Source organism: Mobula birostris, chromosome 6 (genome assembly GCF_030028105.1).
Source record: "Mobula birostris isolate sMobBir1 chromosome 6, sMobBir1.hap1, whole genome shotgun sequence".
NCBI classification, from domain to species: domain Eukaryota; kingdom Metazoa; phylum Chordata; class Chondrichthyes; order Myliobatiformes; family Myliobatidae; genus Mobula; species Mobula birostris.
This window is the reverse complement of record NC_092375.1, coordinates 177,068,101-177,140,189: the sequence shown is the minus strand read 5'-3', so window position 1 is coordinate 177,140,189 and position 72,089 is coordinate 177,068,101.

Genomic DNA, 72,089 nt, shown 5'->3' with positions numbered 1-72,089 from the left:
GACCCTACAAAGCTCATAGTTCCAGATAGAGCAAAGGTCTTGAGTGCTGGGACTGGCAGTAAAGGGAGTCTAGGCCTAATTGTCTTTTCTTTGCAATCTAGAATTATTGGCAGCTGCCATTATGTCAAATGTTGCTGTCACTATACTATATCAAGAAGCTTCCACTAATTGCAATGGCCTTTTCATCAAATACGATCAGCCAGCTTATCTAAAAGACTAGTGTGGCAGTGTTTCCTATCAGCCCATTAGTACAGCTTGCAGCTTGCTACATCAGCTGGGCTACAGATGAGTGATCAGGCTGTCATAATGTTATGATTTGTTCATCTTTGGAGTGTTTAGTAGATACCTTTTGCACTTCTCTTTGTACCTGAGTACTATAGCCCTGCTGCCCCTTCATTTGAAGGGGTGTTGTGGCTTTTAAAAGTTCACTAGCACACGAATGCAGGCAGGCAACTGGTCTTTGACAAGAGATCAATACTGTCCTTCCAATTGCTGGAGTCAAGCTGTTGGGTCTGTCAGGGGGATGTGTGCTGTAATTGGATCATGGATGCTGTGAGTTGTCAGAGTTTCCCTTCAGCACTGTCACAGCTGTCAGATGTCATCGCTTTGAACAGCTGTCACTGCAGGAGGGTTGTGCCTCTTCCCCGTCCTAACTCAATGCAAATGTCCACTTAACAGATGAATATTGAAGATATTAGGCAGCATTTTTTTCATGCCTTTATGCAAAAGAAAGAGCTGTGTCAACTGTGAATTTCATGAGAATAAGTGGCAATTTATTCACAGCTAAAGCATGAAGCAGAACCTGTAATGGCAAGGAAAAAATATGGCAAATATCAGTTTACAAATGATTTAAATATGCAGAGTATGTTTTCTCTAAAGCATATTAAACTTCTGATATGTGTAAATAATTGCAAAATTTACATTGTTCCGTAATTACATTGCAGCTAGGTATTTAAATACCAATTACCGTCAATTTAAAAAAAGAATCATGTAAATTCATATTAGCAGGAAAAATAAGACCCCATTATGGGGAAACTTTATAGTCTACCAAGAAAAGGTTTCTGGAACGGTCTCTGCTTCTTACTATGTAAAATGCCAAGTCATAGCCTCAAAATGCGTAAATTGAATTACAGGCTTGCTTCTTAAGAAAAATGTGCTTCGTTACTTCTACAAGTTAACGAAATGAATTATAAAGGACTGCATTTTTTTGCGCTTAAATACCTAGAAACTGTTATGTTGGCTAGCATTTGGGAATTTATGAATGCGAATTTCTCTGCTGAATTCTGGATCTCTTCACATCATTCATTCTAATTTGTAATGTTATTTCTTGCTACAGTTTCATTCCAGATATAAAATCATTCTGTGTTCTGCAGAAAGCAAATGTTTACACTTTATATGTTAAAATGTAGTAATCTGATGCAGATTTTGCAATGTATTATTATTTATTTTTGTCGTTAAGTTTAATGCATTATTATAGTTGTTTTGCAAAAGTGTCGGTAAAAGCTTTGGTGGTAATTTTACAGCTGTATAGTTTTGTATTAGAAAGTTATTGTATGCAATTATTAATTTTGTAATAATAATGTCTTAAAAGATATTATATATATTTTTTTCAACCTTTGAAGGCAAATTCATTATCTTATGCTTAAATGACAATTCAGTTATGCCCAGTGACTATATTGGCCACTTTTGGCCTTTGAATGTATATTTTTTTTGCTGGAGAACAAAACTCCTTTATTGTTACCGTGTAATAGTTTATTAAACAACTTTTTCCCCAACAGATGGATTAGTATTGATTAGGTGTAGATTTGGGTTGAAGTGTGCTGTGTAAATGTTATGGCATTTCCTAATGCTGACTAATCTGAATTAAACATATTGTTTTCCACGTATTGTTTCATTTCAATAGAGGAACACGGAATCTCCTTTGGCTGTATATATCTACAGAATGAAACATACTTTTCTATATTCATGCTTTATATTCAGCACTAAAATCATGCTTTATATTCAGTGGTTAAACATCTCCTATAAACAAATGAAAAATACATTTAATCTGTAAATGAAGAATTAGAGCAAGGTGACAATATCTGTAAAAGAAGTTGAGTCACTGCTAACCCTCTTTGCTGATAAACTATCAGCTTTGAGGATCTAATGATAAGTAATTCACTATGTAGCGTCTAATTCTCAAACCTACAAGCCCAATAGTTTGTAGGATTCATCAACAAGAACATATTCTCTATTATTTTAAATTATTTGCATATGGAATGGTTATACACATGTTGAAAATGTTTACAGTGATATTTTGGGTATATTACTTATCAGAAGCCTGTATGTAAAGTTTAAAATTGGTTGTAGGAACAGATTTTCATTGAGTTCAACGCCAGTCCCTTTCCTCTATTACAGAGACTTTGACAGCTGAAGTGGGCGGTTCTTCAAACAGATTGGAAAGTGACAGAAAGGAGCAGGTCAAAAGTGATTAGGGAGAAATAAAGACATAATTAATATGGACCAAAGTCAAAAGAGAGTCAAGAGAAACATAGCATGGTCAAAAATGTATATCCAAGAAAATCAATGAGAAGAAAGAGGGTGGAGGGAGAATGATTATGAGGTAAGGAAACTATGTGAAGGAGAAACCAATACCACCGAAAAAAAAAGAATTTTCACTTTGATGTCCAAAGTGAAGGTTAAACTACAGCTGTGCATGATGGGATGAAGCTCATTGAAAAAACTGGATTTCATGAAATTCTGAAATAAATACATCACGTACAGAAGGCTTCAATGTTTCAAGTGTTATGGTGGAAACCATTTCTGCTAATTAGAATGTGTTTATATGCCTTCCTTATGACCATCTTTTTATAATAATGTTCAATGGATAAAATTTTAACTAGCATGATTGTGTTTGTGAAAATGAGTGACATTTTGTGCTCAGAGAATATTGCTAGTCATTTTAAGGCATTCACTTATACACCTCAATTGGAAACAAGTGAAAAGAACATAACTGCTCCTTTAAAAATTACTGTATAACATGTTATGGAGGGCTGGGTTCTCCAGAAAAAGATTTCTAATATATCTCTAACAGAATAGAAGAAAAAACAAGCTTGGGTTTGAAAAAATGTACAACATTATTACCGCCACCTGTGAGGCTGATCTTGCCATTTGAACTAATGCCAAAACACACTGGGGTAGATTTTGTCTGCGTATGATCATGTAGAATGGATGACAGTGAACTGACAGTCCATTTTACATCTCCTTCTATGTAAGATAGTCTGCCAACTTGCTGTTACGCATCCTACTCAATCTCTGAAAGCCAAGGCATTCATTGTTTATGGTACAAAGCCTAGAAATCAAGATTTGCAATATGCAGCCTTTTTTCATGATTTGGCACAGCAAGTATTTTACTTTGCTCAGTCCAGAGACAACAAAAGGCTTGTCTGTGATGTAGGTAAATATATGTTACTGTGCTGTGACTAAAATGCTTATCAGCCTAGCCAGTTAAAGGCTAATTACATTGCATTTTTTATTGTAGATCCCAAACAACATTTGTCACATGTGCTTTAATAGGGCAAGTCATGTGATTCAGAAAAGAATTTAAATGGTAGACCTTAAAAATAGGTGGATTAGGGGTTGGTTCAACACCAAGGAAGACTCCATATTTAAATTTATAGCACCAATTAGGGAATGGTTGGCGGTGATGTAATACACATCTCTATTGCCCTCTATTTTCCCTTTTCCTTTAATCAAATTAAGCAGGGAGAGCTTACAACTACAGTCTACAGGATATATTTAAATTATATGCATTTATTCTTGCTTTTGGGCAGGGCTAAAAAGTGTTTTGTGAAGTATTATGGTACAAAAAGACAGTCGTTCTGGCTCATTTACCTTTGTGAGCAAATTATCCAAGATTAACTACAGACTAGTCAGTGCAGTTTAAAAGCCGAAAGCAATTTCTATGGTGGATGGAAATGCTACATTTAGTTCGCAACTGATTGGGTCTAAATGGCTATATAGGAAAGTCTATGTGTATGACCACAGGGCTTGATAAAACTGCATAAGCAAACCAGCAAAAATGGAAAAATGGCATTTTGCAGTATTATTGGTATCACTGAGAAAAAAAAGAGCAAGATGGATATTTTATCATTTGTAAATGTAGGGTATAAACTTAGAATAAAATTCTAATTTTGCACTGCAATATTCTAGAGCAGAGGCTGGTAATCATACCCTAATACTACAGTGACACCATGTTTCAGAGCTAAGTAAGATATGCATTTTATAAATTCCCTAATAAGTATTATTAAAATCTTACAAGTACCTATGATTGGGAAAATTAATTAAATGAGAGGTAAACTCTTCTGTAAGGATCATTATTTCTAACAGTCCATTAAGTCTTCGACATGCAAAACAGTAATTATACAGAGACTGCTGAGAAGTTGGGAAGTGATCACACAATGTTTAAATTTACTGGCATTACATGGTAGCTTTATCATTTACCCTATTTACATTAGTGAAAATTAATACAGGCAAGATGTTTTAAGAATGGAATAGATTAACTGCAGCCTTTCATTCTGAATTTAGTGCTTTATTTTTGCTAACTGGAGAGTGATTTAATGCCTAGAAATTTCTGCTGATGATCACCCAAACTAAAAGTCATTTCTTTGCTTTTTCTTCAAAATCAAACTCAAGCCATCAAAAATATCAAGTGCTCACTGTATACCCCAAATATTAAAAATCAAAATGCCACCATGCTTTGTTCATTTCAGGATTGTAGATTTTAAGTACTTCAGTGGCTTAGAGGCAGTCTAGTGCCGACATATACAGTAGGGAGACTGAATCACAGTTCCACTACAGCATGTCAAACTATTATACCAGGGATCATGATGTCACACTGGTCTCAATGGTTCATGAGCTCAAGGATATGGTTAACAAATGTAAAACCAAACTTCAGCAGAGCTGCTGTACTGTGCTAAGTGATCTGTATTCCCTTTGAATTTACTTTTCCCTAACCCCGTGAAATTAACAGTGGATTCTGACATTCGACCTCTGACCAGAAATATAATAAGAATTTGAAAGCATCATGCATGAGTGTGCCTGTGTAATGCAAACTGGAAAAATGACCGTGGCCCTTTTTTAATATAGAAGGCCACAGAAACCTCAATTCCATGCAGAATTTAGTTTTAAGAAAGTTGTTACAGAAAGGCCGGTTAATTCAGCGACTGCTGTGATTGGCTTCTTATGACTTGTATGAGCAATGAATGATATTAAATGTGCATCGGTATGAAGTGATACATTTTCCCGTCACTATTTACTGAAATAAGGGTTAAAATAATATAGTAGGAGTCTATAATGGCATGGGGGAGAAGCTTCTCTGGCGTTTGCTGCCAAGGGCGTGAGTGCATTGCACAGTGTCTGGGTCTTAGGGTTTAAGAGGCAGAAGCACAAAGTGTTAGGTGAAAATGATTTTGAGTTATCAGGCTTGGGGGGGATGACAGCAGACAAGAATTAGTACAAGATGCAATGCAGCTTTTCTTTACAATGAAGTAAAGATTGGCAGCTGGAAGTGAGGCTTACAGACAGACGTGCACACAAGACCTCTTCACCTTGGACTCATAATCACTACTCAAAGGAAGAAGCATTTAACAGTAAAAAGCATCCACAGCCATCAGAAGTGTGCTTAAAACTCCACTTAAATATCACTTTGTATGCTATTACTTGCAAACTGTGGTTTAGTATTAAATCGTACTTGCATAGGCTTTTGGTTAGGTGCAGATAATGCTGGTAGAGTGGGGGTGGGGACATTGGTGACTAAGATTTTAGGTTGATCTGCCAAAGACGTGACTGGAATGTCCTGCACTGCTGACATTGATGCAGCAGGGTGAATAATTACACAACTGCACTTTCCTTCCTCTTAGAGCTTCTAATTTTAATTGTCATTGTGGCCCTTCCATTTTAATTATGGACTTCTTTGATATATAACAGCTGATTGTACTCTCTGAAAATACAGTGGGATAATGGTCTCTTTATAATTAATGACCGCTTGTAGATTTTGCTGTATAGGAAGGAAACTATGAGAGAACAATTTATTTAACAAGGTTTTGCATTCTCTAGAATTAAATAAGGTTCTTGAACTTCCAAAGCTGCTTGATCTTTGGTTTGATTTAGTTTAGGATGCACATTTATTTAATAAAATGTTACCGTTCAGGGTCACAGATTAATTCTTTTTAAAACAATCTATAGAGACATTAAAAATGAAACCGATGATATGTTTTTATCCAGTGCCAGTCAGTGAGTGAAGATAAAATAAAGCCTGACATGCTCCTACTAATTTTATTATAGTGTGGACAGTGTGCTTACATCCTGCATAGCATGACTGCAGTTTAGTCATAGTGCAGGAGAAATTGGATCGACAGAGGCAGTGACTACCCTGAGGTCGCCAGCAACCATGCTATTCTGACGTGATGTCTAGTTGGGGTGATGGTGTGTAAATAAACAGAGAGAATTGCAAATCTTGTCATGGCTGAGCAGAACAGCTCAAGCATTTAAAGATGGTTGCCTGCAAACCTGACTGGAAGGTGGCTGGAGAAAACTTCCTTCTCTGCTGCAGCCTGTTCCTTTTGCCTGACAAATCTGGAACCACTGACCTAGCATTTATTGCTGGAGGACTAAGGAGCAAATTAATGTTCTTACTGCAATGAAAAATAAGAAAAAACAAGCCCTTTTCTTCATATTCATATCAGCTTTTTGGAGTTGCTGTGATCTAAAGGAAATAAACCTCATAACACATTTTTGATTCAGCCCCTCTTTCAAATGAATATAACATAATTTTTTTTCAGTTTTTCTTTGCAGATTCTCATTGTAATGTTCTGAAAAACAGTATGAAACACTTGTGGTTCTTTTTTGTTTTATTAACTATATCACTGCAAGATATCCCAATGGTTAAGTCTGCCTAAATTGAACGAGTTGTAATAATAATAATCTCAATAATTTACATCAGTGAACTAATTTTAAAACTATTGCTGATAATAATTTAAAAGCTATCATTTACAATAAAAATATTGAATGCATTTATAAGACAATTTTGGACCTAATTTTCATCCATCAAAATACTACTTGTATTCTTAGTATATATGTACTTTTGCTTTATGTCTGGCTTTTCATTTCCAGTTTTCTGCTCATCTTGAAGTCCTATTTTTCTTCTTCCTTTTCGAGTATCTTAATTAGGAAAGAAGAGTGACAAAATGAAGTATGCTCCATGTGCAGTTTCTCCTTGGTAAAGCTGACCAAATCCCAGGAGCAATTAAAACCAAATTCCACTTGGTCCTAACACAGAACAAACAGTATAGAATCTAGGTCCTAGACTCTAGGAAGGCACAATCGTGACCTGATTACTGAAGAATGGTCAATGAATATGTGAGCCATTGAGGCAAGATCAGACTGAGTCTAAATCTTTGGTAAGGATGATTAGTTCCATCATGTGAGTTTATAAATATCAGTTACCCTACTAAGCAATGTCCATATCCTGAGAAATTAAAATTAATATTCATGATTTTATTGTTTCATTCTACACCTTGTTCAAGTTTGTTTCTCATTTTTAGATGGGGTAATTTATCACAATTTACAACAGAGGTTTCGTAAAGCTCTTGGGCATAGAGGAGTAAGGAAGCCTAGGTGGTCACTGATGCAAGGTTGAGCACCAACTTTGTGTCAAATTTGTCTTGCGTTGTGCTGCATTTGAAATAAAAAGTCTGCTCACTTCTACCCATCGAGCCGCTGAAAGAATGAATAGACTCTGAAAGGCTACAGAGATAAAGAACAAAACCGATTCCATTCAGAGCGTATAAGGTACAACTAGACATTACAAAAACTTGAGTTAAGCAGGACTGAAGGAGGGATCTGACTTAGTATGTAAAATATTGGGTGGTATAGTTCATAAGGTATTAAAACATTGGATGATATCGTTCTTAAGGCATATAAAACATTGGATATGGGCAGCATGGAAGCATAGTAGTCAGCATAACATTATTACGTGCCAGTGATCAGTATCAGGGTTCAATTCCTGCTGTTGATGTAAGGAGTTTGTACATTCTCCCTGTGACTACGCGAGTTTCCTCCCACTTTCCAAAGACATATAAGTTCGAGTTAGTAAGTTTTGCTTTGTTACTCAGGCACACGGCATGGCAGCACCTGCAGGCTGTCCCCTGCGCGTACTCAAACCACGTTGGTCATTGGCGCAAATGATATATTTCACTGTACCCTTCACTGTTTTGATGCACATTAAGCTCAAGTTCAAGTTTATTGTCATTCAACAATGCGCATGTATACAGCTAAATGAAACAATGTTCCTCAGGAACCAAGATGCAAAACACAGCACATATATCACATACAGCACATAAAAAATAATAATAACACAGTAATATGAACAGATTAAGAAGTATTCTGCAGATGTACAAGCAGAAATAAAGTGCACATGCAGCATGTAGTTAAAAATACAACAGTATAATGCTAATGCTGCTGTCTGTCATAAATGATGTGTACTGGGTGGTAACAGGGTGTTCAGAAGTCTCACAGCCTGGGGGAAGAAGCTGTTACCCAGCTTAACGGTCCTTGCTCTTATACTGTGGTAGATTCTGCCTGATGGTAGGAGGTCAAGGAGATTGCGGGTCAGATGGGAGTGTCCTTGACAATGCTGAGGTTATTGCAGAACTTCTGATATATGTTCTCGATGGACAGGTGGGGGGCGGAGAGAGACCCCGATGATTCTCTCAGCAGTCCTCACAATCTGATGCATGGTCTTGTGGTCAGCGGTGTCACAATTCCCATAATTCCCATTCAGACAGTGACACAGCTGGTCAGGAGACTCTCAATGGTGCTCCAGTAGAACGTGGTTAGATTGGGGGTGGGGAGTCTCACTCACCTCCGTCTCCTCAGAAGGTGAAGGTGATGCTGTGCTTTCTGGACTAAAGAGGTGATGTTGAGGGACTAGGTGGGGTCATTCATGATGTGCACTCCAAGAACCTCGGTGCTCCTGACTCTCTTCATGAAGGAGCAGACGGGAGCGACCAGCTTGCGCCTTCCAGAAGTCCACAATCATCTCTTTAGTCTTGTCCATGCTGAGACTCAAGCTGTGTTCACACCAGTCCACAGCTGCTCTTCCTGCTCTCTGTATGCCGACTTGTCATCCTTGCTGATGAGGCCAACCACTGTGATGTCACCAACGAACTTGGTTGGAGCTGGATCTAGCAGCACAAGTCGCCCATCAGCAGTGTGAACAGCAGCAGGGAAGCTGGTGCTCAGTCTGATGGAGTCAGAGACGTTGTTGCCAACACAGACTGCTTAAGGTCTCTCCATTAAGACGCTGAAGATCAGTTACTGAGGGACGAGTTGAGATCCAACAAGGACAGTTTACCTACTTCTTTCTGATGAACGATTGTATTGAATGCTGAACTGGTTAATGAACAACATTTATGCGACAAATAAAGCTAAACTTTTATCAGAAATGCATTAATTACTTTTAGTTTAGAAAAGGAGGAGTCCAGGAATACAAATTAATGAATATTAAACTTGAAATGCACTTGAGCAAACAGATACTTTAATCTGGCCTCCTTCTTCCCCACTGTTTGCAAATTATTATCATTTCATGCTTTAAGTATATCCATTAGCATTTTAACTTGATGCATTCCTTCTTGATGCCAAAGACTTGTTTTTGTGAGCCTAACTATCACGTCTTTTACCACAGTAACTAATGTATTGAGATCATTCACTGTCTCTTCCCTTTGGCTGAGTGCCTCCTTGGCAGGGGTATGCCATCAGTGAATCAGGTGTTTTTTAATGCCTGCCAGAGAACTTCTTCTGTTCTGACTGTGAATACCAGATTGTGATAGTTATCCCTTGCCTTTTGACCCAAGATCTTGCTTTGTTTTTGGCTGCAGTTTTGTTCCTACTTGCCAATTCCCCATTCTTGTGGGAAGTCCCCGTTTATTTATTAATTTAAAAACTCCTTGAGTGAGCGGGTCAAAACAATAGAATAGATCCTGAAAAACATGCTTTGAGGTTCCTTTTCCATGCTTGTTCTGAACTCTCATCAGTGTTGGAGTACTGCCAGTGGAACAAATTGTATAGAACACATTTAAATGAGGCCAGTGCATCATTTGCGTGTAATTGACATTCACCTTTTCCCCCCAGGATTTACGTGCAAGATTTCATTAGATGGAGTAAATTTGTTTCAATGCAATTTGCTTCAGCACTGACTACAATCAAAGCTAACCTACAATGCAGATTGTCTCCACTCTGACCAAAATAGCTTTAGTTTATGAAAAGGGGCAAATCGGACTCAATTTTGCTGCCAAAGCAATATAACATATATGCACCTGATATATATATATATATATATTTTGATTCTGCCTAGCATTTATACAATATGCAGTTGCCATTTTGGGAGTGTCAGTGGTACTGAGTGTTTGCAGTCATAGATACCCTGTTAATGATATTTTCATTCATATTTTTGAAGTGCCAGACACAATTTGTCAGAAAATTATCGAATTAAGAACTTAAATATTTCTGTTGTTATTTTGTAGGCGTTGCTGCCATCGAGACTGGAACGTCAAAGGTAGCTTTCACCAATTTAAAGAAAATACATCAGACAAGGTGGAGCTTAGTACTGGACTCTGGGTGTATTTTGTGAAATATCAAATTGAAGGAAGGGGGTTTGATGTGTTTTTTTTGTCAAAGCTGCCAGAGAGACCATGAACCAGCCAATCAAACTCCACCTAATTAGTTGTATTTCTGCTTTTTTGTAAAACAGATGTTGTTAATATTTCAAAGACCTGGAATGGTGGTTGTGGGAAGCAGAATTATTATTAGTTGTCCCTGCTAACTGAGCTGTATGTACTTTAGTATTTCAGAGGCTTTAACTAATCATTTTCACTTTGTCATGTGATTATATGTACCAGTTGCTCTTGAGATAAAGTATCAAATTAAATTAAATTTAAATCTAGATTTGCAGAAGTTGGTTTTAATTCAATTCTTTTAAAAATCTTATATTTTGCTTTTTATATTTCCATTATCCAGCTCTGAATCGATAAACACTTGTGCAAGTGTGCAAGGAAGTTATGTTTCTGTAAATTTAGGTAGCATTATAATTTATTATGACATATTGTATGCAGGGTAACTGTTCACAGATAAACAATGATTCCAGGCTCACAGATCGATGGAAATAGCAAAAAATTGATACTATAAATTTCCTGCCATAAATAAGTCATTAGGTGGATTTTTTTTTGTTCTGAATAGACTGGCAACATGAGAAGAAAGATTCCTCGTATAAAAGATATGGTGCCTGCCTGAAGTTTGGTTAATATGGGAAAGGAAGTGTTTGTCTCTGATCCCCAGAAAGATTATTTACTTTACAAACAGAAACACTGCATATTTTTCTATTGGAAAGGAAATCTGAATCCACACATGAGATCACAATTACTTTTGCTGTTTAACTGGGCTTCCTGTCAGATTGCTGGCAGGTGGTAAGGGTGGGCTCCTTCACCTCGGCACCTCTGACCCTCAACACAGGAGCTCCCCAGGGCTGTGTCCTGAGCCACCTCCTCTACTCTTTATACACCCACGACTGTGTTGCCAGGCACAGCTCCAATCTGCTGATCAAAATTGCAGATGACACGACATTAACAGGCCTTATTTCCAACTAAGATGAGACAGCCCGCAGAGGAGAAGTCAACGCCCTGACACAGTGGTACCAAGAAAACACCTCTCTCTCAATGTCAAAAAAACAAGGGGGTTGATTGTGGATTACAGGAGGAATGGAAACAGGCTAGCCACTACTGACATCAATGGGACTGTAGCTGAGAGGGTGAGTAGTTTCAAGTTCCCCGGTATATACATCACTGAGGATCTCATCTGGACTTTACATAATAGCAGTGTGATGAAAAAAGCACAACAGCTCCTCTTTCACCTTGGACAGCTGAAGAAGTTCAGAAAGTTCTCAGGACCTTCTACAGCAACACAATCGAGAGCACCCTGACTGGTTGTGTTATCACCTGGTATGGGAACTGTACTACGCTTAATCGCAGGTACCACAGAGAGTGGTGTGGACAGCCCAGTACATCTGTGGATGTGAACTTTACTCAGGACATTTAAGCAACAGGTACATAAAAAAGAGCTTGGAGGGTCATCAGGGACTCCAGCCACCCCATCCACAAACTATTTCAGCTGCTTCAGTCTGGCAAATGGTGCCACAGCATTAAAGCCAGGACCAACAGGCTACAGGGCAGGCATTTTCACCAGACCATCAGATTTATCAATACACATTGATCTCATTGCATATCTGACTGTACATTGTATCTGACTGAACATACATATACATAAAACAATTATGTATACAATCTTAGTGTTTGGGCAACATCCTCCCACATTTTGCTGTTATTGCTTGTACATTGTGACAGATAAGCAACATAAAGATTTTAACTCCTTTGGATGTAAAAGGTAAGTAAATTAATTAAATAAAAATAACCAATGATGTTACTGTATTCTATTAGCAATATACTTCATTAGGAGTTTGAGAAGTTTTGGAATGTCACCAAAAAACACTCAAAAAATTTGACAGGTGTACCGTGGAGAGCATTCTGACTGGCTGCATCACTGTCTGGGTTGGTGCAGGGGGGTACTGCGCAGGATCCCAGCAAACTGTGACGTTAGTCAGCTCCATCATGAGCACTAGCCTCCGTGGTATCCATGACATCTTCAAGGAGCAGTGCATCAAAAAGGCGGTGTCAATCATTAAGGATCCTCACCACCCAGGACATGCCGTGTTCTCATTGTTACCATCGGGAAGGAGGTACAGGAGCCTGAAGACACACACTCAACGATTCAGGAACGGCTTCTTTTCCTCTGACATCTGATTTCTGAATGGACATTGAACCCATGAACACTACCTCAATACTTTTTTATTTCTGTTTTTGCACTACTTATTTAATTGAACTATTTGATATACATATCTATACTTACTGTAATTCACAGGTTTTTTTCAATATTATCATGTATTTCATTGTGCTACTGTAGCAAAATTAACAAATTTCACGACGTATGCAGGTGATGTTAAACCAGATTCTGATTCTGAAATGGCACCATAGAGTAAATATTTCTAGTCTTTAAAATTCAAAGACTTTTAGATTGATTTCCATAAGTTCTGAATTTCATTGGGATATTTTTACAATTAAATGACACAAAATAATTTTGGTAGAGTTTAGGAAAGTAAGATAATTTGCATTTTTCTGGTTGGTTGTTAGGATATTTTGGTCGAGTCCAAACATCATTTGGGATAGATTACATAGTTTATTATGATCGATGTCATATCACAGAAAATTTAAAAGTCGTGGCAGATTAAACTCACCTGTGCATTTAGAGGCAGGCTACCTGACAAATTTACACGCAAAGGGATGAAAATACTATTTGGAGAGAGATTGAGGGTTTATCTGATTCAATCACTTTCTCTAGCTCCTTGACCTCCTTCTTGTAAAATAATCAGAGCTGTTTAGTGAGAATATTCGAGCATTAATAATAAATTGCGTTTCATCTCATTTTTCCTTGCCAAGTTACAAATGTATCTCACAAGTAAGTTATGAAAATCCCCTGGTTGATTTTACCACTGGGTCACAAATATCCTGGATGTTAATATGCATTTACACTACTAACAAGGGACACATAGTTCTGAGTCTCTGTCAATGTGAGGAGGGAGGGCAAGTTGTTTTATCCTGTGTAAGGTATGTAGCAAATTACATCCCAGGTGAACAGTGCTGTATTTAGGGAACATCATCATAAATTAATTGGACTTGTCACACTTACAAATCAATTGCCACATTCAGACTCACTAAATAATTTAAGATATCCTTTTCACATGCAGTTGCACATATTTTCTTCCGTTTCATGTTGCTTTTTTTCTGTCAAGTATTTACCATAGACCCACATTCTACTCTAAGAAGGCTCCTCCATTCAAATTGTCGTAAGACCACAAGATATACTGTAGGAGCAGAATTAGGCCATTTGGCCCATCGAGTCTGCTCTGCATGATCATGGTTGATCCAATTTTCCTCTCAGGCCAAATCTCCTGCCTTCTCCCCGTATCCCTTCATACCCTGACCAGTCAAGAATCTATCAACTTCTGCCTTAAGTATGCATAAAGACTTGGCCTCTACAGCTGCCTTTGACAGCGAATTCCACAGACTGTCATGCTGGTAAGTGGATAGTGATTTCCTAGGCCTGTGAATTACTGCTAAGGATCATTTTGAAGGAGGTGCTTGAGAAGGGCCTCAGAGAATTGATAACCTTCCTTTCTGTGGACTCCCATTTCTTCTTACCCAGAAATTAAAAAAAAATTGGGAGAAAAATCTATGCTCTTATACAGTGCTAACTACGAAGAAATTGTTGGGATCGTCAATTCTTTCTCCACAGCAACAAAAAAGACTGGAAACTGGGCTTTGACTTTTTTAATTTCTTTTCTTTTCTGATTTGATGACCAAGTGATGCAATAGGATGTATCTTAGCCAGCGGTGGTTCCCCATTATAAACTGTCCCACTGCACTGTCACTTTAATTGCATGCTGCATACAGCCCACATTACTGGCAAATCCTACATCCATTGTCACCATGTCTTCCCAGTCTCTTCACTTTACAGTTCTATTCCTAATCCATTCTGCTGCTTGACTTTCACCTCCACTTCAGTTACTCTCCTCAAAGCCGACGTTTTTAGATTTCATTTTAATTTATCCCCCTAATGCTCTCCCATTCCAGCTTAATGTGCTATGTTGCAGGTGTATTAACTGTTGCAGAGAGAGAGAAAATCCAAGTCATGACCAGCTCTCCCACAATTAAAATTGCACTCTGTAGCAGCTTGCTGGTGAGAGAAACAATTATTTAAAAATTTTAACTCACTGAACTGAGGTACTTAACTCTTTTGTTTTAAACTATCACCTCATTGTTAAATCACATACATACTTGTGCTCTGCTGCCACCTGTGGTAACTCGTCACAAACAGTTGAGTTGGAGACAAATGTAACATGCAGTTTTCAATGGAAAGATTTGCACAGATTTCAACAAATATAAAGTTTTATTATCCCTTTATCATTAAAATATATAAAATGAATAAACATTAGACAAAAAAAATCCATTTGTCCAGTATTGTTTACCGTCCTCAGTTGATTTCTGATGAAATTAAACAAAATTACCAAATATACAGCTAACTTAATTCATTCCTGGCATACATTTATTTGCAGGTCATTAATATAAAGTTTTCCTTACTTATAAGATGTGTCTGTTTCATAATATATTTATCAACTTAGTTTTATTCGGTCCCATGATCAATAATTTATTTGTCAGCATATCCACTCAGCTACTTTTTAAATTAGTTCCTCAACATCTTTTTATTAAAGAATTGCGCACAATCTTGTCGAAGTTCAGCTATGAGGTTCACAGAACGGGGTGTCAGGTTTCCCTGTGTAACAGTTCACTGGAATTGACGTTGCTGATCTTAGGGTGGTGCTCCCTATTGATGTCACAACATACTACAGAGGTTCTGATCTTACTTGCCACACTCTTCCATCTAGAGTGGGTGCTGACTGCAATGAGCAAATACTGCAAGGATACAAATGGGGGGGGGGGGGGATGACAAAATGCTCCCAGGGCTGAGAGGAACCAGGACAAACTGGTGAAGGATGTGAATTTTTACAAGGTGTGCACATGGGGGTTTATAACCAGACATTACAGGCAGCACAGAACCAGAGAGGGGTACTGCAAAGTCTTGAAAGGCTGCAATGCTGGTAAATACCAAGGTTCCTTTACCTGTTCCTGCAAAAGTGATTGAAAGCTACTCTCCTTGCTTACACAATGTGAATGATTTCCCAAACGCAGCAATCAGCAGGAGACATAGGATCAGAGGATGTAGAATCATTGTGGGTAGTGTTAGAAACTGAAAGGGTAAAAAGACCCTGATGGGAGTTATATAAAGGCCTCTGAACAGATAAAGAGGAATTTCTTTAGCCAGAGGGTGGCAAATCTGGAATTCATTGCCACAAGCAGCTATGGAGGCCAGGCCACTGGTGTGTTTAAGGTGGATCTTATTTAGGCAGGACGTGAAAGGTTACAGGGAGAAGGCAAGAGAATGGGGTTGAGAAGGAAAATGGATCAGCCATGATGAAATAGCGGAGCAGATGTTATTGGTCAACTGGCCCAATTCTACTTCTATGTCTTATGGTCTTATATTTCCCTCCCTTCTGGGGTATTCTTCCACCTTCTACCCCTCCTTCTGATTTTCCTCCAGTTCTCCCAATTTATCCCTTTTCCCAAACACCATCGCTCTTCTGCTGCCTCATACACAGCTTTGTTGCCCCCCCCACCGCCCTGCCGTGCTCCCATCCACCGAGTACACACACAGTTTGTGCGCAGGCCTCTCTCCTCCTCCTTTGTTGGAATCAGATACAAGAATCTATCACACTGCTGGTGCTGTCTACCATCTTCATCCCCGCTCCCACCACCCACCAGAAGTGCCTGCTATCTCCTGTCCCTTCTCGTTCCACCTACCAGACAATACTCCTGTTTTACTGTTCCCCTTTTCCTCTTTATACTGGTTATCTTGCCTCAACACTTTCAATCCTGATGCAGGAGAAATGATGGCAATTTCTTGCTGAACTCAGTTGCCTCTCAAGTTCATCCAGCAGATAGTTTGTTGTTTCAGATCCCAACAACTGCAGTGTTTTGTTAACTTTGACTTTTTCATATATTCTCTAACCACTGACCAATCCCCAATCCTTGTCGGTATGTTATGTCAATGCCATACTCTCTAATGTTGTTTAATAAACACTTACAGTGCCTATAAAAGGTTGGAAGTTTTGATATTTTACATTAAATCACAGTGGAGTTAATTTGTTTTTTTTTTGATACTGATCAACAGAAAACCCTTCATGTTAAAGTGAAAACAAATCTCTACAAAGTGATCTAAATTAATTACAAATATAAAACACAAAATAATTGATTGCTCAAGTATTCACACCCTTCAAGTCAGTACTATACTGATGCAATATTGGCAGCAATAACAAGCTTGAATCTGTGTGGATAGGTCTCTATCAGCTTTGCACATCTGGACGCTGCAATTCTTCCCCATTCTTCTTTACAAAACTGCTCAAGCTTAATCATGTTGCACGGGGATTGTCAGTGAACAGCCCTTTTCAAGTCCAGCCATAAATTCTCAATTGGATTGGGGTCTGGACTCTGACTTGGCCATTCCAGGACATTAACTTTGTTGTTTTTTAAGCCATTCCTGTGTAGCTTTGGCTTTATGCTTGTGGTCATTGTCTTGCTGGAAAGCAAATCTTCTCCCAAGTTGCAGTTCTCTTGCAGACTGAATCAGGTTTTCCTCCAGGGTTTCCTAATATTTTGCTGCATTCATTTTACCCTCTACCTTCACAAGCTTTCCCAGGACTGAAGAATCCCTACAGCATGATGCAGGGATGCAGGGATGCATCCCTACACAATGCTTCATGGTAGGAATAGTGTGTTTTTGATGATGTGCGTTGTTTGGCTTACACCAAACATAGTGTTTAGACTGTTGGCTTAAAAGCTCAATTTTGTTTTATCAGGCCTTAGAACCATCTTCCAGCTGACTTCAGAGTCTCCCATGCCTTCTGGCAAACCTCATGTGAGTTTTTTTTCAACAGAGACTTTCTTGTTGACACTCTCCCATAAACCTGCGAATGGTGAAACACCCAGGCAATATTTCTCGTATGTGCAGTCTCCCCCATCTCAGCCACTGAAGCTCGTAACTCCTCCAGAGTTGTCATCGGTCTCTTGGTGGCCTCCCTCACTTGTCTCCTTCTTGCTCGGTCACTCAGTTTTTGAGGATAGCCCGCTCTAGGCAGATTTACAGCTGTGCCATATTCTTTCAATTTCTTGATGATTGACTTAACTGTACTCCAAGGGATGTTCAGTGACTTGGAATTTTTCTTGTATATATCTCTTGAGTTGTGCTTTTCAATAATCTTTCTGCAGAGTTTTTGGAATGCTCTTGTGTTTTCATGATGTATTGTTTGCTAGAATACTGACTCACCAGCAGTTGGACCTTCCAGATACAATTAAATTTTTACTACAGTCAATTGAAACACCTTGACGGCACACAGCAATCTCCATTTAACTAATTATGTGACTTCTAAAACCAGTTGGCTGCACCAGTGATGATTTGGTGTGTTATATTAAAGGTGATGAATACTTACGCAATCAGTTATTTTGTGTTTAATATTTGAAAGTAATTTAGTTCATTTTGTAGAGATTTGTTTTCATATCAACACATAAGTGTCTTTTTCTGTTGATCCGCATCATAAAAAGCCAAATTAAATTCACTGTGATTAAGTGTTGTAAAACAATAAAACATCAAAACTTTTAAGGAGGGTGAATGCTTTTATAGGCACTGTATATGGCGAAAAAACAATTCCAATTGAGATTACAGACGGGATCGGATGCACATTAGCTTCGGCAGAGTTTGCAAGCCATTAACTTCCTACAATGCGAAATCTGATATCATGAATGGTTGTGATGCTTCACTCCCCAATAAACTCAATGCTTTTTATACATGCTTTGAAAGGGAGAATAGAACTACACCTCTGTGAGTCCCTGCAGCATCTTGTGACCCTGTGATCTCTGTCTCAGATACTGATGTAAGAACATCTTTCAAGAGCATGAACTCTTGCAAGGAAACTGACCCTGATGGTAGGGTTATGAAAACTTGTGCCAACCAGCTGGTGGGAGTGTTCAAGGACATCTCCAATCCCTCACTGCTGCAGTCAGAAGTTCTCATCCGCTTCGAAAGGGCAGCAATCATACCAGAGCCCAAGAAGAGAAAGGTGAGCTGCCTGAATGAACATCACCCAGTGGCTTTCACGTAAATGGTCATGAAATGCTTTGAGAGGTTAGTCATGGCTAGAACCAACTCTAGCCTATGTAAGGACCTGGATCTGCCACAATTTGCTTATCATCAGAATTGGTCTACAGTAGACACATTCTCACTGGCTCTCCATTTGGCCTTGGATTAACTGGACAATATTAATACCTACATCAAACTGCTGCTTATTGGCTACAGCACAATATTCAACACAATCATACCATCAGTCCTAATCAATAAGCTCCAAACCCTGGGCTTCTGTACCACCCTCTGCAACTGGATCTTTGACATCCTCACTAGGAGAACATAATATGTGCAGATTGGAAATAGCATCTCCTTTTCCAGTCAAGTACGTGTGCTTAACCCACTGATTTATTCTCCCTACACACATGATAGTGTGGCTAGGCACAGCTTAAATGCCATCTATAAAGTTGCTGATGATACAACTTTCGGCAGCAGTATTTCTGTTGGTAGCCTTAGACAACCACTCCTCACTATTCACAGCACCTTCATCTTTTTGTGTCATAACACCAACTCAATAATATAATGTACATCACAGACAACAAGGTTTCCATCACCAAACCTTGCAGATCTGTAGTCACAGACTTTCAATCATGTAAGTCTCCTCATACCACTACTCTAAGCCAGTTTTGGATCCAATTAGTTTGCTTGCCTAGGATCCCATGTGTGTTAATCCCCTGGACTTCTCTACTACATGGGTCTTTGTGAAATGCCTTACTAAACCCCATAGAGACAAACAGAGCCTTGGAGCAAAATGTCGACACTTCCTTCTATATATGGACTTCATTGTTAGAATGAAAAGTAACATTTCAAAATTAAAAACTCCCACCACTCCCAAATGGTGTGGCAAATAGTCAAGTCAAGTCACTTTTTATTGTTATTTCGACCATAACGACTGGTACGGTACACAGTAAAAACGAGACAACGTTTTTCAGGACCATGGTGCTACATGAACAATACAAAAACTACACTAGACTACAGACCTACCCAGGGCTGCATAAAGTGCACAAAACAGTGCAGACATTACAATAAATAATAAACAAGACAATAGGCACAGTAGAGGGCAGTAGGTTGGTGTCAGTCCAGGCTCTGGGTATTGAGGAGTCTGATGACTTGGGGGAAGAAACTGTTACATAGTCAATTGGCTGCAAAGGACATATGCTGCTAGTGACCCACCAAATTTAACACAGATATAAGGCAAGCAAAGAATTTTGTATAAGATTCAGAGATATGTCTAAAGTGGCACAGTGACCTGTCGCTAATGTGTATAGATTTTTGAAAATGGCAGGATATATTGAATGAACAAAACATATGGGATCTTATGCCTCAAAAACAGAGGCATTTAGTGGAAACACAGAGAAGTCATGTCCAAACCTTGAAAAACTTCTAGTTAGATTAAGATTAAAGTATCATATCAGGTTCACATCACTTTAGAAAGGCTTCAGATGTCCTGAAGCCTTTCAGAAGATATGGAAGTAGACTTAGGCCATTTGGCATATCTAATCTGCTCCGCCATTCCATCATGGGCGATTTATCATCCCTTTCAACCCCAGCCTCCTGTGTTCTCCCGTAACCTTTGATGTCTCAACTAATGAAGAATCTATAAACCTCGGTTTTAAATATATCCAATGACCTGACATCCACAGCCATCTATGACAATGAATTCCACAGATTCACCCCCTACTGGCTAAAGAAAATCTTAATCATCTCTGTTCTAAATAGGTGTCCCTCTGTTCAGAGGCTGTGCCCTGCGGTCCTGGACATGCCCACTAGTGATCCTCTCCACATCCACTCCATCTAGGCCTTTTAGTGTTCAATAGGTTTCAGTGAGATCCCCCTTCATTCTTCTAAGTCCGGTGAGTACAGGCCCAGAGCCACCAAACATTCCTCAATCATCAACCCTTTCATTCTCTGAATCATTCCTGTGAACTTCCTGTGGATTATCTCCAATGCCAGTACATCTTTTCTTAGATTAGGGGCCCAAAACTACTCACAGTACTCCAAGTGCAATCTGACCAATGCCTTATAAAGCATCAGCATTACATCCTTGTTTTTATATTCTTGTCCTTTTGAAATGAATGGTAACGTTGCACGTGCCTTCCTTTCTACCAACTCAGCCTGGAAGCTAACTTTTAGGAAATCCTGCTCAGGAACTCCAAAGTTCCTTTGCACCTCTGATTTTTGAATTTTCTCCCCATTTAGAAAATAGTCCATGCTTTAATTCCTCCTACCAAAGTGCATGACTATAAACTTCCCTGGTCTATAATTCTATCTACCACTTTTTGCCCATTCTCCTAATCTGTCAAAGTCCTCTGCAGGCTTCCTGCTTCTTCAACACTACCTGCCCCTCCACCTATCTTTACTTCATCTGCAAACTTGGCCGCAAAGCCATCAATTCCATCATCTAAATCATTGACGTATAACGTGAGAAGAAGCTGTCCCAACACCGATCCCTGCGGAACACCACTAGTCACTGGCAGCCAATCAGAAAAGGCCATCTTTATTCCTACACTTTGTTTCCTGCCTGTCAGCCAGGCTTCTGTCAATGCTAGCTAGTATCTTTCATGTAATGTTCATGTATGGCACCTTGTCAAAGTGCTTGAGAATGGTCAGAGGAATGGGGAATTCAGCCACAAAGTTAGTTTGGAGAAGATGGGCTATTTCTCCTTGGGTCAATGAAGATTGATTGAGAATTTCATATAGGTTACTAGATAATGACAGGTTTATATTAGGCAAACAAAGGGAAGTTCTTTCCATTAACTAATAGTATAAGAATCTGGAAATGCAGATTAATATTTTAGGCAGGAGATCTTGAGGTATATGAAGAAGAGATTTGTTAAGCTTTAAATAGTAAACAGCTGGAGCTTATTTCCCATGAGTGTGATGATGAAGGAGCTGCACAATAATTTCAGAAGAAAAGTAGATAGATACTTGAGAGAAATAAACTTGTAAGGTTACAGAGATCAAGTGATGGGTGGGTACAACAGGCTGCATGGTTGTACAGAGAGTTGCCATGAACTCGATGGGGCAAATGTCTTCTTTGTTCCATTTTCATGTTTGCATGACTGCATAATGTTCTCATGGAACCAGGGAGACCCAGATGCTGATTAGGTCAGCATAAACAATCCTTGCATCAACGCCTGAGATGATATGCAACACCACACTATACCTTACATGTTTCCAACTTCACAATCAGAAGCTGAATCAGAAGCACTTTATTGCCAGTATGCAGATATATAAGAATTGACTGCGGTTCAGTGCCACGCTTAAAATGCAGGACAATACCAGAACAGACAACACAATAGCAACCAACAATTTACAACACAATAGTGCAAACAGCCTGAGCAATCAACTATTAGCAGAATGGTCACCTGTGTTAGCCCCAATAATCAACCTTAACCCTTACATACTGTTCCGGTCAACTTTGATCTTTTTGGACCCTTGACCGCGGTGAAAACTCCCTAAATGCTGTTTTTTCCCAGCTGAAAATTTATGACTTTTCCTGAAGTGACCCAAAATGTGCAAAAATGAAAAGATTAAAAAAATTAAACTTTTGTACAGGTGCTACAATTTTTGCAGCACTGAAGCTGTTCTGGGTCAAATTTTACCCGTAGCGATTGCAACAGCTATTGGTGATCCAATGTTACGCGGAACTCCTGAAAAGGTCATAGGTGCTTTGACCCTGTCACGAGATCGGCATCTGCAAGCACGTGGTGAGCTAAGCATCCATTTTAGTGACGGCAGTTATGGAAGCAAGACGCAGACTTTGTGTTCAGGAGGTAATTGATCAGGTGTTCGAAGATGAACACGCAGACAGCGAATTAGAGGAGGAAGTTTCAGAGCAGGAGGGCTACATGGAGGAAGACTCTGGTTACAGCCCCTCAGATGAAGATGACTTTGAGAGAGAGGAGGAGGAAGCAAAGGAGACACTTATGTCCAAGGACAACGAGATCTGTTGGTCCTCACTTTCATATGAGGCTGCAGGCAGGATGGCAGCGGAAGATGTCGTTTGAAAGACTCCAGGACCCTCAAAGCTGGCTGTATCACGTGCATTTTAGATTTTATCTACTTTCCTGCTCTCCTAGGAAGCCGGCTGTGGGCGACCCGGAGAGAAAACAAGGCATGCATATCGTGTTGGACACGACAGAAGGGGTGAAAGGACACCAAGTGACCTGTTACAACTTCTTCACATCTCATGAGCTTGGTCAGGCATTCCTGAGGAAGAAAATCACGATGGTGGGTACTGTGAGGCGTAACAAGCTGGTGTTGCCACCTGCTCTGACTGAAAGAAGGGGGAGAGACGTCTTGCCTTCTAAGTTTGCATTCACCTATGAAACCACAGTTGTGTCGTGTATGGCAAAGAAGAACAAGAATGTGATCCTCATGAGCACTTTACATAAGGCTGCAGAGGTCAGCGATCAGGGGGACAGAAAACCAGCCATCATCCTGGACTACAATGCCAACAAAGTCACAAGCACACACAGCTGCAGGAGGAGAACAGGCCACTGGCCTCTCACCATATTCCACAACATCATTCACATATCCACATACAATGCCTTTGTCATCTGGAGTGTCCTGAGCCCTACCTGGAGGGCAAGCAAGAGGAACTGGAGGAGGTTCTTTTTGGAGGAGCCTGGAAAGGCCCTTGTGACTCCTTCTATGCAAAGGTGAGAACACCTTCCTCACCCAGCACTCTCAGCAGCAGTGGTAAGGGCAGTGCAGCAATCTGAACCCGGCCCTGCTCAACAACTCCCACAAGAGGCCAAAACAGGGGGACAAAAGAGAAGCAGATACAACTTCCGCCCTGCAAAAAAGGACTGCAAAACTTCGACTACTTGCAGCAAATGTGGTTGACTCATATGCAAGGTCACACACGCAAGGTTTCCCACTACTGCTTTGAATGCAAAGACTAGTTTGCAAATAGCAACTACTTTTTTGTTTAGTTTGTTGGTTAAATGCCATTTAATGTTGAATTAATAGTTAATAGTTATAATTAGGTAGTAGTTAGTAGGATGTTTTAATGATATAGCAGTGTGGGCAGTGTTTGATGGTTGTAATAGTTACAAATGGTTATATAGTAAACCCCACAGTTCCAGAATGCTCTTGCCATTTTCAGTTTCAATGAAATATATTTAATTCTTTATAGCTGTTGTGTTTTCATGTCTTAGGTAAAATAGGACATTATATTGTGTGACAGTGTATGTTTTTTCTCCAATGACAAGCGGTGTAAAACCTAAAAAATACACTGTCCCTCATCTCTGATACATTAATTAAGGATTAATCACACTTTTATTAATGTCAGATAGGCTATTTTGACATTCTAAATAGATCAGTAGTTCAAAATTCGGTATAGATACTTATTATAGGGGGATTCTTGGGCCAGGCTCAAAATTGACCCTGACCATACTGGGAAGGTATAAAATCTGAACAGTACGTAAGGGTTAAATGCAGTAAATGTGAACATATGAACAGACTCAATAATTGTCAACCGAACAAGGAGAGCAGGAAAGACCATTTAAAGGATGCTGTGCAGGAACATTTGGGGTATTACACCTGAGCGAGTTTTGTTGAGAAGCTGGATAGCTACAGGAAAGAAATTTCAGAGATGACATATAGTCCCGGTGAACTTGTAGTAATTTAATGAATAGTTGAGTAATAGGTGGGTAGAGTCAGCGGTAATATTTTCAGCTCTTTGCTCTGCTGATGAACAGATCTCTTAATGTCAATAGCGGACAGCCAATGTTCATCTCTACTAACAGGACCACGCTGCAACCTGGACTTGGAGGGGGAAGAGGCAGCCAGAAGACAAAAGGTGGTCACAACAGTCTCAGTGATAGCTGAGTAAAAATTCATAAAGATATATCTACCATAAAACCATAAGATGTAGGAGCAGAATTAGGCTATTTGGCTCATCAGTTCTGCTCTGCCATTTCATCATGGCTGGTCCAATTTTCCTCTCAGCCCCAATCTCCTGCCTTCTCCCCATATCCTTTCACGTCCTGACCAGTCAAGAATCTATCATCCTCTGCCTTAAATCGACGTAAAGAGTTGGTCACCACAGCTGCCTGTGGCAAACAGTTCCACAGATTCATACTCTCTGGCTGAAGAAATTCCTCCTCTTCTCCTTTCTAAAAGGACATATCTCTATTCTGAGGCTGTGGCCTTTGGCTTTAGACTCTCCCACCACGGGAAACATCCTCTCCACATCCACTCTATCAAGGTCTTTCACCATTCGATAGGTTTCAATGAGGTCACTCCTTATTTTTCTGAATTCCAGTGAATACAGGCCCAGAGCCATTAAACACTCTTCATATGACAAGCTATTCAATCCCGGAATAATTTTTGTGAACCTCCTTTGAACCCACTCCAGTGGCAGCACATCCTTTTGAAAATAAGGGGCCCAAACCAGCTCACAATACTCCAAGTGAGGCCTCACCAGTATTTTATCAAGTCTCAACATTATATCCTTGCTTTTATATTCTAATTCTCTTGCATTTGCTTTCCTGATCACAGACTCAAGCTGCAAATTAATCTTCAGGGAATTTTGCACAAGGACTCCCAAGTCCCTTCACACCTCAGTTTTTTGAATTTTCTCTCCATTTAAAAAATAGTCAACCTTTTCAGTTCTTCTACCAAAGTACGTGACCACACACTTCCCGGCACTGTATTCCATCTGCCATTTCTTTGCCCATTCTCCTAACCTATCTAAATCCTTCTGTAGCATCTCTACTTCATCAAAACTACGTGCCCCTCCAGATATCTTCATATCATCTGCAAACTTTGTAACAAAGCCATCAATTCCATCATCCAAATCATTGACATACAATGTAAAAAGAATCAGCCCCAACACCACTAGTCACTGGCAACCAGCCAGAAAAGACTCCCTTCATTCCCACTCTTTGTCTCCTGCCAATCAGCCGCTGTTTTGTCCATGCTAAAGTCGTTCCTGTAACACCGTGAGTTTGTAGCTTGTTAAGCAGCCTCAAGTGTGGCAACTTGTCAAAAGCCATCTGAAAATCCAAGTACACAACATCAACCAATTCTCCTTTGTCTATCCAGATTGTTATTTCTTCAAAGAATTCCAACAGATTTGTCAGACAACTTTTTCCATGAGGAAACTATGCTGACTATGGTTTATTTTATCAGGTGCCACCAAGTACTCTGAAATCTCATCCTTAATAATCGACTCTAACATCTTCCCAACTACTGAGGCCAGACTAACTGGCCTAAAGTTTCCTTTCTTCTGCCTCTCTCTCTTCTTGAAGAGTGGAGTGCATTTGCAATTTTCCAGTCCTCCTGAACCATTCAAGAATCTAGTGATTCTAGAAGGGTTATTTCTAATGCTGCCATATTCTCTCCTGCCACTTCTTTCAGAACTCTGGGATGTATACCGTCTGGTCCAGGAGACATATCCACCTTCTAAGAACCTTTGCTCTAGTTATGGTAATTTCACACACTGCATGTCTCCTGACACCTGGAACTTCCACCATACTGCTAGTGTCTTCCATAGTGAAGACTGATGTAACATAATTATTCAGTTAATCTGCTATTTTAGTGTCCCACATTTTTACCTCTCCAGCATCGTTTTCCAGTGGTCAGATATCCACTCTTTCCTCTCTTTTACACTTATGTATCTGAAGAAACTTTCGGTATCCTTTTTAATATTATTGGCTAGCTTACTTTCATGTTCCTAGAAGACTATAGGTGAAGCCAGGTAGGTTTGAAAGGTAGAGGGCTGGGGATGAAGGAATCTGATAGGAGATGAGAGTGGACTATAGGAGAAAGGGAAGATGGAGGACACCAGTGGGGCAACCATAGGAGAAAGTGAAGGAGGAGGGGGATTGGTGGAAGGCCATAAGAGAATGAGAAGAAGGTGGGGCACAAGGGGGAGGACTAGAGGAGAAAGAGAAAGAGGAGGGTCACTAGGGAGTGGACTAGGATAAAGGGAAGGAGGGCTACCAGTGAGAGGACCATATGACAAAGGGAAGGAGAACTACACCATGGGACGTCCATAGGTGAAAAGGAAGGATATGGGGCACCTGGGGGTGGGGGGAGGACCACAGGAGAAAAGGAAGGAGGAAGGTCACCAGGGAAAGGTCTATAGGAGAAAGGGAAGGAGAAGGGGCACCAGGAGGACTGTAGGAGAAAGGGAAGAAGGAGCAGCAGGTGCAGGATCATAGGAGAGGCAACAGGGAGAGGCCTATTGGAGAATCAGAAAATAATGTCCCATTTTGAATAAGGTTTGTTTATCCTGACTTAATTGAAAGAGGATTGTGACTTTCAGAATATATTTGACTAATTGATCCTTGCAGATTAACGTTACCACTAGTTTCTCAGAAATAGAACAATATGTGACAAAGTTGTTTGTCTCAGTCAGAGTTCCTAGCCCTATAAGGGAAAGATGCTTCAGTCTTCTTGTGCATGAAATATGGCGCAAGTTGTGAAAGCTTTACACCTAGGGATAAAATATTTAACTGCCTTAGTATGGTAAGAGAGAGTCCGATAAAAACTTTACAAGATGTAACAAAATGTCTCATCTGGAATTGGAGCCAATAAGATGTTATAAATAATATCTGAGATGTAGACTTGAAGTCCAGCTGGGAAAAATATGCTGACTGGGCCTTTCTCTATCCCTGGGTAGGAAAATTCTCTCTGATTGTCTGTATTTAAACTGTATTGGAAGTGCTGTAGAGACTATACCGATTTGACCAGGTGCACAGTGAAATCAGAGGAAGTAATAAAGAATAAATTATAATGAACAAAGAGAGAAATAATAAAATATAATTAATATTTGCTGGTTGAAGCCTTTGTCTGGTTTATTTTCACAGCACATTTCTGCAGAAAACCAGTGGTACGTGAATTCGTTAATTGAAATAAATACGCAATATTCCCTAGCAAGCCTGAAAGCAGAAACTCTGGGCTCTAGACTTCCTTCCACAGGTAATGGGTGTTCCTTAAGGGCAGGAGATAAGTGATTGTCACCATATTGCCTTATATGTTCCAGTCCAGAACATGACGTGTTAACCAAGAAGATGAGCTTTCACTCACTTAGTATTCACTATAAGACTATAAACTGTATACATCACACACGTGTGTCCTTTTGTTTATGCACAGTTGCTTTAATACTTTTATCTTGCATCAGTTCTTATTTCTCCTGCTCTACCATCTAGGGAAACAGAAAGCTTCTTGCTGCTTTGTGACAAGCAGTATGCTCTGAGCCCAAGTTTCAGGGGCACAAACACTGAGGGTTGTTTATCAGAACTGTTTCTCTTCCAGAGATGCAATTGCACACGTCCTTGTTGTCTTGAAACAGAGGTTCCCCTGGAATTATCCCGGCTTATTCAAAGCCTTGAACGTCTGCAGAGTCCAAGATTCAGTGTCCTTTGCTGCATATTCAGTAGCTTTGTCCTAGAAAGGAATCATACCACCTGGAGATGGCACAACAGCAGGAGGAGAAGAAGAAGATCAAAGACCACTTACCTCACCAGAGCAACAAATCCTTCAGGAAAGTTGTTGAATCATCACACCTGGTCTTCACCAACTGTTTCAACTTATAGTTCTCAGATGAATGCCCACAACTTTGTCATCATAATGGGGACTTCTTTCAGTTAGAAAGCATGGTCAAGAAACATAAACTGAAAAGGAACAGTCCACAATTAAAAAACTACTATGTCTGTAACACTCATTGTGCTACGGTGAAAGGGAAGTAAGACGCAGGATAGCAATTACCTGCAAGGAAGATGATTGCTTCTCAGAATAGAACCACTTCATTTTGAGGGGAGTAAAGTGGCAGTCGTCCTGCTGCGGGTGTCCTCCAGCCTGCTCAATTACAAAGACACACCTGACGTACAGACTCTCCCATTGGCCACAGGAGTGTCTGGTGTGTCAGAACTTGATTAGATAGATGTGGTACATTGGGTATCATGAGATAAACAATCGTGAGGGTAAAGACAGCTGCAGTTAATGCAAGTAGCACGAGCAAGCAATTTAATAGCATGGCACTGTGTCAGTGAGTGAGAAAGACTTTCATGATCTCAGGATGTCTGAAAGCTCTTTGAAGCAATTAAGTAGGTTTGGAATTACAGTCACTATAATAATGTAGGTAAGAAAGAGCACCATGCTAATGAACTCATAAGTAATTTCAGAGATATTTATTGAGGGATAAAGATTGAGAAGAAGAATCACACCTCTGTTCAAGTTCACATTCAAGTTTTTTATTCTACTCATGTCTACCATCAAATGCGACAATGTTCCTCTGAACCAAGGTGCACAACATGGTGCATATAACTCACACACTTGACATATAAGATAATAATATCACAAATAAATCAACAAATAATAAGGTGCATATATAGTATGATACAAGTTAAAAAGTAAACTATATAATGCTACTGACACTTCATACGTGTTGAGACCATATGGTAGGATTCATACATGGTTTCAGGGAGTTCAGTAGTCTTATGGCCTGGAGGAAGAAACAGTTGTCCTAATGGTACTGTGCCTTCTGCCTGATGGTAGGAAGTCAAAGAGATTGTAGGGCAGTTGGGATGGATCATTGACAATGCTAAGGGCCCTGTGTATGCAGCTCTCCTGATAAACATCTTTAATGGGTGGAAAAGAGCCTCCAGTGATCACTTCAGCAACCTCATAATCCTTTGTAGGGATTTGTGGTCAGATGTCTTGCAATTCTTGTGCTGGATGGTGGTACAGCTGGTCAGGACATTCTTGATGGTGTTCCTGTAAAAATTGCTTAAAATGGGTGGGGAAAAATCTCACTCATCTCACTCACCTAAGGAAGTGGAGAGGGCTGTTGTGCTTTCTTGCCCAAACAAGTGATGTTGGGGGGTGGGGTGCAAGTGAGATCATCTACTGAATGGTGCTGTGGGATCTTTTACTTTTGATATAAAGTAAGAAAGACCTGGCTTAATGTGTCATCTGAACAGCAGCATTTTCAATGATGTAGCAGTGAAATTTGAACCTAGATTTTAGTGCTACTATCTCTGAGGGACATCACATGGAGTCGGACTCTAGTCCATTGATTCTGCAGTGAACATCAGAATCAGAATCAGAATCAGGTTTATTATCACTGGCATGTGACGTGAAATTTGTTAACATAGCAGCAGCAGTTCAATGTAGTACATAATTTAGCAGAGAGGAAAATAAAATAAAATAAAATATAATAATAAATAAACAAGTAAATCAATTATGCATATTGAATAGATTAAAACACCATGCAAAAACAGAAATATTGTATATTAAAAAAAGTGAGGTAGTGTTCAAAGCTTCAATGTCCATTTAGGAATCAGATGGCAGAGGGGAAGAAGCTGCTCCTGAATCATTGAGTGTGTGCCTTCAGGCTTCTGTACCTCCTTCCTGATGGTAACAGTGAGAAAAGGGCATGCCTTGGGTGCTGGAGGTCCTTAATAATGAACACTGCCTTTCTGAGACACCGCTCCCTAAAGATGTCCTGGATACTGTAGGCTAGTGCCCAAGATGGAGCTGACTAGATTTACAATCTTCTGCAGCTTCTTTCAGTTCTGTGCAGTAACCCCTCAATACCAGACAGTGATGCAGCCTGTCAGAATGCTCTCCACGGTACAACTATAGAAGTTTTTGAGTGTACTTGTTGACATGCGAAATCTCTTCAAACTCCTAATAAAGTATAGCCACTGTCTTGCCTTCTTTATAACTACATTGATATGTTGGGACCAGGTTAGATTCTCAGAGATCTTGACACCCAGGAACTTGAAGCTGCTCACTCTCTCCACTTCTGATCCCTCTATGAGGATTGGTATGTGTTCCTTCATCTTAACCTTCCTGAAGTCCACAATCAGCTCTTTTGTCTTACTGACGTTGAATGCCAGGTTGTTGCTGCGGCCCCATTCCACTAGTTGGCCTATCTCACTCCTGTACGCCCTCTCATCACCACCTGAGATTCTACCAGCAATGGCTGTGTCATCAGCAAATTTATAGATGGTATTTGAGCTACACCTAGCCACATAGTCATGTGTATACAGAGGGTAGAGCAGTGGGCTAAGCATACACCCCTGAGGTGCGCCAGTGTTGATCGTCAGCGAGGAGGATATGTTATCACCAATCCACACAGATTGTGGTCTTCTGGTTAGGAAGTTGAGGATCCAGTTGCAGAGGGAGGTGCAGAGGCCCAGGTTCTGCAACTTCTCAATCTATACTGTGGGAATGATGGTATTGAATGCTGAGCTATAGTCGATGAACAGCATCCTGACGTAGGTGTTTGTGTTGTCTAGGTGGCCTAAAGCCGTGTGGAGAACCATTGAGATTGCATCTGCTGTTGACCTATTGTGGCGATAGGCAAATTGCAAAGGATCAAGCTCCTTGCTGAGGCAGGAGTTCAGTCTAACCAACCTCTCAAAGCATTTCACCACTGTCAATGTGAGTGCTATTGGGTGATAGTCATTAAGGCACATTATTCTTCTTAGGCAGTGGTATAATTGTTGCCTTTTTGAATCAAGTGGGAACTTCTGCCCGTAGCAGTGAGAAGTTGAAAGAGGTTGAAACATCAATTAATTTACACCAATTCTACATTAATACCATCATTTTTATCAAGTTGAAAGTTGAGATTGCCACCATATGCTTGAATACTGAAATTGCAGGTAGTGCAGAGGGCAAAAAGGATGCATTGAGCCCACCATCTAACCTGGTATATCTTCTCATTCATTACATCCGTGAGGTATCATAAACAGTTCCTAGGTGTGTTGGTCCATTGATTAAACTACACTTCCACACTGGACTGTTTCTGTGAAGATATTACAGTTGGTACAGTTTTTTTGTCCTCTTCCCCGATCATCTTTTCCTTAAGGACATTGAAGGCAATATCTGAACATCCAGACACACCTACAGAGCATTATTCATTCAAGCATTACATGTACTTCACAAGAAACAACATGAAGCATTAATCCCTTCGAGTCCAAGTGCACGTCTCCTTTAAGAGGTAGAAACTGTCTTTAAATGACATTACTGCTGCCTGATTTCTCCACTTCAATCAGCAGGCTGCCAATAAACAGTGTGAGGAGTACTGGCAGTTCCCCAATCATAATCAACTGAGACACAAGCATTTAGCTTGTGCCTCTCACCAATGTCATTGGCAAATTGAGTTTGGCATATTGTTGGGACAGTATAGAATACAAAAAAAGTACTTATAGTCATCTAACATAACATACCTTCCACTAGGAGTAAGCTGGTTTTAAATACATCAAGAAGAACAATTCAGTTCTTCATCCTGTTTTTATTTTGACAAGTAAAATAATTAAAGAAAAAACGTAAAGCTATTCAAAAAAAAAATAGGTTCATGATATAAACTCACAGCATAGTACAGATTACTGGACCACGTTCCTTAAAGTCTTAACAGATTTTGATACAGTGTAATCCTGCATGTAGTTCATTCATTAATACATTGAATTAGCACATGGTTAATGCAGTGTGTTTCTGTGCTTATTCCAGGATACGATTTTCCCATCTGCTTCACACTAACCACTTTAATAATGGGACCTTCAAGTTCACTGACATACTGCAGATGTATGTAAAATAGATAGGCTTGTCTTCCAGTGAGAATCATGTTCGTTACCCTCAATGGTGTTAGCCATGTCAGCATGAAATCTCCCCCAAATCATAAAGTATTTTGGATTGGCAACATTAAATTGCATTATAATTCCACAACAGTTTAGCCAGTAACGCTTTTGGAATGGAGATTCCCCCTTCTCCTTCTGATCTTACATTACCATTAATAATAGATCAACAACTGCTCAGGTGTAAGTAAATATTTTATAACAAGAATTGAACAAGCTAGTATCTATCAAGTTAGTAAAGATGTGATGTAAACTATTAACTGTGTTGCTTAAAATAAACTTTAACCATCGAGTATGCATGTGGATATTTAACTTGAATTGATAATGTGATATTATAATATAAAAGTCATTAAAATGCTATTAAAATTGCAATTGTCATTAGCCAAGGACAATGATAGATTCTATGACAGAATGCACAGACTGAGTTCAGGACAGCCTCTGCTCCTGACACTATCTTGTAGCTAGCTTTTCTGCTCCATACCCTTTGGGTATACTTGTGGCTGCATTCTCCATAATTAGATAGAGATCGAGAACACATGCACAAATTCCTTTTGGGTGGGAATGAATCGACAGCTTGCCTTTTATTCCACCCATTTTATTTCCTATTAACTTTACTGAGAGACTCTTTTTCAGCTTTAAGTTAAGTTTGTGAGTTTTTTTGCATACAGTTCCCTTAAAATAGACATGAGTATCGATGAAACTACTAGATGAGGATAAAAAATCTATATTAGAATGATTATTCAGTTTTGATATTTTCTGGTATTTATTGTTTATGTAATACATTTACACTTAATTAGCCGGGGTTCCCAAACTAAGTCCATGGATCCCTTGCTAAATAGTATTTGTCCATGGAATAAAAAGATTGGGTATTCCTGTTCTAGGTTGTTTTATCTAGCTTTATTAAAGTAAATCATGTATGGGGAAAATTTGATATGCTCAAACTCCAAGCTGATTTCTACATTGCTCTTTGTGCTTTTTTTCTGTAAGTAAACCTTATTCTACATTTTCTATCAACAGAAACTGCATTTAACCAAATATTCATTGTCCATAAAATGCTTTCAGACAGCCTGAAGTTGTGAGGGGATGCTGACCAATTCCAAATATTTTTTCCCTATCCGTTGTGATTTTTGTAACAATGAATATGAACTTACTGAAATAATCTTGACATGAAAGTTCTAAGTTGGAAAGATGATAAGTATGGATTCAGAAGCAGATTTTTAAACATGTACAGTGACATTTCATATCCGCTATTTTCTAAGAACAAAACATATAATGATCAGTTAATAGAAAAACCTTAGAATAAACTCATCAATAAATTTGAGCTACTTTCATGTATTCTCTCTTCACTTCCTTGTAAAGAAATGGTTGTCCATGTTTCAGTTTACAAATTTGATGCTACTAAATACATCCTTTTTTCAAGGTGAATTTCACTTTAAAGGACTCTATCTCACATTCTTGATATTTATTGCTTATTTATTTATTATTATTATTTCCTTTTTTTTGTATTTGCACAGTTTGTTGCCCTATGCACATTGATTATTTGTCCATCCTGTTGGGTGTGGTCTTTCACTGATTCTATTGTGTTTCTTGGATTTAGTGAATATGCCCTCAAGAAAACAAATCTCAAGGTTGTATATGGTGACATATATGCAGTTTGATAATAAATTTGCTTTCAACTTTAAGCTTCCCAAATCCCAACAGCAGCCTCGTTGACCCAGTCCTTCACAGGTTAGAGTCTGCTGGCAGAATAAAGGAGGAGGATTTAGCAGTATGAGCACAGGGAACTAAAACAGTGGGAATAGAAAGGTAATTTTAGAATGGCTGCTGCAGTAAATCTGTCCTAGAATACTGCTGTCTGAAAGTAACTGCACATTTGCACTTTGAAGAATCTGCTTTCTTGTCTGCTGACTTTTCTGTTACTATCAATCATTAATCACAAACACACATTACCTTGAAGTTTAATAAGCACAAATAAAGTATTTATGTGCCATTTTTCACAGCAGCATTGACTGCCTAACTTTCTTAAGTGAATTTTAAATACCAAAGGTTTGGAAAATCATTCAGATATACTTCTCCATTTTACAATGGTGGAGAGGAAATCAGTCTGTCTGTATATAAATCTATCGTGGCATTACCATTCTGTAAATCTGAATACTTACTGCTTTTCAAATTCAGCTATTGACTTGTGAGGTCAAACAGTTTGAAACATGATTTTTACAAATTAAAAATATAAGCAGTATGTTCTGCATTGCAAAAGTATATCACTTTGGTAGTAACTATTTGCAGCTTCTCATACCTCAGAACAGTTTGCTTTGCAGAGATAACTTAAAAAACGGTGGCTCTGAAATTTCTCTTCACCCCAGAAGATGCAGGGAATGTGGACTAAGGGTGTTGTGCAGATGATGGACTGATCGAAGATGGAGGATATGGATAAAAACAGAATTAGGTTTAATATCACGGGCCTATGTCGTGAAATTGGTTGACTTCATGGCGTACGTAATAAAAGAAAAAACAGTGAATTGCAGTAAGTGTATATATAAAATAGTTAAATTAAATAAGTTGTGCAAAAATAGTAATAAAGAAGTAGTGAGGTAATGTTCATGAATTCATTGTCCACTCAGAAATGGGACAAGGGAGAGTGAGAGAGTGAGAGAGTGAGAGAGAGGTGAGAGTGATAGTGAGAGAGAGAGAGAGAGAGAGAGAGAGAGAGAGAGAGAGGGAGAGAGTGTGAGAGTGTCTTTGGGCTTTTCTACCTCCTTTCTGATGGTAGCAAGCAATGCGGACAACATATGACCTGGGTGATGGGGGTCCTTAATGATGGATGCTGCCATTTTGAGCCATTGCTCCTTGAAGAAGTCTTGGATACGACGGAGGCTAGTGCCCGTGATGGAGCCAACTGAGTTTACAACTCTCTGCAGCTTATTTCGATCCTGTGCAGTAGCCACCCTGCCCAACCACCGCCCTCCATATCGGACGGTGATGCAGCCGGTTAGAATGGTCACCACGTACATCTGTAGAAATCTATGAGTGCCTTTGGTGAGATACAACATGGATATGGGCCTTTTGGCCCACAAAGTCTGTACTCGACACAAGCACTCACGTAAGATTTTCATTGTACCTGTGCATATGTGAACTTGATCTTATGACAATAAACTTGAGTTCGACTTCAATACACTGATCCTATTTTATTCTCCTTACATTCCTCCCCCCCTCCCAGATTCTTTTACTCACCTACAGACTAAGGGCAATTTACAGTGACCGATCAACCTTTGGCATGTGTGAGAGAACTGGAATCGCTGGCTGAAACCAATATACTCACAGTTAATGTGTTCGCACTGCTCACATACAGCAGCAGAGTTCAGGATTGAACCTGGGTTTCCGGGTCTGTGAGGAAACTGCTGTATCACAAGGTGGAGTGTGGATAGACAGATGACGGGTAAAGAAATTATAAATTATAACCACGGGTACCATCAAACTGCGAAAAACATTGGTAACAGCACTGGAAATTAACTACTGAAATATAATAGATTTGAAGAAAATGTAGCATTGATTAAACATGGTCATTTAATTCAGTCTATGAGATTGAAGAGCATAGCAACAGAATAATTATATCCCAAGATGACAATTCAAGATTGTTTAATATCTTTTCCAGTAGAGGAGAACAAAATAATTGTTACAATGCAGCGTAAAAACATAATAAGATAAAGAACACAATAATTTAAAAAACACAATAAATGTATAAGATAGCTTATACCCATAGACTGATTGTATGTCCCTAAAGTGATGCTAGGCAGAGGAGTGTCTTCACATAAGGTGATTGGCAGGAAATGATAAAGTAGTGGTGGTTGGGGGTGTGGAGGTGTGGGTTACTGGGTGGAGGTGTTGATCAGCCTTACTGCTTGGGGATAGTAACTGTTTTTGAGTTGTGGTGGTCTTGACATGGATGCTACATAGCCTCCTCCATGATGGGAGTGGTACAAACGGTCCTTGAGCATGGTGCATGGGATCCTTCATGGTGCTCATCAAAAGTTGGATTAAAAACCAAGAAAATTTCTATATGGCAGTTGGAAATTTTGAAATGTATTCTGAGCAAGTTCTGAAAATAAAAAGCTTGTCCTGGCATGAATTCCTGGTACACTGAAGGAGGGATTGTTGGAAAAATCCAACTGATCACTAAGATCCCTTGGGAAAGGAGATGGGCCTTCTAGCCAACAGGTGATACTTAGTTACCACTTATCTGCCCTCTGAAGAAGACTATGAAACTTCTCAGCAAAAGATAAGCAGGTCTGAGCAAGAAACAACCAAATTAGAAACAGCAACCTTGAGTAGATTTGCATCATCTAAAGTTTGAGCTTCTAATCTGTCTAGATTTGCTGTGGCCAAAATTTATTACAGTAATATAGCTCAGTAAAACTTACTCATGCTAAAGTATTGACAGCTCTTGAATGAACCATTAGTTAAATGGTTCTTGAAATACACCATATGGAAAGGTTCTTAATTATGTCCTGACAAATCCAACCAGCTAGTTAGGAATGGGCAATACATGCTGGCATGGCTGGTGGCACTCAGATCCTGAAAAACAAACAAAATATATTGTAGCTTCCAAAGGGATCCTACCACCAATCTCATCTTTACCGTCTCTCCCCCATCTACTTTCCACAGGGATCGCTCCCTCTGAGATTCCCTTGTCCATTCGTCCCTTCCCACTAATCTCCCTTCCAGCACTTATCCCTGCGTGGTCAAAAATGCTACGCCTGCTCATTCATTCACCTCCTTCCTCATCCGCATTCAGGGCCCCAAACAGTCCTTCCAGGTAGGCAACACTTCACCTGCAAATCTGATGGGGTCGTCTATTGTGTCCGGTCCTCCCGATGCGGCCTCCTCTACATTGGTGGGACTTGCCATAAATTGGGTGACTGCTTCGTTGAGCACCTCTGCACTAATTGCTAAAAGCAGAACTTCCTTGTGGACAAATAACTTAATTCTAATTCCCATTCCCATTCCGTCATGTCTGTCCTTGGGCTCTTTTTGTGCCAAGATGAGGTCACCCTCAGGATGAAGAGGTAATACCTTATATTCCGTCTGGGTAGACTCCAACCTGATGGCCTGAATATCGATTTCTCCTTCTGGTAAAAAAAATCTTTCCTCCCCCTTCCATCTTCTTCTATTCCTCGTTTTGGCCTCTTACCTCTTCTCACCTGTACGTTACCAACCCCCTGGGTCCCCCCTCCTTCTCTTTCTCAGATGGTTCATGCTCCTCTCCTATCAAATTCCTTCCTCTCCAGCCCTTTAACTTTCCTACTCACCTGGCTTCACCAATCACCTTCTTGCTATCCACCTTCCCTTGCTCCCACATGGCATCTGCCTCTTCTCTTTCCAGACCTGGAAAAGAGTCTTGTGCCCGAAACATCCACTGTTTATTCATTTCCATGGACCTCTTGAGTTCCTCCAGCATTTTGTGTGTGTCGCTTTCAATTTCCAACATCTGTAGAGTTTCTCATGTCTAAAATACTTCCTTCTGACTGCCAAATTCTTATTGATGTTATGGGAGTTACCCTGTACAGTCAAAACTTTGTTTGGGCTCCACCATTAGTTCTCTGTGCTACAGACTTAACCCAAAGAAAGGCACAAAGGGTGAGCTCCATTGATGATGTGAGTCTGGGTAAACTAGATAACAAGGCAGTACTTGACTGATAATGATGCCAATAAACTCAGAGAAATGTGAGATCAATAGAAGTCAGGAGAATGCTCTGTAGTTGCTAGAATCATGCTTGGCATGAAGGAAAAAGGCTCTGGTCATTTCCAACCAATGGTTTAATGCTCAGTGTCTAGTTACAGGACAGCAGCCTCTGTCTAATAAAACTGCATTGTTTCACTATTAAATCCAAAAAGCACTGATTACAGATGTTCACCCCCATTGGCAGTTGTTCTTCAGACTTTGAAGCCATTAACTAGTACATGCAACAAGACCTAAAGGACATTCAGGCTTGCGTTGACAAATGCCAAGTGACAATTTCATCATTAAATTCTCAGCCAAAGATCTTCCACAATTTCATTCAACATTCAAAGATATTTCCATCTCTGAGTCCCACAATCTCAATATCCTCAAAGATGAAAAGAAAAATAAGCTGGATCTGCTACAGAAACATCATGACAACCAGAGCAAATTGATGCCTGGGTGTTCTATCGTCACATCTGATGTTTCATTGAATATGTTCTATCTGTAAATCTTACACCAGACATGTGACAAAATGTTCTTTGCTGTACCTTAACGAATCAATCTACAGCAATCTCAAGGCAATTGGTACTATCCAGGCCAATGCAGTCAGCTTGATTGCCAGAAGAAAGACTTAATAATCTGTACTGAAGGAAACATTGGAAGGCTATGCCAATGCTTCCAGAGTGGTGTTAGGCCCTGCATTTTCTCTACTCCCTGACATTATTGAAAATTGTCCAAGATCAATAATTGCTTCATCCATCCACAAATGCATGGTACAATTAAACAGCATCAGTAAGGGACCTGGCTTCACTGATCACCTTCCAGCTAGCCTCTTTCCCGTACTCCCATGTTTTTTATTCTGGTACCTTCCCCTTCCTCCCCAGTCTTGTAGAAGGGTCTCGGCCCAAAACACCGACTGTTTATTGATTTCCATAGATGCTGCCTGACCAGCTGAGTTCCTCTGGCATTTGGTGTGTGTTACAATATTGCTACGCCCCAGCCCCATTCCTCTTCGCCTATGGCATAACCAAGCTCCCAACAGTCCAACAAACTGTGTGAGCTGCAGTGGCAGCCACCATTTTATTTTAAATAATTACTTATTTAGTATCTTAGCTGCATCAATGTGATCACAACATGGCTCTCCATCTTAGATTACGCTACAACTAATTTCTACCCTGATTAGATAGATAGATAGATATACTTTATTGATCCCGAGGGAAATTGGGTTTCGTTACAGCCGCACCAACCAAGAATAGAGCGTAAATATAGCAATACAAAAACCACAAACAATCAAACAACAAAATGCAAACTATGCCAGATGGAAAATAAGTCCAGGACCAGTCTATTGGCTCAGGGTGTCTGACCCTCCACCTATTAGAGATTATTTTAATCTCTATTTTTTTAAATATATGAACACAGTTAAAAAAATGTTTTCTGTGTCTAACAGCAGTTAGAAAATCCCTAAACTTGATTTAAAAGAAATGTAGCGAGCTAGATTAAGTCAGAATGATACACTGGACACTACCAGCCCATTTTAATCACTGGGAAACAAGCCAGCATTTTCTGCTGCCTTGCATTCTGAAAATTACCATCAGAGGAGGGATTGGTAACTCCAAATCAGAGCTGCCATGTAGGTCTCATTATTTCATTGTGATACTGCTTCCAGCACAGTATATTGCACTGTGATTTTACTGTGTTTAGTTGGAACCTGCTTTTCTTGTATCTAACTGAGCTACAATTGACTTCATCCAGCTGTGCTCGGAACTCAGATTGAGTTGCAATATATCACTAAAGTCCAGCTTAAATTGGAGAAATGTGCCAGTCGCAGAGTGAACACTGTTGTGTTAGGAATGCTATCACTTCAACTGTTGTAAAACCTCATTGAGCTGTCTTTCATACATGTACACACTCACAAAGACTGCTCACTGTCAGATAAAACAAGCACATATGTTCGCTGCTTAGTAACGTGTAATGCCAGACTCAACAGATGGCACTGTGAGATGGAAGACACAGATAGCAGGATAACTTGAATATTAGTAGGAAAAGAGTAGTTCAGATATTTAATAGAATAAACACTGAATGCACACTAACAAACATTCCACTGTGTTAGAGAGAGTTTACATCTACAGAAATGACTGAAATGTTTGGGGTTTTTGAAAGGAAAATGTAGATGTGGAAGTGGTGATACTTAAAATTAATAAGTTGTCGATAGTATAAGTGGAGGGAAATTACTGTGCTCTCGAAAGGGGTGAGGTGAAGTGTCTCCTGGTTCTTGAGTTGGGTGAGCTCGAATAAGCTTTGCTTCAGACTGGAACATCGAAACAGCGAGCTGTTGTCTCCCCCTTCCTTGCTGCGGAAGGGGTTGCACCTCTCTCTCCCTAGTAAGGGAGAGAGAGAGCCTGTCGCATGTTGAACTGTTGGGTGAACAAGGGTTTTTGTTGTATTGCAGATCATGGTGTTTCTTTGGGAGGCTTTGCTGTTGCCAGCTTGGTAGGCACTGATGCTTCCTTCTGGAACAGGTGGGGGGAGGTGGAGTGGGGAGGACTAATGCTAATGTGTGGGAAGGGGCTTTGAAGTTCTAGTGTTTTCCTGTCATTCATTCTTTGGGATTTTCTGTTTCATGGATGTCTGTGAAGGGTAAGAATTTCAGGTTTATACTCTATACATTGTCTGATATTAAATGGAAGTGTTGAACCATTAAAGCATTGAATAAGCCCCTTTACAGGAGAATCTAACACTGGGATATTTATCATTTAATCCAAAAGGATTTTTTTAAAACTTAGAGTGTTGTTAGAATATAGATATCAACACCACAGGAAGCAGATTTGCGTCACAGCTGCGGACACTACCACAGAATCGGAGTGCTCTCACCAGTGGGCAGCTGAAAGAAGATGGCAATCACATGCATGAAAATACATAGGTTCCAGCCATTTAGGGATTCTTTGTAATTGTATTTAAACCTCTTCCTTTTACTTCAGTCTTGTCAAGTTTTGATTAAACTACAGTGACAACAATGTTCCCTGCTTGTCCATGTTCCGAGAAATTTCTTTGGGGCCATCTCTTTTCCCTCTCTCATCGTGAAATGGTGGCCATGGAAGAATGCGTCAAGGAGATACAGGCCTTTGGATTTATCTGTCCATCTATCTCAAAAACAGGGTCAGGATCTTCTTTATGAGCAAGAAGGATGGCACGCTCCACTCTTGTATTGAATATCGGTCTCTTAACAACATCACTGTGAAGAAACACTACCCTCTTCCCTGATGGCATCTGCATTTGAACATCTCCAGGGAGCAGCCCTAATCTCTATGATAGATCAGCGGACGCTTACAACTTGGCTTGCATCTGAGCAGTGGATGAGTGGAAGACAGCACGCAAAACCCCACTGGACACTACGAGTACCTCATGATGCCCTTTGGTCTGGCCAATGCCCCACTGTTGTAAAAGCCTTGGTCAACGATGTGCTCTGGGACATGTTGAAATCATTTGATTTTTGTGTACTTGGATGACATTCTTATCTATTCCCACTCTCACCAGGGACCCATCAGCACGACTGGAAGTTTCTCAAATCACTCCTCGAGAACAAGCTTAATGCCAATCCAGAGAAGAATGAGTTTTACCAAAGCACAGATGATTTCATTCGTTGGCTACATCCTCACCCCTCCCAGTGTTTGAATGGGTCCATGTAGTCACAGAGTGGCCCAAACTATCTACGGTCAAACAGGAGAGGCATGCAAACTTTTATTGGCGCTTCATCAGAAACTTCAGTTCAATTGTGGCTCCCATAAATGCACTCAGCAAGCAGACATCTGCGGGATTCCAATGGACGTGAAGCAGACCAATCATTCTCAGAGCTAAATCGATGCTTCACCATTGCCGTGGTGCTGCAGTATCCAGACCCATCCCATTCATTCATCATTGAGGTTGATCCATCTGATGTCCACATTGGAGCTGTTGTCTCCCAGCCCTCTTCAGTAGATGATCGGCTGCACCCCTGTGTTTTCTTTCCTGCCACTCCTGCAGAGTGCAACAATGACGTAGATAACCAAGAACTTCTGGCTGTCAAGGAGACCCTGGAAGCATGGCAACACTGGCTGCAGGGAGCACAGAACCCCTTTCTGGTATGGAGGGATCACAAAATCTTCTCCCTCATTCGGGATGCCAAGGGACTCAACTCCTGTCATGCCTGTTCAGCTCTCTACATCCAGTTTAATTTCACCCTCACCTACCATCCTGACAACAAGAATATCAAGGCTGATGCTCTCTCCTGCCAATTCCAAGGACAATACCAATTCAGAACCCATCTTTCCTCGCACATGCATAGCTGCTCCAGCGATTTGGGGAATAGAAACAGAGGTGAAGCTTGCCTAACAGTCGGATCCTGGCCCGGGTGGGAGACCCGCCAAACGGCTGTTCGTCCCTGCCACTGAGCACCCCAGAGTGTTGGAGCCAGGTCCTGCTTCCATCAGGTTGGCCACCCAAGGATTCAATGGACTCTGGAATTTATAAACAGACTATTTTGGTGACACTCACAACATGCTGGGGGAACTCAGCAGGTCAGGCAGCATCCGTGGAAACGATCAGTCAACATTTCGGGCCGGAACCCTTCGTCAGGACTGAAGAGGGAGGGGACAGGGGCCCTATAAAGAAGGTGGGGGGAGGGTGGGAAGGAGAAGGCTGGTAGGTTCCAGGTGAAAAACCAGTAAGGGGAAAGATGAAGGGGTGGAGGAGGGGAGGCAGGGAGGTGATAGGCAGGAAAGGTCAAGAAGGAATAGGGGAAAACACAATGGGTAGTAGAAGGAGGCGGAACCATGAGGGAGGTGGTAGGCAGCTGGGGGAGGGGGCAGAGTGAAATAGAGATAGAGGAAGGGAAGGGGAGGGAACTACTGGAAGTTGGAGAATTCTTTGTTCATACCAAGGGGCTGGAGACTACCTAGACGGTATATGAGGTGTTGCTCCTCCAGCCTGAGCTTAGCCTCATCATGGCAGTAGAAGAGGCCATGTATGGACATATCCGAATGGGAATGGGAAGTAGAGTTGAAGTGGGTGGCAACTGGGAGATCCTGTCTGTTGTGGCAGATGGAGCGGAGGTACTCGACTATTTTGGTGGCTGTCCATGTCTGAAAATGTCCATGACTTCATCTCTGCCTGTCTGACTTGTGCCCAGAACAAGAGATCATGTCAGTACCTGCTGCTATGTTCTGCCTACTACCTGTGCCTCAATGCCCTTGGTCTCACCTCTTGGCGGATTTCATCACTGGTCTGCCTCCATCAGATGGGAGCACTACCATTCTAGTAGGTGTTGACTGCTTCTCTAAAGCAACCCACTTCATTGCTTTCTCCAAGCTCCCGTCAACTCAAGAGACTGCCACCCTCATGGTACGGTATGTGCTCAGTCTGCACATCTTCCTTCAGACTATCGTGATCGAGGACCACAGTTTACTTTCTGTATTTGGAAGGCTTTCTGTTCTCCTCTGGGAGCCACAGCTAGCCTCTCATCTAGTTTCCATCCCCAATGTAACACAGAGTGAGAGAGTGAATCAAGAGCTGGAGACAACTCTGCATTGCCTTGTCTCTCTGAACCCCACAACCTGCAGCTCCCAACTGATTTTGGCAGAGATTGCCCATAATAACCTCCAGATTGCCTCCACTGGCATGTCTCCATTTGAATGCCAGAGGGATTTCAGCCATCACTCTTCCCTAATCAAGATAATGACATGGGAGTTCTTGGTGTTGACCGGTTGGTCCAATGATACAAGTGCATGTGGAGACAGGCCAGGGCTTCTCTGCTGCGCATCCAGAAACAAAATGCCCAGTAGGCTGATGGGCCTCAGCAAAAGTTGAGGCCTCCCAGGTCAGGGGAAGCTGTCTGACTGGCATCTAGAGATCTTTGATTATGAGTAGAGAGTTGGCCTCATGCCATGTGGGGCCATTTGTAGAGGAGAAGGTTATTAGTAGAGCTTCTTATAGTCTGGATCTACCATTGTCCATGAAAATTCACCCAGTGTTCTATGTTTCTCAGCTCAAGCTGGTGACTTCCTCCTCTCCGTTCTCCAGTCACCCTCACTTCCCCTCCTCTCCTCTCGCGTGATGGATGAGACCCTGGTCTATTCTGTGCAACACATCCTTCTTGACAGCTTGACAGTTACGGTGCAGTGTCCAGTATCTCGTTGATTGGGAACATTTTTGGGTTCCAGCTCAATGCATCCTGGACAATTCTCTCATTCAGGTCTTCCAGTGGGCACTGGCCTCTGGTGCTTTGGGAGCTGTGTCTAGGGAGTGGGTCCCTGTCACAACTGCAGACACTGCCATGGAGTCTGGGCACTCTCACAGACGGGTAGCTGAAAAGAGATGGGAATCATGCATGTGAGAATGCACATTCCAGCCAATTAGGGTTTCTTTGTAATTATATTTAATCCTCTTCCTTCTACTTCAGTGTTGTCAAGTCTTGATTGAAGTACAGTGATGACAATGCTCCCTGCTTACCTTAGTCCACGTTCCGAGAATGAAGCTTAGTGATTCAGATAGATGCTGTCGTATTAATTTAGCTCTAGGTTACTGCTTTTGAGCTGCAGCGACAGCATTAGTTTTAAGCAACACTCACAAAAAGTGCTGGTGAACGCAGCAGGGCAGGCAGCATCTATAGGAAGAGGTACTGTCGACGTTTCGGGTCGAACTCTTCGTCAGGACTAACTGAAAGAAGAGATAGTAAGAGATTTGAAAGTGGGAGGGGGAGCATTAGTTTTAAGTTAGTTTGAATGTTTTTAGTGGCCCTGTTGGCCTAGCGTTTATTATTTTCCTTTGTTCTGAACAGTTCTTATTAAAACTCAGTGAAGTTTATTCTAGGTCTGTGTCTCCCCCTCCACACTTGGGCCTTTACAGAACTCCTGTCAAAGTGGCTTTGATGTTTTCAAAGGAACTGAGACGTGTGTGTAAGAGTAAAGGGAACTGAAGTCTAGGCTGACAAAGTGAGTTGAGGTAGAAGGGTGAAAAGACGATTAGGGTTTAACTCCTTCACAATCTAGTCGGTCTGATTAGATAGTTCCTGCAGCATATCTTAAAGAGTTGTGATTTTACAAAAGTATAAGGTAGTTTTAACATACATCATTTTCATGTTGGCAAAATGTGGTTGCAGTGGCTAGTTCCTGGTGATGTTTTCTGTTGAAAATCATTTTCAGACCATAACACTTTTACAATGTAATGAAGACGACTCATAATAACTTATTACCTTTCACTGTGCCCTCTTCACTCTGCCCTTCTGCTTTATTTTCAGTGTGACTTCAGAAGAAAGATCGCAAGTTCCTTTTGAGGCTGAACATGCCGATTCGTGGTTTGCGATGGGAGATCTCCTGGTCCTGGAAAGTTGGTCACTCTAGGTACCCCTCACTCCAGTGTCCTCATTAGAGGAAGAACAATCAAGGGAAGCACTTCCATCTGTCATCAAGTTCACCATTAGAACGCTAGAGGTTCCAAGCTCAGATCGCTTAAACTTCAGTTAAGTGTAGCAGTCATTTGTAGATTCAAAATTATGGTCTGTAAGTGAACTGTTTGAAGCAAGCACATTTTTTGCAAACCTGAGTAATCTTGGCTCTTAGCTTCATGACAAAAACTACCTCTTGATTGCTCGGGAGAACAGTTCTAATTTCTAAAGTAAAAATAATCCTTTCAGAAGCCAATAATTTTTCAAATGATTTTGGTAAAAATCCTCAGAATGAAGACTGCTTCAACTTATCATTTATAACATGAAACATGGATTATTGAAAGTGTTTCTACAGATTAAAAATGAATGAGATAATAGACATCAGAAATAAACTGCATTTATCTTTTAACATTTTTATTCATACTTGCTTTTTAAGTTTGTTTCAGTAAAACTACAAAGAAATTCTCTCACTGAATCTGTACGCTTTCCGAATTTACAAAGATTAAGGTCTATGTAATAAAAGTTTGTTGTGTTTTTGGACAATTTTATATATTAAAGGATACCATGGTAAACAAAAAATTAAAAATGTAATTTTGACATAATTGTAGATGTTGGTATCTTCTACTTTGTGAGTTTTATCCCTTCCTCTCTGTCAGATAACTATGCCTTGCACTAGTCTGTGTTCTTAAGTGAAATTCCGCTTACATTTTTGCCATGTGTTTTATATAAAGTGGTGGTGTAAGTTTAATTATCCCACAAAATTCTGCTGCTATATTTGAAACATACCCAAAAAAGTCTAAAAAAAGGAAATTGTGGATGTAATAATATATACTTATATTGACTGAGTTACAGAAAAGTTAGTGGAAGTACATTTGTTGGTATTATAAAGACTGATTAATTCATCTATTAGAACAGGCAAATTCTTGATTCAATATTCAAGGGTAAATTTTCAGGAAAATTCTCGCTTTTAAAGGGTGAGCTTGCAGAAATCTTCTGATAGATGGACAAAAATTGTTTAAGTTTTAATGATAAATTCTGCATACAACCCTAAGAACTCTGAATACAATATTTACACCAGCTGCTCAATAAAAATATTAAGTATGCAAATGAGAAAATACAGGATTATGCCCAGACAACAAAATCTAAACTCACACATAAAATAATTCAGTGTTTTAGATAAAGGGAATTGTTTTAGAATCAACATCAGTGAATCTGTGTATTGCTTAATTTTGTTAAATCACAATAGAACCTTCTATTTCATTTCTAAGATTGCAAATGTATACATTTCTGCAATAGTTTGCTTACATGATATGTACTTCATTGTTTTAGCACATTAATATAATTTCTAAGTTATGAAAAATGCAAGAAAATTATACTAGACCCCTTGCGGTAGATATACAAACAAACCCCTCCCCCACACTATTCTGAAATGGATTCATCAGCATCAGGCTGTCATTGCCAGAATGCGCCAACAAATTACTGCTGCTGCTGGATTTTGAATGAGTTCTTCCCATTCTGCATTTCAATAAAATTGCAACCAGAAGAACGAAGGAGAATTGGACACGTCACTGTCTTTATTGATTAGTAAAAATTTAGGAATCTTAAGAAATCCATACAGCTGAAGAGATGTGCATGGTATTGTGTTGATCTAATCCATTATCAGCAGGGCTGGATAGTGTCAAGTGCCATTCATCTGCCTCCCCTGGGGTTTGTTTAAACAAAGAGGAAGAACCAAGCCAAGACAGATTTATAGCCACGCTAGTCCCTGCAGTACATGGTTAACAGTTTAATTATCCAGGTTCAACTGTCAGTTGTGAAGGAACTTCTCAAATTTTGAGACAATGGGTTACACTGTGGCAGTGAACTGATGGTAGAGTATGTTCTTGGTGTCAGTATTTTAAGGAGATTATATTTCTGATGGCAGCGGCACATTGTTTCCACTTGTCAGCCGTGCGTAAAGCTTGCCGAATTGCTCACATTTTTACTGTAGTCTTGCCGTTAATAGCCTTGCAGGAACTTGTTTTGATGAGATATAAGTTCTGTGGAGAAAATATTAAATCAGCAGATGGGAATAAATTTGGTGTTCTCATTTAGAGATGATTAAGTGCCTGACTGATGTCTTGCAATCCTTGTTAAAGTAAAGAAGTAGATGAACTTGTAATCTTCAAGTATGAGGAGGAGTATTGTAGATAAGAATCTAGGAGGAGATTTTCAAAATTATTTTGTCTGTTTTCAGATGAAAAATGTTGTGAAATAATGAAGTCCAGACTATTCCATCTACAGCCAAGTTCTAGGCTAATTTCTAATGACTTAGCTTACTTGACTGAAACAGAACACTAATGTCAAATTAGGGAAAAGCTATGCTCAGCTATCGCAAGCATCGGAGGAATTGCTGAAGTCTGGTGAAAATGAGCTGCTTTAATGGTTTTGCTTGCTTTGGGAGAAGGGGGAGTTGTGGTGCTCCATCAATACTGCAGCCCATTGTCAGCCTCCACCCAATCTGCATTCAGTTCCCTACTTCCACTGTCTGCGGGCTTTGGATATGAGAATGTGACCAGATCCATTCACCTGCAAGAAAATATGTTGTAGCAATTTGGAAAACTTGGGATGCCCCTGACTTACCTGCATTCAAACTCCATCATCAGTTGACACACGTGGCCTTGTGCAGAGGTTTCCAACTTCTTTCACATGCGTATAAACAATGGTACATTGCCTGATGGTCATATCACACTTCCACATGCTGCACGTACAGAATCTGGTCAAAACGTTGCTGTGCAAGTTCAGAATTCAGTTTCAATTCAATTCATGCTTAATTGTCATTCAACCACACTTGAATACTCATGAATACAGCCAAAGGAGACATGATTACTCTGGGGTCAAGGAGCAAGTTTCAGAGGGATGAAATCTGTATTGAGTAAATTCTGGTGTTGAAGCATTGAATGACAGTGGTTCTGAGCAGCTCAGACCTGCAGAAGATAGCATTCATTTTTTCCACCACTGCCCTTGACAAACTTTCAGACATTTTGTTTCTATTAGGGGGCCATGCAGGGCTGCCTATTGCTTGCATGCACAATCCACAGCTATGCATTTTAGGCCAAGCACTGTTTACAGTCATCATCTAGGTCCATCCATGACCTCTTTCATTGCAAGTCAACAGACACAACCAGGAAGGAAATCTTCTTGTATGGCCTACTGTTGAGTTTAGTTAGCCAGTCTTGTTAATATTCGCAAACACGAGGAAATCTGCAGATGCTGGAAATTCAAGCAACACACACACACACAAAAAAATGCTGGTGAACGCAGCAGGCCAGGCAGCATCTCTAGGAAGAGGTACAGTCGACGTTTCGGGCCGAGACCCTTCATCAGGGCTAACTGAAAGAAGAGATAGTAAGAGATTTGAAAGTGGGAGGGGGAGGGGGAGATCCAAAATGATAGGAGAAGACAGGAGAGGGAGGGATAGAGCTAAGAGCTAGAAAGTTGATTGGCAAAAGGGATATGAGGCTGGAGAAGGGAGAGGATCACGGGACGGGAGGCCTAAGGAGAAAGAAAGTTGGTGGGGGATCCCAGAGGATGGGCAAGGAGTTATAGTGAGAGGGACAGAGGGAGAAAAAAGAGAGGAAAAAAGGGATAAAAGAAGAAAGAAATTATAATAAATAAATAAATAATGGATGGGGTACGAGGGGGAGGTGGGGCACTAACGGAAGTTAGAGAAGTCAATGTTCATGCTATCAGGTTGGAGGCTACCCAGATGGAATATAAGGTGTTGTTCCTCCAACCTGAGTGTGGCTTCATCTTGACAGTAGAGGAGGCCGTGGATAGACATATCAGAATGGGAATGGGACGTGGAATTAAAATGTGTGGCCACTGTGAGATCCTGCTTTCTCTGGCGGACAGAGTGTAGGTGTTCAGCGAAATGATCTCCCAGTCTGCATCGGGTCTCGCCAATATATAGAAGGCCACATCGGGAGCACCGGACGCAGTATATCACCCCAGCCGACTCACAGGTGAAGTATCGCCTCACCTGGAAGGTCTGTCTGGGGCCCTGAATGGTGGTGAGGGAGGAAGTGTAAGGGCATGTGTAGCACTTGTTCCGCTTACAAGGATAAGTGCCGGGGGGGAGATCGGTGGGAAGGGATGGACAAAGGAGTCGTGTGGGGAGCGATCCCTGCAGAAGTAGGAGGAGGGAAAGATGTGCTTAGTGGTGGGATCCCGTTGGAGGTGGAGGAAGTTGCAAAGAATTATATGTTGGACCCGGAGGCTGGTGGGGTGGTAGGTGAGGACCAGGGGAACCCAATTCCTAGTGGGGTAGCGGGAGGATGGGGTGAGAGCAGATGTACATGAAATGGGGGAGATGGTTTTGAGAGCAGAGTTGATGGTGGAGGAAGGGAAGCCCCTTTCTTTAAAAAAGGAGGACATCTCCTTCATCCTGGAATGAAAAGCCTCATCCTGACAGCAGATGGGGCGGAGACTTTATACTTTATACACCATACTTTATTGTTGCCAAACAATTGATACTAGAGCGTACAATCATCACAGTAATATTTGATTCTGCTCTTCGCGCTCCCTGAAGTACAAATCGATAGTAAATATTAAAAATTTGAATTATAAATCATAAATAGAAAATAGAAAAGGGAAAGTAAGGTAGTGCAAAAAAAAACCGAGAGGCAGGTCCAGATATTTGGAGGGTACAGCCCAGATCAGGTTCAGGATCCGTTCAGCAGTCTTATCACAGTTGGAAAGAAGCTGTTCCCAAATCTGGCCGTGCAAGTCTTCAAGCTCCTGAGCCTTCTCCTGGAGGGAAGAGGGGCGAAAAGTGTGTTGGCTGGGTAGGTCGTGTCCTTGATTATCCCGGCAGCACTGCTCCGACAGCATGCGGCATAAAGTGAGTCCAAGGACAGAAGATTTGCGATGGAGGAATTGTGAGAAGGGGATGGCATTTTTGCAAGAGACAAGGTGGGAAGAGGAATAGTCTCCTGTGAGTCGGCTGGGGTGATATACTGATTCCGTTGCTCCTGGCCTCCTCTACTGTCAAGATGAAGCCACACTCAGATTGGAGGAACAACGATTGGAGGAACAACACCTTATATTCCGTCTGGGTAGCCTCCAACCTGATGGCATGAACATCGACTTCTCCAACCTCTGTTAATGCCCCACCTCCCCGTCGTACGCCACTCCTTATTTATTTATTTATTTGTTTGTTTGTTTGTTTATTTATTTATCCCTTCCCCCCTCTTTTTTCCCTCTCTTTTTTCTCCCTCCATCCCTCTCACTACTTGCCCATCCTCTGGGTTCCCCCACCAACTTTCTTTCTCCCTAGGCCTCCCGTCCCGTGATCCCCTCCCTTCTCCAGCCTCGTATCCCTTTTGCCAATCAACTTTCTAGCTCTTAGCTCCATCCCTCCCCCTCCTGTCTTCTGCTATCATTTTGGATCTCCCCCTCCCCCTCCAACTTTCAAATCTCTAACTATCTCTTCTTTCAGTTAAATCCTGACGAAGGGTCTCGGCCCGAAACGTCAACTGTACCTCTTCCTATAGATGCTGCCTGGCCTGCTGCATTCACCTGTTAATATTCTGTTCATTATTAATTTCAAGAAGTTGATATGGTAAATGATGGTTCCGCAATTGAGTGTCAAGTCAAGCAGTTCCCTTCAAGCTCATTATAGTTGAGCATGCCTATTGCCTAATTTATCATCAGCCTTTGCCTAAATGTTGGCAAGGACTTGTTTAGTCTATTCTTAGACCATTACTGCTATGCCATTAAAATTCAGGCTGTTAGAGTTCGAAGTTCAGTCTGACATCAGCTATAAAGAGTTTGTATGTTATCCCCATGACTGCGAGGGTTTCCTCCAGATGCTCCGGTTTCCTCCCACTGTCCAAAGACATAATGGTTAGTAGGTTAATAGGACATTGTAAATTGTCCTTTGATTAGGCTAGTGTTGAATAGGTTGGTTGTTGGGTTGGAAGGCCCTTTTCTGCGCTGTATCTCTAATTGCATGAATAAAGACACAGGAGTAGATTTAGGCCCCTGTTCTGCCATTCAATCATGACTGAGTTATTTTCCCTCTCAGACCCAATTTCCAGTCTTCTTGACATAAACTTCTCCATTTTAAATATGCCCAATGAATTGGCCCCCACACATCTCTGTGGCATTGAACTCCACAGATTTGCCACCCTCTGGCTTATCCTTATTCTGAATCTGTACCATCTGGTCCTAGACTCTCCTACTACTGGAAACATCCTCTGTCTGTCCACTCTGTCGAGGCCTTTCAAAATTCAGTAGGTTTCAGTACGATTCCTCCCCCCCCGCCCCATTCTTCTAACTCCAGTAAGTACAGGGCCAAAGCCAAGAAACCCTCCTCATGCGTTAACCCTTTAATTCCTGGGATCATGCTCGTAAACTTTCTCAGGACCCTCTTGAATGCCAGCACATCCTTTCATAGCTATGGGGGGGGGGGGAGCGGGAACAAAACTGCTTACAGTACTCTAAATATGGTCTGATCAATGGATTATATCCTTGATTTTATAATCTATTCTTCTCAAAATGAAAGCTGACATTACATTTGCCTTATTTACTACCAACTCAACCTACAAGTTAACCTTTAGGGAATCCTGCATGAAGACTCCCAAATCCCTTTGCACCTCTACTCCTTTAATTTCGTCCCTTGGGATTCATTATTCAGTACTTTTGAAGTGAGGCCAGGAGCAACTCTCAGACATCTCCCCCCTACTTACCCCTCAAACAGCATCCCACTGTGACCATTGTCTCCCTTCACCAAGCTCAGCTTTCGTGCAGTGGTTATTGGTTACTTGCCTGTCCTGTTTTGGGTGCAGTCTTTCATTGATCTTATTATGGCTCTTGGATTTAATGAGTATGCCTGCAAGAAAATGGATCTCAGCGTTGTATATAGTGACAAATATGTATCGATGATAAATTTGGTTTGTTCTCTATACTGGTACTTTGACTTTGGAGACCTACCATCCACTTCCACTAATTTCATTGCTCCCTTATCCTGCACTGTTCGTTTCTACCTCCTATCCAATATCCACAAACCTGACTTTCCCGGTAGACCCATTGCCCCAGTGAACTGGTGCCTACACATCTTCACTCTATTTTGTCCCTCTTTGCTCAGTTCTTTGTTACCTACACCTATGACACTTCACGTGCTATCGATCATTTCAATTACTTTAAGTTCACTGGCACTGATTGACTCAGTTTTACTACAGATGTCCAATCCCTCTAACTTTGATCATCAATCAAAAAGCCCAAAAAGCTCTCAGTTTCTTTCTAGATGACAGACCTAACCAGTTCCCCTCTTCCACCACCCTCCTCCGTCTAGCAGAACTGGTTCTCAAGCTCAAAAATTTCTCTGTCGATTTCTCCCATTTTCTCCAATCCAAGGTGTAGCCATGGGCACTCGCCTGCATCTTATCCACACCTGCCTTTTGTGGAGCAACGTGGAACAGTCCATATTCCAAGCCTTCAATGATAATGCTCCTCTAATCTCTCTATGCTACATTGACAATTGCACTGGTCCTGCAACCATGTTGAGCTCATCAAATTTATCAGCTTGGTTATTATATTGATATTTATTTCTGCCATGTTTGTTTTTATTTCATGGATAATTTTATGTTTTATAAGCTATGATTTACATAATTCCAACACTGACTGTTGTTCCCCTACAGACAGAAACGGGTGAATTGATTATGGGGAGCAAGGACATGGCAGACCAATTGAATAATTACTTTGGTTCTGTCTTCACTAAGGAGGACATAAATAATCTTCCAGAAATAGTAGGGGACAGAGGGTCCAGTGAGATGGAGGAACTGAGGGAAATACATGTTAGTAGGGAAGTGGTGTTGGATAAATTGAAGAGATTAAAGGCAGATAAATCCCCAGGGCCAGATGGTCTGCATCCCAGAGTGCTTAAGGAAGTAGCCCAAGAAATAGTGGATGCATTAGTGATAATTTTTCAAAACTCTTTAGATTCTGGACTAGTTCCTGAGGATTGGAGGGTGGCTAATGTAACCCCACCTTTTAAAAAAGGAGGGAGAGAGAAACCAGGGAATTATAGACCGGTTAGCCTAACATCGGTGGTGGGGAAACTGCTAGAGTCAATTATCAAAGATGTGATAACAGCACATTTGGAAAGAGGTGAAATCATTGGACAAAGTCAGCATGGATTTGTGAAAGGAAAATCATGTCTGATGAATCTCATAGAATTTTTTGAGGATATGACTAGTAGAGTGGATAGGGGAGAACCAGTGGATGTGGTATATTTGGATTTTCAAAAGGCTTTTTACAAGGTCCCACACAGGAGATTAGTGTGCAAACTTAAAGCACACGGTATTGGGGGTAAGGTATTGATGTGGATAGAGAATTGGTTGGCAGACAGGAAGCAAAGAGTGGGAATAAATGGGACCTTTTCAGAATGGCAGGCAGTGACTAGTGGGGTACCGCAAGGCTCAGTGCTGGGACCCCAGTTGTTTACAATATATATTAATGACTTGGATGAGGGAATTAAATGCAGCATCTCCAAGTTTGCGGATGACACGAAGCTGGGCGGCAGTGTTAGCTGTGAGGAGGATGCTAAGAGGATGCAAGGTGACTTGGATAGGTTAGGTGAGTGGGCAAATTCATGGCAGATGCAATTTAATGTTGATAAATGTGAGCTTATCCACTTTGGTGACAAAAACAGGAAAACAGATTATTATCTGAATGGTGGCCGATTAGGAAAAGGGGAGGTGCAATGAGACCTGGGTGTCATTATACACCAGTCATTGAAAGTGGGCATGTAGGTACAGCAGGCAGTGAAAAAGGCGAATGGTATGCTGGCATTTATAGCAAGAGGATTCGAGTACAGGAGCAGGGAGGTACTACTGCAGTTGTACAAGGCCTTGATGAGACCACATCTGGAGTATTGTGTGCAGTTTTGGTCCCCTAATCTGAGGAAAGACATCCTTGCCATAGAGGGAGTACAAAGAAGGTTCACCAGATTGATTCCTGGGATGGCAGGACTTTCATATGATGAAAGACTGGATGAACTAGGCTTATACTCATTGGAATTTAGAAGATTGAGGGGGGATCTGATTGAAACTTATAAAATCCTAAAGGGATTGGACAGGCTAGATGCAGGAAGATTGTTCCCGATGTTGGGGAAGTCCAGAAAGAGGGGTCACAGTTTGAGGATAAAGGGGAAGCCTTTTGGGACCGAGATTAGGAAAAACTTCTTCACACAGAGAGTGGTGAATCTGTGGAATTCTCTGCCACAGGAAACAGTTGAGCCCAGTTCATTAGCTATATTTAAGAGGGAGTTAGATATGGCCTTTGTGGCTAAAGGGATCAGGGGGTATGGAGGGAAGGCTGGTGCAAGGTTCTGAGTTGGATGATCAGCCATGATCATACTGAATGGCGATGCAGGCTCGAAGGGCCGAATGGCCTACTCCTGCACCTATTTTCTATGTTTCTATGTTTCTATGACTCAAGGGTTCGGGGTTAAAGAATTTTCTAGAAACAAAATTTGAAAAAAAAAATCAACTTTGTCTCCAACTTCCACCCTGCCCTCAAATTTCCTTAGTCCATCTCTGACATCTCTCTCCCCTTCCTTGATCTATCTGTCTCCATCCTTGGAGACAGATTGTCTACTGATATCTTTAATAAATCTACGGATTCTCACAGTTATCTTGATTATTATTCTTCCTAATATGTCACTTGTAAAATGCTATTCATTTGATTTGTCCCTTTGCTCTCACCCACGTCTCCCCCATTTTCCACACATCTGCCCTCACCCATCCTCCCACTGCCATAACAATGTTACGGCTCTCCTTGTCCTTACGTACTGCTCCATGAGCTTCTGCACCCAACAAACCATTCACTGTTACTTCCGCCATCTACAATTGAATACTACCACTGAACACATCCTACCTTGCCCCCATTTCCACTTTCTCTAGGGATTGCTCTCTACACAATTCCTTCTCCACGTGTCCTTCCCACCTTATCTCCCTCATGGCACTTATTCCTGCAACCAGAACAAATGCTACACCTGTCCCTACAGCTTCTTCTTCATCACCATTTAGGGCCCCAAACAGTCCTTCCAGGTGATGTGACTCTTCACCTGCGAGTCTTTCGGCATCTTCCTCTGCATCCGGTGCTCCCAGTGAGGCCTTCTCTACATTGCTGAGACTCGACGTAGATTAGGTGACCATTTCATTGAGCACATTTGCTCCTCCCGCAACAAAAGTGGGATTTCCTAGTAACTACTCATTTCAGTTTGATTTCCCATTGCCATTCCAACATGTCAACCATGGCCTCCTCTACTGCCACAGTAATGCCTCCCTCAGGTTAGAGGAGAATGCTTCATATTCCATTTGGGTAGCCTCCAACCTGATGGCATAATTTCACACAATTTCTGTAATTTCTCCCCTTCCTTTTTCTCATTTTTCATTCCCCATTCTGGTTCCCCTCTCACCCCTTCTCTTCTCCTCACCTGCCTACTTCCTCTCTCTGGTGTCCGTCCTCCTTCCCTTTCATCCAGGGCCCACAATCCTCTCCAATTAGGTTCCTTCTACTTCAGTCTTTTATCTCTTCATCCTATCACTTCCTACTTCTTACTTCATTTCCCTTCCCCACCTGTCCTCCTTTCCCTTCACCTGGCTTCACCTGTCTGTCAGCTTGCAGTCCTTCCCCTCTCCCATCTTCTAATTCCATCTTCTGCTCCCTTCCCTTCCATGGATAGATGCTTTTGACCCAAAATATTGACTGTTTATTCCCGTCCGAGATTACTGCCTGACTTGCTGAATTCCCCTCACATTTTGTGTGTGTTGTTCAAGAATTCCAGCATCCACAGAGTCCCTCGTGCTTATCCTTTGGAGTGCAGTCACTTTTATAAGGCAAAGAACATTGCAGCCAGTTAGTTCACAGCAAGCTCTCATTGTAATACCAATACAAAACCGTGGTTTCAGTAATATCTGAGGAATTAACATTGAACAGTAAACTTGGGACATCTGCTCTTCTGTGAAGTAATCTAATAGCACCTTTTACCAAGGCTTTTGGCAAGATACCACATGGCAAGTTGTCCAAAAATATAAATGATAATGGATGCAATCATTGCTCAGTGGCAGAAAGTAGAAGTTAATTGCTTATGGCTTTTTTGACAGGAAGATTTTTATTACTGGTGTTCCACAGGGGAGGTTCAACAAAGTAAGGCAATATTTAATTTACATGGAGCACTGCCAGAAGAAAGCAGCTTACAACATCAAAGAGCCCCACCATCCAGGCTCTGCCCTTTTCTCATTCTCCCATCAGGCAGGAGGTACAGAAACATCAGGTCCCACATGACCCATTCAGGAACAGTTATTACGGACAACCATCAGGGTTCTGAACCGGTATAGCTAACTTCAATCACTACTACTCTGATCTGATTCTATGACCTCCAGGCTCACTTTCATGGACTCTATATAACTTATGCTCTCTGTATTTTTTGTTGTGCATTGGCTGCCTGTCAGCCTTTGTCTATTTATGCACAGTATAGTTTTTTCTTGTAAATTCTATTGTATATCTTTTATTCCTATAAATGCCTGAAAGGACTTGCCAACTCATATTCTCAATATTTATTGCTTATTTATTAATATTAGTATAGTTTATTTTTGTGTTTTCATAAGCTGTTGTCTTTTGCACATTAGATGCTTGCTCATTTTGCGTGCGGTTTTTCATTGATCCTGTTGTGTTCCTTAGTATTTACTGTGAATGCCCGCAAGAAAATGAATCTCAGGGTTTTATATGTTAACATATACGTACTTTGATGATAAATTCACTTTGAGTTTTGAATTTTGAATAAACAGCAGGATGTTGACTGGTATGATAGGACAATGAAGTGGAAATCCACAGATCCTTGAAGTCTGTTGAACAGGCACATGAGCTACTATTTGTATTACACAGAATTGTGCAAAAGTCTTAGACATCTTAGATCTGTTTTCGTATGGTTTCAGTTGGTTTGGCCTCCACAGAGTCCTAATCTCAGCATCATCAAGGCTGTCTGGGATTACCTGGAAAGAAGCAACTGAGACAGCCAAAGTCTGCAGAAGAACTGTGGCAAGCTCTTCAAGATGTTTCCAACAACCTACAGGTGATCTTCTTATAAAATTGCACGACAGTATTTCTAAGAGAAATGATACAGTTTTAAAGGCAAGGGATAGTCACACCAAGTATCAATTTGATTTAGTTTTTTTTACTGTTTGCCGCTCTTTATAGTAATTTTTTTGATACTTAGAAATTTTTCTTTTCATTATTTTTGAAAGCATTTTTGTTTTACAGATTTTTTTTACATGGACCTAAGGCTTTTGTATAGTACTGTATATTCATAATATAGACACTAAGATGATTCATAATATAATATTATATTCATAATATAGATACCAAGCAGAGCTGAGCTCTCCTTTCACAGCTCAGATTTAATTGTTTTTAGTTATTTTTGTACTTTTTTTTAGTTGACTGTAGAGATGGTTTTAGGGGAGTTAGGGGTTTAGGGACAGGGATGTGAGGGAATTAGAGGTCAGGCCGGAGTCCAAGTCTCCGCTCCATGTTTGAATGCCAGCAATGCAGACATCGGAAGTCTGTAGACTGAGCCGAGATGTCGGACAGGCGGAGCAGTGTGGGTGAGGGCTGATGTCCCCACACCCCCCAGGGCCGGCAGTTGTCAGTGGATTCCAGAGTCAGAGTTCATGCAGGCAAGAGGAATGAGGTCCAATGAGCTCATGTGTTTGCAAACCAGGGTAACTGGAGTTCGAGATGTAGTGTTTGGCGACTGTCAGGTCCTGGGGTGGTCAATGCCTGAGGGTTGATTTGGAGGTCCAGAAGTGAGCCTCAAGTCTGTGAATTGTTGCGACTCTGCTGGGGATGTCAAAGGCCAATGACTATGTGCCCACTTCTGAGTCTGCTGAGTGCCACAGTCTGAAAATACCATCCTGTCCTGGGGTTATAGTACTGTATATGTGGGTGGGGGGAAGGAGGTACAGGGCTTGGATCACTGTGCTGTTTTGTTACCTGCTGTGTTCTAGTTTATTAATTCCGTATTGTTCTGTTGAGCACTGTAGGCCTGCTATGTTAGTGCTGGAATATGTGGTGATACTTGTAGGCTGCTCCCAGCACACCCTCGGGTGTATTGGTTGCTAAGGCAAACAACATATATATATCACTGTATGTTTCAATGAACACATAATGAATAAACTTAAATATTGACATTGGGCTATTCAGATGCAGGTAACATTAGAAATTAACATGGGTCAAAAGCCATGAACTGTGGGGAATATTTCTGTATTCCTATACACCGTTGTACTGAGTGTCAAAATGGTTGTCTTGATGCATGTAGTGTGTTAGTGTTGTGGGTAGTGCTTGTCGCTCTCACTTTCAGCTTCTACCACTGGTTAGCAGTCTTGTGAAAAGGAGAGCTGAATGTGTAAGTCTCTCCCTGCCAGTACATAGCCCCTCCGACAGCAAGTCTCATGTAACGCCTCCTCGCTTGCGACACATGGAAACTGAACTCCTTTCAGACTCAGACTGAACTACAGAGGACGGGGAGGAGGTCTTGCCCCTGCATGCAGTACCACTGGTGTGTGGACACACCCTGGTGCTCGTGATAGGGGTAAATAGCCCCACTGCCCTGTGGGCAGCCTCAGGAGAGACAAAGGCTATGCGAGAAAGTCCAGACAGCAGATCTGGAATGGAGCCCCTAAGGCATCAGGACATTATTGACCATTCTTCTGGCAGCTCCTGTAGCCAAGCTGGTTCCAAACATACTGCTTCATAAGCTTTCCTTTGAACTACACTGATTAGGCCAAGAGGAGGATCTTGAAGACTGGGCGTCTCAGGATATCCATACCTTCCACCCAGTCTTGTGATGATGGTGATCATCACACATTGTCCTTAAAGACAGATGGATGCCAACCACGATTGAGTGTCTGCCACCCAGAGCCTTTCCATTTTTCCATTATCTTTTCCTGCAGCCTAATCTTCCTAAGTAACATCAGTAACCTCCAGATCCCATCGCCAGCCTGAGAATCAGATTTTTATTGTAGTGGTAACTCAACAAACCAATGCTGTTGCTGGTGACCCCATGGGGAGTTATTGTATCATGTGTTCTCTGATCAATCCAACAAAACTGTTCCAAAAAAGTCAAAACCTATTTGATCCTTTATTAGCAGCTAGCACAACATACAATCCTGAAGCAATGAACCTGATGAAACTAAAACTAGCGATATTAAATGTATTTAAGATAATAGAATTAAGTGATTTCAACTGTAGTTAAACAAAGTTAAGTGGTCAGCAAAAGATACAAGAGCCAAACGTCTTCAGCACTAAAAACAAACCAGGATAAGCATGAATACGTATCTTCCTTGTATGCAGATGGAAAGACAATTCCCATATTCTGAGATTTATGTGACTATTGGACTGTACTTTATATTGGTTTCCTTCAGTTTTTTGGTGTTTTCTTTCTTGTGGACAAATGGCAGTGGGGTGGTCTGTTAATATTTTGTCTGTAAGGACAGGGTTGAGGGTTTGGTGTTACTGTCCCTGTTTTCTGCATGTGAGGGGGTTGGGGATGGTTATTGTGGCTGTTCTTCCTGCGAGTGAGTGGGTTGGTGATTGTTTTTGTGGCTGCTTTTTTTGCTGCACACAAGAGGAGGACTTTGAGGTCTGTGAGTTCTGTTTCTTCTCTTTTTAGTGCCCGGGGAGGGGGGGAATCGATGTCTTTACTTTTATCAGCACCCATGGTCTTTCTGTAGTTATTGGCTGCCTGGAGTGGACAGATATCAGAGTTGTATTGTACATGCATACTTTAGCAATAAAGTGAACCTTTGAACCTTATTCCCTTCGGCAGCTAGCCACATGACTAACTACCATAAGAAACATACTGAAGGCACAACATAGAAGACAATGCCAATAGAGACTAGATGCATGGCTCCTACAGTTATCATGAAATTTATTGTTTTGCATCAACAGAACAGTGCAAGAAATATAAAATTAATAAATTGAACAAATTAATAAATAAATAAATAGCTCAAAAGGGGAATACTGAGATAGTGTTCATGGACCGCTGTGAAAATCTGATGGTAGAGCAGAAGAAGCTATTTCTAAGCATTGAATGTGTATCTTCAGTCCTCTGTACCTCCTTCCTGATAGTAGTAATGAGAAAAGGGCATGCCTTCGATGGTGAACATTGTGGTGATGCACCAACTTTTGAAGATATCCTCAATGCTGGGAAGGTTTGTGCACATGGTTGAGCTGCCTGAGTCTAAAACAGTCTGCCGTTTCCTTCAACCTGCAATTTGTAGATTCTATACCAGGCAGTGATGCAGCCAGTCAGAATTCTCTCCAATGTATGTACGTCAGAACCAGAATCAGAACTAGATTAACTATCGACAGCTTTCTATGTTGTGCGTGAAATTTGTGAACTTTACAGCAGCAGCACAATGCAATACATGATAAATAGATATAGAGAAAAAATACTGAATTACCGTAAATACATATATGTGTATTAAATAGTTAAGTTAAAATGAGTGGAGCAAAGAAAACAGAAATAAAGAAGTAGTGAAGTAATGTTCATGGGTTCAATGCCCATTTAGAAATTGGATGGTAGAGGGGAAGAAGCTGTTCCTGAATCACTGAGTGTGTGCCTTCAGGCTTCTGTATCTCCTACCTGATGGTAGTGATGAGATGAGGGAACATCCTGAGTGGTGGATGTCCTTAATAATCGATGCCACCTTCCCAAGACATCGCTCCTTGACGATGTCTTGGATAATACGGAGGTTAGTACCCATGATGGAGCTGACTAATTTTACAAGATTCTGCAACTTACTTCGATCTTGTGCGGTAGCACCCCCCCCACCCCATACCAGACAGTTGACAAATCAAATATACTCAAACCCCTAATGAAATATAGCTGCCGTCTTGCCTTCCTTATAGCTGCATCGATATATTGTGTTCAGGTTAGGTTCTCAGAGATACTGACACCCAGGAACTTGAAATTGCTCACTCTCTCCACTTCTGATCCCTCTATGATGGCTGGTTTGTGTTTCCTCATCTTACCTTCTCTGAAGTTCACTATCAGCTCTTTGGTTTTGCTGATGTTGAGTGTAAGGATGCTTCTGCAGCAACATTCAACTAACTGGTATATCTTGCTCCTGTAAACCCTTTCATCACCATCCAAAATTCTGCCAATAATGCAGATTTATAGATGGCATTTTAGCTGTGCCTAGCCACACAGTTGAAATTTGTAAGAGCCTTTGATGTCATATCAGATCTCCTTAAACTCCTAATGAAATAGAGCCTTTGGTGTGCCTTTTTGTGTTTCATCGAAGGATAGATCAAAAATGTTACACCCAGAGACCTGAAGCCGCTTACCCTTTTCACCATTGACCCTTAATAAGGACTAGTGTGTGGTGACCCTTATTTCTGCTTCCCGAAGTACACAATCAATGCCTTGGTCTTGCTGCTGTTGAGTGCGAGGTTGTTGTTGTGGCACCAGTCAATCAGGTGATCTATCTCACTCCAATATGGCTTTATGTTGCCATCTGAGACTCTCATAACAACAGTGGTGTCATCACTGAATTTATAGATAGCATTTGATCAGTGCCTAGTCACACAGTCATGAGTGCAGAAAAGAAAGCTGTGGGCTAAGCACAAACCGTACCACCCTATAACAAATATAGAAGTAATTTGGTCAATTAATTACAGCAAATTAAATTTAATCCAGGGATGTGTCAGATAATACATGTGGGTACATGCAACAAGGCAAGTCTAATAAATGGCCACTGAGCCACTGTTGTATCTATTAGCATTTATATTGAGTGCTGTGGAGGGACATTAGATTAAAAAGCCATAGATCCTTAAAAGTAGAAGAACAAATCAATATGATGGCTTAAAAAGGACAAAAGACACTTTTCTTTATTAGCCAAAGGAAAGAATATAAGAGCAGGAGGTTATGCTGGGTTGTATACGACACCAGTTAGAGTATTGTTTGCCTTTGTGGTAACCACAATATAGCAAAGGTATGATTCAGAGGATAAAAAATTTGAAAAGCTAGCAGTTTCCCGTGGAAGAAAAGAGGTTGAGAGGAAATATAATTGAGAGTGGACTAAGAAGGAACCTTGCTAGTGGGACGAAAGCCAGAAGACATGAACTTAAATAATTGACTCAAGAAGTGCTGCAGATGCTGGAAATCACGAACAATACACTCAATGTGCTGGAGAGGTTCAGCAGGTCAGTCAGCATCTGTGGGTCTCGACCCTAAACACCGACTGTTCATTCCCATCCAAAGATGCTGAGCTCCTCCAGCACATTGTGTGTATTGCTCTAGATTATTGGTATGAGGATTAGATGAAAGAAACAAATTCTGTTTTTGCAGAGAGATGGCAGGGGTTTGAAACAGTGTAGGAAAAGACAACAAAGGTGGAATCAACCTCACCTTAGATTGTACTTGGATAAATATTTGAAGAGCAATAACCTGCGAAGATATAGACCTTCTGTTGGAAAGGTTTCCTCTGACAGGCAGAAAAATATGTTGAAACAAGTTTTGCTTCAAAAATTTCCCTGATTTCCTTTGATTTTACCTCAGTTTCTCATTGCTGCATCGGTTATTGGCCTAAAATTTGTGCTCAGTATCCAGAAAAAGACATGAACCCTAACAAGTTGAGTGGCCCTTCAATAACTTAAAATTATTGCATTCACAAAAGGATAAAATGTATTCATTACAGTCTAAATGCTTTATAAGAATGGGTTATATATTAATTATTGCTAATTAATTACTGACTCTTCAAGATTCTCTTTAATGAGTGCCCAAGGGGCCTTGAATTGCCTGTCCATAAAGCCCTGAAAGCAGTAGGAGATGGGGAAGGTGGTTAAATGGGACACTTGCTCTTATTGGCAATGACCTACAATATTATTATCATTATCGTTATGTGCCATGTCATATGAGGCAGGTGATCATGGGCTTTCCATAGCCATGATTGTTCTTGGCAACTTTTTCCTTCAGAAGTGGTTTGCCATTGCCTTCTTCTGGGCAGTGTCTTTACAAGACAGGTGACCCCAGCCATCAATACTCCTCAGAGATTGTCTGCTTGGATTTGTGGTACGCGCCACCTGCTGATATGACCATCCATCACATGTGACCCTGATCAGGGAGTGGGGGGAGATGGGGCTTAGCAGCTACTACACTTTGCCCAAGGGTGATCTGCAGGCTAGCGAAGGGAAGAAGCGTCTTACACCTCCTTTGGTAGTGACCCTAGGCCTACAATATAACAGAATGAACGTTAGGTTAAACGTCAGTTACAGCTAGATGAATGTGCATAATGAATTTTTATTTAACAACTATTTCTGGGTCTGATCATCATGAATAATCCTTCCATTAGAATGAACTATAAGAGGGCCAGAGAGTTTGCACTGATGGAGGCCTGCTTAACCCTTGTAGTCCACTCTACTTCATGGAAAAGCCATGGTGGTGAAATCTGTCAGGTGCCATCTAGCTGTAAACAGCTGTTGTGTTATAGGGCTAATGTGGGAAGAGACCACATATTATCAGCTGGTCCCAGTGCAATTGGATTTATTGAAGTCATATTCTTATGACTTACCTTTGTTTGCTTTTTGTGCCCAAATCTCTATTATTTATTTATCTATTTATTGCGATACATAGAAACATAAAAAACCTACAGCACAATACAGGTCCTTCAGTCCACAATGCTGGGCCGAACCTATGCTTACTTTACTTACCTGTACACTCATGATTGTGTAGTCAAACTCAATATATAAGTTTGCTGATGACACAACAATTGTAGGCCGTATCTCGGGTAATGATGAGTTTGAGTTCAGAGAGGAAATTAAGAACCTGGTGGCATGGTGCGAAGATAATAACCTATCCCTTAACGTCAACAAGATGACGGAATTGGTTGTTGACTTCAGAAGGAGTAGCGGACCACACGACCCAATTTACATCGGTGGTGCGCAAGTGGAACAGGTCAAAAGCTTTAAGTTCCTCAGGGTCAATATCACAAGTGACCTGACTTGGTCCAACCAAGCAGAGTTCACTGCCAAGAAGGCCCACCAGCACCTTTACTTCCTGAGAAAACTGAAGAAATTTGGCCTGTCCCCTAAAACCCTCACTAATGTTTATAGATGCACCATAGAAAGCATTCTTCTAGGGTGCATCACAACCTGGTATGGAAGTTGTCTTGTCCAAGACCGAAAGAAGCTGCAGAAGATCGTGAACATGGTGCAACACATCACACAAATCAATCTTCCATCCGTGGACTCACCTTACACTGCACGCTGTCGGAGCAGTGCTGCCAGGATAATCAAGGACATGACCCACCCAGCTAACAGACTTTTCGTCCCTCTTCCCGCCCAGAGAAGGTTCAGGAGCTTGAAGACTCGTACGGCCAGATTTGGGAACAGCTTCTTTCCAACTGTGATAAGACTGCTGAACAGATCCTGACCCTGATCTGGTCTGTACCCTCCAAATATCCGGACCTGCCTCTCGGTTTTTTTTTGCACTACCTTACTTCCCATTTTTCTATTTTCTATTTATGATATGTAATTTAAATTTTGAATATTTGCTAATTTTAACTATTTTAAATATTTATAATATTTAATATTTGTAATCCAGGGAGTGTGAAGCGCAGATCAAATATCGCTGTGATGATTGTACATTCTAGTACCAATTGTTTGGTGACAATAAAGTATAAAGTAAAGTAAAGTAATCGCGGAATAGGCCCTTCCAAACCTTCGAGCCACGCCACCCAGTAATCCCACGATTTAGCCCTAGTCTAATCACCATGGAGTCACGGGGGAGAACATACAGGCAGTGACAGGAACTGAACCCTGTGTCACTGGTACTGTAAATTATTGTGCTGACCATCATGCTACTGTGCATTTCTGTACCTTCCATGTATTTTCTGAGGAGCCTTCTGATAAGGGTGTAAATGTGCATAGTACAACAATGCACTTCACTTCCATGTTAGTATGGAGCCTGTAATTTGTAGAGTGAGTGTGTTCATTTAAAATTTGTTCTCTGGATATTTTGTGACGAGGAAAGGATTTCTTCTGTTTCAATGTTCCAGTTCTTCTTGCAGTTCCATTAAAATTGATGGGAATTCCCTTCAGTTCTTCCCTCTCACTGTACTTAATGAGTGTAAAGAAAAATAAAAAATCAATACCAGAGTTATCAGATAAAATTGACAAGTACATGGCAGTATCTATTAATCTGTCACCAACTATCTGTGCAGTCTTTGACTCAACTGCCAATCAAAGTCAGAGGAAACACCATCCATCTGTTCAGAGATAGCAATTACACAATGGTTCTATTGGTTCGATCAGGGCTACAGCCATTCTCCACTTCGGAGATGACAAGGCCAATGTCAATCAAAGAGAACGTAGCCTACAAATTATACCAGCAACCAATTGCAGAGTGTGCTAAGAATACTTGTTGGCACTACTTTCTGTGGCTATGCCAGAGGGATGGTTTTACTGATGAGACCCAAGTGCGTAAATAGTTTTTTTTAATAAGTATTATTAATTCTAACATTGAACTAGTTCAATTTTATGGTTACCTTAGATTCATCAATCTCTGATGGGATTGTTGATTGTGAAAATCGCACTGTTCTGAATTGATCAACAGATTCACTGTTGCTGTTGTTCCTCTCTGCGCCTTGTGGTGCATCGGGCAAAAACATTGCCTTCCCTTTAATATTTTTGTCTGTTTTTTTCGTGAGGTCGAGTAGCTAGCTCAACGCTCAACCCAGCATGGATGGAAAGTGTGCAAGGAGCTGGCTGGATTCGAACTTGGGACAACTCATCTCAAATCCAGTGCGGATACCACTACACCACCCCCTGGCTTTGTAATCTTCCTATTTCAACACTATTGGAGGATAGTGATTACTTCTATAAATCCAAAAGGCAATGGGCTTTTATGAATACTTTATTTGAGAATGAATAATAATGGTGAAATATAGGTTGTGTGAAGACATCACGCACAAAATACTGGAGGAATTCAGCAGGTCAGGCAGCATCTATGGAAATGAATAAACAGTTGATATTTCAGGCTGAGACCCTTCTGGAGGACTGGAAAGGAAGGGGAAGACACCATAGTAAAAAGGTAGGGGGAGGGGAAGGTGGGTAGCTGGAAGGTGATAGGTGAAGCCAGGTGACTAGTATGGAAATGTACTTTACTTGTAGTAATAAAATGGTATTTTTGTCTGTAACAATATGGTATTTGTATTGTACCAGAGTGTTTTGTTAATAGTGCTCATGCAACATTACGCTGATGAAATGTGAGCTCTTGGCAAAACTGCAGACCAGTGGATTTGGTTACTGGAAGAATGCTATGCAAACTAATTAAGCAGATGAACAGAATGCACCCTGTCCTTGAAATAATGCATTGTAGCTGTACATGTGTATAAAGGAGTGACAATACTATCTTTACTTTGAAGCTATCACCGGCTCTTGTGTGGTGCTAGTCTTCCCTTGCTGCAAGTAAAATAAATGCACTTACCAGTTAATTGGTATTTGTTATAAGATGTATTGAAAAGGACTTTGACAGAACTTGGAGGTCCCACTGAGACTGCATGTCAAGGTGTGGGAGCAGACAAGGAGTTCTCTGGTGACTGCTTACTCCCAGGGAAACTCCAGTGGAGGAGTGATCACCAGAAAGTGCTGTTTGTTCTCTGTGGCCTTTCCAGGTGAGTAGCAAATACTGGTTTCTGCCTCGTTCTTATTCTATACACTGTGATCTGTGCTTCTGTCTACTGAGTGGATCAGTTTCTATTTCTGTGATTCTGACACTCAGGCATGAACATATGGGTATCGATGATTCAATGTGAATGGTAAGGGTGCCAGGGACACTGGCATTAGGAACTCACAAATCCGAACACTTAAGATCTGACGTCGGGAACATACTGATAAAAAGAGTAAGTAAGAGTGGGATTTGTGGAAATCGACCTCATAAATTTAATCCCTACAGAGCGCTGCAGTGAACAAAGGAAAGAGAAAATACAGTAAGCAGGGTGAGGAAGAGAGACTAGAAATTGGTAACAGTGGGACAAGGCAAGCCCTTCTCTGTCCCAAATAAGGGGACACTGGCATGGTATATGTATAATAATTATGGAAAGGGATTGGTAGAAGAATTATAGATGGGGAACCAAAGACTGTATATCAACCTTGGACAGCAGGAGAATTATGATCATGGTAGAAGAACTGCATAACCTGCAGATAGGCTTTGAAAAAGCTATTCAGAAACTTGAAACTATTGTTTTGTGTCATGAACCTAGAATTATGGATTTGGAAGCCTTAATGAGGGCATGGTTAGGCCCCAAATTTGAATCTTATGAGGTTAAATTTCAGGGCTTTCAAGAACACCAGAACAGTGCCAGGCCAGGACCTGCCACCATGCTAAATGAGGATTTTTATAAAAATAAGTATGATGCATTACATGCTGTCTTTCCTAAAAAGGCTAATTAGTCTAAGATTATGGAGACGCACCAAGCTAGAAGCGAGTCTGTAGAAGGATATGTACAGGAGATCCTACAAAAAATGAAATAATATTCAGGACTGCCAAAAAAAGCAGCCTATGAGACCTCCAATTAGTATTATTGCAAACAGTCTTTGGCCCAAATTGCATTCTGCCCTTCCCAAACAGAGGACAGACCTGGTGGAGGTTAGCATAGGAGACCAGGATTGTGCGCCTGTAAACCAGATTTATTGTGTAAAATGTGTGCTACTATTACCTCCACTCCCGAGGGACTTAATATGTGTATACCAGAGAGTGATGGTGAACTATACCTTTTCAGTAGTAGTCAACGTATTTTGTATAAGTGGCAGTTACTCACCACCCACTTATCAAGGAGTTTGGAACATTTTTACGAGAGTGCCTTGAAAGCCTCTGGAGATTTCTCTTAGATTCTGTTTAGACATAGAACTCAGTAAGTGGCACGATTATTTTCACTGCTCTTACCAGAGAGTGTATCCTGGCCAAGGATCAGTCATATACTTACTCCGGCTAAGTCTTTGGGGTAGCACGTGGCTGTGGACCAATCAGGAAACTTTGGGAATTTCTAACCTCATCAGATTCCCCAATTAAGAATTCTATGCATGTAAAGAACTTACCACTGGCTTTCCGGGAACCTAAGCAGGGGTAGCTATCATTAAATGTTCTGCACTTACAGTTATCAAGGTAAGAGAGAAGCCATTGTGAAATGCCTCGCATTGCGAGAAGACTTCAGAGCTAATAAATACATGAGACCCCTCAACATCTCACTGATTGCCCTGCTTGTACTGGCGATGCTGAAACATCCACAGTGAAGAAGGAATCCTGCAATGGGTGGTTTTCTTTAATTCCAGCAAATGAGGCTTAGTTACATGTTCAGGAATAACTCAGGGGCAAGTGGAGCTGAACTGAAAACCCTGACTGGTTATAGGACAGACACTGATTGCCATTACGAGTGCTTTAAACGTTGGCATGGTCCCCCAACCCCCCAAATGTGATTGATGCAGCTGCAAGACGTACGGAGATCAGATTGCCAATATTAAACGGTCTGGTGCTGTAGCTGAGGGTGTTAATTAGGTAACGTGTCACTGCAACTGGAAAGGAAACGGCTCCCCCAGGGAAGCAGTAAAGGGGGCTGAATTGGGAGCATCGGGCACATTAGATGACCCCAAAAGATTTGCAGGTGAAGTGTTGCCTCACCTGGAAGGACTGATTGGGAAACTGAATGGAAGTAAGGGAGAAGGTGAATGGGCAGGTGTAGTATTTTGGCTACTTGTAGAAATAAGTGCTGGGAGGGAGATTTGTGGGGAGGGATGAATGAACAAGGTAATCACGGAGAGAGCAATTCCTGCAGAAAGTGGAGTGGGGTGGGAGCCAAAGGTATGTTTGGTGGTAGGATCCGTTTGGAGATGGTGGAAGTTATGGAGAATGACGTGTTGGATGTGGAGGCTCATGGAGTGGTACATAAGGACAAGAGGAGCTCAATCACTGTTAAGTTGACGGGAAGATTGAATGAGCGCGGTTGATCAGGAAATGGAAGCGATGCAGGTGAGAGCAGCATCAAGGGGAAGGGAAGCCCCATTCTTTGAGGAAGGAGGACATCTCTGATATCCTGGAAAGAAAAGCCATATTGTTTGAACGGATGCAGTGGAGATGAAGGAACTGGGGAAAGGGAATAGCATACTTATAGGAGACAGCTTGGGAAGGGGTATAGTCAAGATCACCATGGGAATCAGTAGGTTTATAAAAGATGTCGGTCAACAGTTTGTCTCCTGAGATGGAGACAGAGAAATCAGAAAGGGAAGGGATGTGTCAGAAATGGATCAAGTGAACTTAAGTGCAGGATGGAAGTTGGAGGCAAAGTTGATGAAATTGACGAGATCAGCATGGGTGTATAAAGCAGCACCATTGCAGATGTCAATGTAGTGCAGAATGAGTTGGGGAGCATTAGCAGAAAAGGCTTAGAACGTGGACTATTCTATGTAGTCAACAAGAAGGCAGGCATATCCAGGGCCCATGCAGGTGCTCATGGCTACCTTTCTAGTCTGGAGAAGTGGAGGAGCTGCAGAAGAATATTATTGAGGGTGAGGACCAGTTCTGCCAGATGGAGGAGGTAATGGGGTTCTGGTTGGTTCTTTTATTGAGCAAGAAGCAGAAAGCTTTAAGGCCTCCTTGATAGGGGAAGTGCATAGAGACTGGACATCCACTGTGAAAATGAAGCAGTTAGGGCAGGAAATTGAAAGCTAGTGAGGAGCTCAAGAGCATGAACAGTGCCACAGATGTACAGTAGGTGGGGAGGGACTGAACCAAGGGGGAATAGAATGGAATCAAGGTAAGAGGTCATGAGTTCAGTGGGACAGGATCAGACAGTAACAATGGGCCTATCTGAGCAGTCACGTTTGTGGATCTTGGGTACGAGGCAGAAGCCAACATTGCAGGGTAAGGGAGCTGGGAGTTTGGTGGCAGCGGATGGAAATTATCCAGAGTTGATGAGGTTAGTGATGGTGTCAGAAGCAATGTTTTGATGGTTCAGAGTGGGCTTCTCTGAATACTGCTGTGAAATTCTCCTTTATCAGTCGTGGCACCCCTCCAGCTCCTTTAGCTGTCTCTCTACCCAGGAATATTGAGCTGCCAGCTTTGCCCGTTGCACAACCAGTTCTCTGTAATGACAACATTGTAATTCTATGTACTGAACCAGGACCTAAGTTCATCCTCCTTATAGATCTCCACAACATATTTCAGCCCCTCTGTCCCATACTTTTGGTCTCCCCTTGTTGTCTTTCATTTCAGTCTTATCAGTCATATTATCTTTCTTGCTCCCAACCCGGCCATGTGTTGCCCTGCTGCTGTGCCAACCTCCTATCACCCTGCTACCATCCCGAGTAACTCCAGCAAACCTCCCAGTGACCTGTTGGTTCTCCTCCAGTTTAATGCAAACCACTTGGCTTATACAGGTCCCATCTGCCCTGGTTGAGAGCCCAGTGATCCTTAGGTCTGAATCATTTGCCTCTACACCAGCTCCTTAGCTACATAATGAACTGCACTATATGTCTGTTTCTCACTTTACCAGCACACAAGGTGTGTAATAATCCTGAGATTATAACCCTGGAAGTGCTGCTCTTTAACTTTCTTCTTGGCTCCCTAAGATCTCTTTATAAGCCCTCATCCCTGCTCCTACCTATGTTATTGGTACCGACATGTACCAGAACATCTGGCTGCTTACCCTCCTCTGTCAGAATGCCCTATACCCACATGACCCTGGCATCAGGCAGGTAACACGCCACTTTGGAGTTTTGATTGCAGCTACAGAAATGTCTCTCTGTGCTCTTTACAATTAAGTCCACTATCACTTCACCCTTTTCTTCTTTGTCTCAGAGTTGTCTCATAGGGCCCTTAACCCTGTTACGGCCGCTAAGCGCTGAAAAGTTATTCCCCCCCACCTCCACAGTATACAAATGAGTACATCGGTGACTGTGGGGAATGGTATTAGGGAACCTTGTACTGACTGTCTATTCCCCTTACTTCTCCTGTCACTCACCCATTTGTCTATAGCCTGCACCTGAGGTATGAGCACCACAATAAAAGTCTCATCTGTGATATCCTCAGCTTCCCAGAAGATCTGGAATCCACCTGCCTACACGCCTAGTTCCTTGACCTGGACTATTAGAAGCTGCAGCTGGGACCCTTCTTTACAAATGTAGTCATGATGGAGACTATAAGGTCCCCTGACTTCCCACATCATGCAGGGAGAACATTCCACTGGTCTGCCGGCCAATTTATCTACACTAAATTAAAGGTCACAAAACAACAGGAAAATTTTTAAAAAACCTCGTCTGTTCTTGCCTGCTCCTCGCGGGGCATTCTTACTGAAGCCTCTTGAGCCAACATCGC